This window comes from Ctenocephalides felis, unplaced genomic scaffold (assembly GCF_003426905.1).
Source record: "Ctenocephalides felis isolate EL2017-DRISC unplaced genomic scaffold, ASM342690v1 CF-g0.4_SCAFFOLD_03571, whole genome shotgun sequence".
NCBI lineage: Eukaryota > Metazoa > Arthropoda > Insecta > Siphonaptera > Pulicidae > Ctenocephalides > Ctenocephalides felis.
Window position 1 is genome coordinate 70081999 of NW_020539725.1, and position 52697 is coordinate 70134695.

Consider the following 52697-nt stretch of genomic DNA (forward strand, 5'->3'; position numbering starts at 1 on the left):
AATTCCAACGAATACAATGGATTTTATAATAGATACAACAATTATAATGGATACAACAATGGATACAACAATGGATACAATCCTTTTAACTACCAATTAGGAACTGCATATTGAATGATTCATAGATGACTTTATAACAATGATTTTTTTATTAAAGAATCAACAGCCAAATAACCTAAAACAAAATTATATGCATTTTATAATTGTGCTTTTTATTGTAATATATTATAATATATGTAATAATTTTATTATTTGTTTGTATGATTGATTTAAATAAAACTGCTTTCCTTGATTATGATTTAGCATTTGAAATCTTTGTGTTTAATACTCAATTTCTTGTAGAATTTGAATCAAAATTACCATAATTATAAATTATTTAATATTGAAATTAAAATTTTAATAAAATTACTATACCCCATAGTATAGTGATATACTATACCTTATACTGTAAGAATTTGCACTGAAGATGAGACATACCTTAGCCTCGAAATGTTTCTAACCAAAAATTGCAGAAATATGTTGAATTTCTACTAAATAATAAATAAGAATAAAAAATGTATTATTTTCATTACTAAAATTTTGGGTTTTATACAAGTAAATAATTTCTGTACCTTCATCGCCTTCAAATGTAAGATCTGTATTTGGTATATAAAGTATCAGAGCCATTTACTGTATACATTTTTATATAATTTATTTATTTTGAAGGCAATCTTTGAATAAAGGTTTATTGTTAGCGTCATTAGAAAATTGTTGATTTGGAATTGTGGATTGTTGATTTAAAAACTATTAATTTCATCAATTAATTTAATCTCAAATCTTATTGATTAAGTAGATTATTTACACTTGTCTTAAGGTAAAATGCCACGAACAACAACTCATTTTATACACTCATAGCCTCAAAATATTTCAAACATCATGAATTTTGAGAATTTATTTGTATTTTTTCAAAATTAGGAATCAAATAGACTGGTTGAAAATTAATTATATTTGAAAAAATTAATGTGATACTAAGTTGTTGAGTCTAAAACTGATAAATAAATGAATGCATTATATAATGAAAAAAACATAAATTGTATTTGAATTTATTTTTATTCCAAAATTTACAACCAAGTGTAAATATTTACAAATTGATTATTTCTTATAGAAGTCCTCCTAAGAGACCACTTCCTACGGTGTCTCCCAAACCACCCAGGACACCACCTAATACTACATTGCCCACATGATCAGTCAAACCATGTCCATTAACAGTGCTGGATGAACTTCCAGACGAAGAATCCATTTTGTTTATCCTTTTATTAATGAACATAAAAATTAATAATAAAATAGATCAAACTATCAAAATTTTCACCAATTAACTTGAAAGTACTTACATTTTTGAAATAACTTTCTTTTGGTCTTTAAGTTGGTCTGGAAAAAATGAAATTGATATTAAGAACTTACTAAATAATTCAACTTTGTAGCTAAAAGGTAAAGAACTTGTATGAGTTATCTACTACTATTAGCATACTGAAATATTGCAGAAATACCTTGCATGATCTCTTGTTGTTCTTCTGGATCCAATAAGTAGGCATATCCATTCATCGGAATGCCCATACCCATCATACCATTAGCTAACATAGCATTGCTCAACATAGGGTTCATCATCATATTATTTCCCATCATGTTACTATTGGAATATTCCATTTGCATGTTTCCAAATCCATCAGAATAGTATTGGTTAAATTCGGTTCCAGTAAGTCCAGTTTGGTAATTTACTTCACTTTCTATAGGATTTCCGAACATGTCATATTGAGTACTTTGCACAGACGTTTGCACATTTCCATATAAATCGGTTGTTGAAACTTGGGTTTGGCTATTTCCGAACATATCCATTACCGATTGAATGTTACTTGCGCCACCGTCAGTTAATTGGGTAGATTGGATAACACTGTTCCCGAATTGATCAGTTGAGATAGATGTTGAATCTGAAATAATTTGTGATTTTTTCCGTTAAAACAATACCTGCATTTATCTTTGATTGATGTTAAATTTTGCTATTTTACTTTAGTAGTATTCATATACCTCCATCATATAATAGTCCATTCATTAGTGCACTATTGACCATTCCATTTGCTAGTGCTCCATTTTAAACTCCATTTGTTAACGCACCATTGACAATTCCATTAGTCAGTGCGCCAGTGGTAAGTCCGTTAAGTGCACCATTTGTAACTCCATTAAGGGCACCATTTGTAACTCCATTAAGTGCTCCATTGGTAACTCTAGTTAGTGCACCAGTGGTAAGTCCGTTGAGTGCACCATTTGTAACTCCATTAAGAGCTCCGTTAGTAATTCCATTTAGTGCTCCATTGGTAACTCCGTTCAGTGCTCCATTGGTAAGTCCGTTTGAGAGTCCATTCGTTAAACCACCAAAACCCATGCCACCATTCAATAATCTAAACATATGTATAAATATGTTCGCACATAACACATTATTACAATAGCCATTATTTAAGTTTAAAGGGCTATTTTTTCAATTGTTTTGTATTTTTGCAACTTACCACATACTAAAGTAATTTTACAAATTTTACTTACCCGCCAACCTGTGGTTTAGGCAATCCTAAAAGCAACACAATAATTTGAAAAACGACAAACGTTTAATATAAAATATTTTTTAGCACAATCATTATTATTACTTACCATGGTTTTGCTTGATTGACAGAACAAAAATCAAAAAAATACCCAAAGATCTCATTTCGCTGATTGCTATGTCAAAAGCCAACGAAAATAAATACACAAAAAACTTTGGCTTCAGATTTTATATTTACCACTGTTATCAAATATTTATAAGACCTAATAAAAATCGTGAGAGAATTTCTCGTGTTTTAGAATAAGAATCACGTAATTCACATAATCTCACAATTTGGTAACTGTTCAAAAATTTAGTGATAAAGCATAGTTATGAACAGGTAATCATAAACGAAATAGTTTCTATTTTCAATATTGGTTAAATAACACGAATATTATACAATTCCACGTTTTTGTAAAACATAATTATATTTTTAAATAGATAATGATAATGTTTTTTGTTCAAACAGCAAGCAAAACTTTGCGCGTTCACAAGTACATGCATTGGATGTTAAGTTTGATTTGTCCGAAACAAAAATTAAGAAAAAAACAGTTCTCGAAATGAGTGCAGTTTATTTAGAATAAGTGGTACTATAAACAATTTTTTTAGATATATAAATACCCTAAATCATTTTAGTTATTATTATAATTCAGTTGAATCATGTTTTCTTTATGTTGTTACATGATAAATACTTATGGATATTTGCTTAAATAATTCCTAAGTCTGAAATTCCTAAGTTGTCTCCAACATCACCAAGAACATCTTTAAAAAGTAAAATGCCAACATGTCGGCCCAAAGAAATCTTATTATCCTTCGATGAACTTCCTGAAGTATCCATTTTGTTTATCCTTTAAAAAAATAAAAAAACGATTCAATCAATAGGAATCACATAAGAAATAAATAATAATAAATTTTTGAAATAAATTTTTATGTATTTTTAAAGCAATTTTTATATTTTTATAATTTTATGAGTATTCTAATTCAATTAAATTCACAACTTTTCTATGACAAATGGACAGCAATCTGTTGTAACACATCTGTTGTAATATAACACTTCTATATGGAAACAAACGAAACATTACTTACATTTTTGAAATAACTTTTTTTGGTCTTTCAGTTGGTGTGAAAAAAAAAGATGAAATTGATAATGAAAAAGTTTTTAGCTTAATAATAAGGAATTTGATTGATTTATTTATAATCATCAGTACAGTCAAATATTACAGAATTACCTTGCATGATCTCTTGTTGTTCCTCTGGATCCATTAAGTAGGCATATCCATTCATCGGAATTCCCATACCCATCATACCATTGCCTAACATAGCATTTGCTAACATAGGATTTATCATCATATTATTTCCCATCATGTTACTATTGGAATATTCCATTTGCATGTTTCCAAATCCATCAGAATAGTATTGGTTAAATTCGGTTCCAGTAAGTCCAGTTTGGTAATTCACTTCACTTTCTATAGGATTTCCGAACATGTCATATTGAGTACTTTGCATAGACGTTTGTACATTTCCATATAAATCAGTTGTTGAAAATTGGGTTTGGGTATTGCCAAACATATCCATTACCGATTGAATGTTAGATGCTCCAGTGCCATCATATTGGGTAGATTGGATTGCACTATTGCCGAATTGATCAGTGGAGATAGATGCTGAGTCTGAAACAGTTCATGATTACTTATGTTTATTTGCAGTTGATATAAAATTTGCGTATTGCACTTTACTAGCATTCATATACCTCCATTATATAATAGTTGATTCATTAGTGCACCATTAACCATTCCATTTGTTAGTGCACCATTTACAACACCATTTGCTAATGCACCATTTGCCAGTCCATTTACTAATACACCATCGGAAATTCCATTAAATGCTCCATTGGTAACCCCATTGAGTGCACCATTGGTAAATCCATTTAGCCCACCATTTGTAACTCCATTTGTTAAACCACCAACACCCAGTCCACTATTTAATACTCTAAACATTTGTATAAATGAGTACATTTTTTACTACAAAAATTATTACAATACAGAACCATTAAAGAAATAAAATAGATTTTACAAGTTTTACTCACCCGCCGAGTTGTGGTTTAGGCAATCCTATAATCAACATAATTGATCAGAAAAATCATAATTCAAAATATCAGTTTATATAATAAAATCAAATGTCAAAAGAAATCCAATTTAAAATTATTATTATTACTTACCATGGTTTTGCTTGATTAACAAAACAAAGGCCAAAAAATGTCCAAAGATCTCATATTGTTGATTACTTTGGAAACAATCAATAAAAATAAATGCACATAATATTGGCTGCAGATTTTATATTCACCACTGTCAACTAATTATTTATAAAATTTAATAAAAATCGTGAAAGAATTTCTCGTGTTTAAGATTTGTAAGCACATAATTTCACGTAATTTACATGCTCTCACATTTTGAAAAATTTTATGGTTATTTAGGATGATCATAAAAAACAGATGAGTCATATACTAAATATTTTTAACATAACAAATTTTATACAACACCATCAATATTATTATTATTAGGTACGATACCATATTATATTTTAAATTTTTGCGAATAGTGTTTTTTGTTATAATAACACACACACACAAATATATATATATATATATATATATATATATATATATATATATACAGGGTGGCTGATATGTATTGCAACCAATTTCAGACCGCTATCATTTCTAAACCGCTCATCAGACAGATGACAGATTTATTCCAGTGATTGTTTATTTAATTGTTTACAAGCGTACAAAAGCATTTTGATCTATTGCATTCAGAAAAAAAGTTATTCGTGATGGAAGTCAAGCGTGATAGTGCGATTGCTTCATACTTGGCTGAAAAACCTTAGGTGGCTATATTTCGAGCCCTCCAGTATTTAAATGCGAACAAATATTTTGTTTCTCGTACCATATCTCGTAACGGTGATACACTCAGTGTTGCACCGCGTCCAAAAAGTGGACGCAAAAAAACACTAACAACCCCAGAAATGATCCAAAAAGTATAGGCAAAAATCAATCGAAATTCGTGTCGCAGTGGTAAAAAAATGGCCCGTGAGCTGAACATATCGCTAAAACGGATGCAACACATATTGAAAAATGAGCTTGAACTAAAACCATTGAAGATCCAAAACGTGCAAGAGCTCATTGATGCACAAAAAAAAAGTTAGACAGAAAGAAGCTAAGGGGTTGCTTCGCTTGCACGAAAGTGGCTAGTTACCGAATTTGGTTTTCTCAGATGGGAAGTCCTTCCAAATCGAGCAGTTTGTGAACAAACAAAATGATAGGGTTTACTTGCCAAAAAGGTCAGCTAAAAATTTACACCTTCGATTGACCACCAGAACTCGAGCGCCGCCGACGGTAATGGTGTGAACCACCGTAACGGCCGATGGTGACATTCCACTCTTATTCATCGACCGTGGGATCAAAATAATTGCCGAAATTATCGGGAAAATGTCTTAAAGGCAGTATTGAAGTCCTGGGTAGACAAAAATTTTGATCGCAGACCATGGTCATTCCAACAGAACTCAGCACCATCAAACTCAGCACGCGCCTACCAAAAATGGCTTATAAAAGAGGTTTTTCGCTTCATTTCCATCGCACAATAGCCACCAAGATCTCTGGATATAAATTTGCTGGACTTTTGTGTCTTGGACATTTTGAAGAGTAAGGTTCGCACTAAAAAATACCAAAGTGTCGATCATCCCAAGAAGGCGCCTCGCCGGGAATGGGCCAAAATACCCCAGAGCCACTTTCGTGCAGCGTGTTATGGTTTTTCTGCCGTTTGAAGGCCATAATTTGTGCCAAAAGTGGCCAATTGGAACAAATATGAACAAATTCTGAAATTTGATGTTATTTCTGATATTTTTGCTTTTGAACAATGAAATTTAAAATGAAAATGACAAAGTTATAGCGCTTTACTTTGTTGCAATACATATCAGCCACCCTGTATATATATATATAAATATATATATATATATATATATATATATATATATATATATATATATATATATTGAAGCAATGTCCCGAAATTATATTTTCACTTGTAATCATTTATGATGTATAATCCCAAATGAATTTATGATATCACCACTACTCGATATCATGCTGTCTTAGATACGTGAAGTGGTTATAATTAATAATTAATATGCTGTACATAATAATTATTGTTGTTCATGTAGTTACACATTATAAATATTCTTTTCTTAGGAATTTGAAAATAAACTTATGTTTATTGCAAGTAATTAATGAATATAATTATCTTTGGGTAAGGTTGAAATTATAATGTAATAAACATATAAAATTCATAAGAAAATTAATAAATCTTAATGCCTATACATAAATATGATAACTTTAAATAATTGCCATTAGTCTAATCAAACTAATAGTTCTACTCAACGTCGCTGTTTCGCATTCAACCCAACAATTGGCCTATATGATTTACATATTTTTATGAAAAGATAACCTCTAGTTTCTTTTTGTAATGATTTTGATAGAAGAATTTAGAAGAATTGATAGCAGATCGAGAAAAGGCTGTTTTTGCTTCGCGCGAAGAACTTGAAAAGTATCGACACTGGGCTGCAGATTTGGATGACGGAAAAGTGCAGAGTTTATAATAATTAATAATTAAGTGAAGAGTTTATAATAATTAAGTACATTAATATAATATTTATATATATATATATATATATATATAATATAATATAATATTAATTAATAAAATTTAATCACATTTTATTGAACTATTTATAAATTTATAAAATGAAATTAATAAAAATAAATGATATATTTTACCTTGCAGCAATTCGAAAAAAGATTGTAATCACTAGGAAACTTCTTGAACTATATTTTCAGGTACAAATTAAGATAAGTAATAATGTTATCAGTGATGAGTAGTTTATATATATATATATATATATATATATATATATATTTATAATTCACAAATTAATGAATTAAAAACTATATTATTGAAATCGTTCAAATTTGAAATTTATTTTTTCAAATCATACATTAACAGAGATTCTATTAAAATTTCCTGAAATCAGCCCAAAAATCCCAATAAGCCATTACTATTGGTTAAACCTAAACTGCCTAAAAGGCCTCCGTTGTTGGAATTATATTCGTAATTACCATTACCATAAAAATATGGGTAGAAATTATTGCCATAATATCCATTGTAAAATGGATTATACCCATTGTAGAATGGATTATATCCATTATAGTTGTATCCATAGCCGTACCAATAATTTTGAGGCCAGTTGTAGTTGAATCCATTATAGTATGAATTAAATGGATTGTAATATGGAGCGCTATTGACTGAAAATTATTATAATAAAGAAAACTTGTTAGAATTATAATACCGATCGTGAAGTTTATGCAACTTTTTTTAAGGCAGATTGCACTTGTTTACATTTTATATTACCACTTACCAGAAGATACTGCCAAAACTGCGCAGAGCAAAGAGAACAACACAAAAGTCTTCATATTTTCAAGCTTCTTGGGAAAGTTGAGAACTCAATTGACGAAATCACACATTTTTGTTGCATTTATATAGGCAAATCTTCTTAAAATATTGAAACGAAATAATATCACAAATAAAAATATGAACATATGAAGAGCTCCAGAAATCTAAATTTTATCATGAACTCAGTTCTACAGAAAGTTCCAAAAACTTTCCATAAATTATCTAAACAAAATAATACAAAACGTGATAGTTATATTTCTTTTAAAAAAGATCAAAGACGAAGTTTGAGTATACGATTGTTTTGAAATAATTACATAATTTGAAAATATGTTTGTAAGGCAATTCATTTTTTTTTTCAGCAAATATTTTTTGCTTTAAAAAATGGATTGGTACAATAACTTTAGTAGTCGCTTTATATAAAGCAGGTATAATCGAGGTTTGAACATATTTCAGTTGATAATAAACATAATTTTAAAATAATCTACAATCATTTGTACAAGTTAATATATTTATAACAGTAAATGTTCATTAATAGATTTTAATACACGTTTTTATTACTTGACTTTGAAAGGACTTGTTTTTTTTAAAAAATCGCAACAAATATAAATGAACTTTCTGATACTAGGTAAAAAAATTAACTCTTATTATTAATTTGCCTTATAATTAACTCCCCATAGGGTAAATTATAGTAATAGCAAAAAAATCTAAAAAAAATTTCATCTTTACTTTTCAGAACCTTCTGGCCATACCTTAGAAAAAAATATGGTATATGCCATACTATATGGTATGCCATACTATATGGTAGTATGTGACCATTGTCGACAAGATAAAGATACTTCCCTAGTTATGTAAAATCTAAAACTCAGCTGTTATCCGTTTCACATAAAATAATGTTTCCTAAAATATAACAATAAGTTATGTTCGTTCTTAATGAGATGGTGATGGGAAGCAGAATGCGAATACGTGAGAATGTCATTTTTTGTTATTTACGTAAATATTTTAAGTATTGCAAAAATAGTTTTAAATCGTGATTGCACAAGTATATATAACACTAGACATTCTTTGTGTAAGACACTTTGTCTCTCAAATGGTGTTTGTGTTTGAGCAGTGCTTCAGGAAAATGAAATTTGCAGTTAATTTTATTTGGCTTTGCTCGATACTTTGCATCGCAAACGGTGAGTATTTATACATTTTGTTATTGATTTTTGGTTTTACTCTTTATCAATTATTTATCAAAAATGCTTCGTTCAAAATACACATGCTTCAGAAAAAAAACCATTAAATTTTAGGTTCTTTACTATTTTTGTATTATAATCTGCTAATTTATTTTATTAATATATATCGAATGGTTGTGATTCATTAATTTGTAATCCACTGTTGCAATCTGCCAAATAATATAATTTCTTCTATTTTTTTTTTAAATTATGTTTAATTTTTATCGTGATGCTTTCGAATTAACTTTGATATTTTTTGTTTTAGGTGTACCATTGGGATTAGGGTATGTATTCAAAAAAGCAGATGCAGTATATTCCAATATATTTATTAATGTTAATTTTTTTAACTGAAATTAACTATAAGAATATTTTTATTGATTATAAGAATATTTTGCTTCAAACTTTAGCGCTGCCGATGGATTGACTGGAGGACTTACTGGACTATTAGGAGGTGGAGGTGGTTTAGGAGATGTCGCTGATACTCTTAGCGATGCCACAGATAGCCTTGGAGGAACTGGGGGACTTTCTAATATCGTGGATACATTAGGTGGTGCTACCGGTGGTTTAGGAGGCTTAAAGGGTACTTTAGGAGGTATCACAAATGGCTTAGGTGGTGCTTCCGGGGGCATAGGCGGCTTAACCGGTGCCTTGGGCGGCATCACAGATGGCCTTGGATCCGGCGGTCTTACTAATGCCTTGGGCGGATTAGGTGGTGGATCCGGTGGTTTGGGTGGACTACTAGGAGGCTTATCTGGTTCCTCAAGCAGTAGCAAAAATGGCAATAACGGTAACAAAATGGCTATGCTTGGCAACGCCTTGAGAGGAGTAGCACCTGGCGGATTAGGTGGTTTAGCAGGAGGTTTAACAAATGGTTTAGGAGGTCTTCCTAATTCCTTGGGTGGGCTCACAAATGGTCTTGGAGGAGTTGGCGGAATTACAAACGGCTTGGGCGGATTAGCAAATGGAGCCAGTGGTTTAACTAATGGCTTAGGAGGTCTTCCTAATTCTTTGGGTGGGCTCACGAATGGTCTTGGAGGAGTTGGCGGACTAACTAACTCCTTGAGCGGATTAGCAGGTGGAGCCGGTGGATTAGGTGGACTAGCTGGTGGTGTAACGAAGGGTTTGGGTGGAATTCCTGGTTCTTTAGGAGGTCTTACAAACGGCCTTGGAGGTGTTGGTGGACTTACTAACTCCTTGAGCGGATTAGCAGGTGGTGCTGGTGGACTAGGTGGACTAGCTGGAGGTGTAACAAATGGTCTGGGTGGAATTCCTGGTTCTTTAGGCGGTCTTACAAATGGCCTTGGAGGTGTTGGCGGAATCACAAACTCCTTGGGCGGATTAACAAATGGAGCAAGTGGACTAGCTGGAGGTGTAACGAATGGTTTAAGTGGACTTCCTGGTTCCTTAGGCGGTCTTACAAATGGCCTTGGTGCTGGTGGACTCACTAACTCCTTGGGCGGATTAACAAATGGAGCCGGTGGATTAGGCGGACTAGCTGGAGGTGTAACAAATGGTTTAAGTGGACTTCCTAATTCATTAGGCGGTCTTACAAATGGTTTTGGAGGTGCTGGCGGAATCACAAATCCTTTGGGTAATCTACCAGGAGTAAGTGAACTCACTGACCAGCTAGGAAATTTTGGTGACCTAACCAATGGTTTAACAGGACTCACTGGCAATCTACCAGGATTCAATGATCTTAGCAGTACATTTGGTAACATACCTGGATTAAGCGGGCTCACCGGCATGATGAATTCACCATTTGGTGGTGCTCAAACTGAACAATCAGCACAAAGTGTTAGTTATGATGCCTTTGGAAATCCCGTTGTTAATAGCGTTGACGTATCAAGTGGACCATATGGAGCATCTACAACTCAAACTTCGACAGATTCTTATGGAAACACACAAGTTCAAACAAGCCAAAGTACACCTTCCAATTATGGAATGGGCGTCAATAATGCACAATCATCGACAACGGTGACTACTGATGCACTCGGAAATCCAACGGTCATGGAAACTGAAGTTACCAGTGGACCCCTTGGCAATTCAGTGACCCAAACGACTGCAGATTCATATGGAAATGTGGAAGTTCAAACAAGCCAAAATACAGGCCTAACCAATGAGCAATCTTCTACTACTATAACCAATGATGCTTTGGGAAATTCGGTAGTTACGGAAACTGATGTTACTAGTGGACCATATGGTTCTTCAGCAACTCAGGTCGTTGCAGATTCATATGGAAATACAGAGGTTGAAAGCGTACAAAGTAACATACCACCTGTTTTATAAGCATGATCATTTGAACATGATAATTTTTGTTTATAAATATTTCCATATTATAAAATTTATTTAAATAAAATTTATTGATGTACTTGAAGTTGAGATTTTTTTATCTCACCCTAGGGTGAGTTATAGTACTAGCAAAATTTGAAAATAAAATTTTTTATTCATCTTTACGTTTCAAAGGTTTCTGAACATTTTGGCATACCTTAGAAAAAATGGATGCATGTAGGCGTGTGTGTATGTGTGTGTGCGTGTGTGTGTGCGGATAGAAATTTTCGTCGACGATTTTGAAAACACAGATCAACCGATGTGAATAATTCTAAAAACATTCGATTCGTATTGATGGGGAGACGTGGGTGATTTAGTTGTAGATTGAAGATTTTAAAAATCTCAAAAAAAAATTCTCTGAGTTTTCAAAAAAATATAAGCCCATTTAAAAACATTCTGTTTTTGGTATGAGAATTTCCAGCAATTTTGCTCAAGACACGATGCCATGCACAACTAGTTACAATTTGTTAAAAAATTATGAACATGTAAAATGTTAAACAATAATTATAATATAATAACTAAGCATTATTACTGTTAATTAATATCTATATCTTGCTTTTTAAAAGTAAAATAATAAATTTTGTACCTTTTTATGTTATTTATTTTTATGAAGAAGAGTCCAATTAGGAGTCAAAAAGTACAAAGTAAAAAAATGTAATCATAATTTAGTTTTATTCAAAATAATGAAATAGATTCCTGTTAAAAAATAGTTTCAGTCATTAAATTCGATGTAAGACACAAATTAATTCAATGAATTTCGGTTCCTGTTATTTTGTCTGTATTATTAATGACATAGCATAGCATGTTTACAAAATGTTTTTAAATGACTATTTATAAACAAATTAATTGTATTGCAAAATGTAAAAGATTCTCAAACTTTGCAAACACATTTTAAGAATCATATATCTACTAATCATATATATATATATATATATATATATATATATATATATATATATATATTCAGAATATAAATAAGTAAAATTATTAATATAAGTATTAGTATCACAATAATCGAAAAATAATTTAATAAAATTCTTAATCATATCTCAATTTATATGTTGATGGATATATTATTTAACTACAGTTCGATTTGTGGCAAAATATATAGAAAAGTGACCACAGTTTAATATGCACATATAAATATTTTTACTTTGTTCATACGCTCCAAGAAAAATTTGTTTATTTAAAAACTTTGTTGTAATTTATATTTTATTTTTCGGAAATGACCTTCTGCACTTTTTATATATTTATATAAACATTTAAATAAACATTGGATTATGACATTATTGACAATGTTTTCAAATTAGTCAACAATTGAGTATGTAGAAAGCAGTTCTTTGTTACTAATAAAATTTTACTAAATGCAAAATGAAAAGCTTTTATGTGGGTGTTTGTATTTCAATTTTGGGCATTGTATTGGTTTATGGTATGTATGATATAAAGTTATTAATTTATCAAAAAATTAGTAATAAGCAATCGTCAAATTATTTTTTGTGTGAATTAGTGATATATTCATAATTATTTTATTTTTTTATCCTCTTATAAATTTGGTAACATATTGCTTATTAAAAATCAGATTTTCAGAATCTGTCTTTCAAAAAATAAAGATCATAGATAAAAGCGACTTATATAATTTTAGGGCACAATATTATATTTTACTACTGTTATTTATAATATTTGTCATGTTTTTGTTAATGTTTTTTGTTATTTATTTAAGGTTTGCCGAAGAAAAATATTCAAAAACCTTTCGACTGGTTTGAGTACGACATTTGTTATGCCGATGATTTGCCTCATGAATACAGCAAAGAATTTGGAGATTATTACACAGATAGTAATGAAGGTATTATTTATGGACTTTATTATATCCTAAATTAAAATAAAAACTAAAAATATTTATATTTCTGACCAATTTTGTATTGCATTTTGGAGTTTACTGAAGTGCATGTTCCTATGAAAAGATACGAAACGTACAAAAAATATATAATGTAGCTTTTTTCTATTTCTGTATTTAAATTCTATTAACATTGATGAATTATATGTATGAAAATCATTGGTACCGATTCATATTTAATACACAAAAAATTTCTTGAAATTTATTTCCATATATCACATATGGCATATCTTTCTTCATAAGCAAGTCTTTTTTCAGATTCCATTGGAACGATTGAATCGATTCCAGAACCTGATATTATAAAAGGTAATATTGTATTAATATTGTTCACAAATGAATTTCTATTTATTTAATTTCTTCATTTTTCAGAAAAATATCCTTGTGAATCAGATGAAGCTGTTCCTCCTCCAAAGGATAATGGTAAGTTGAAAAACTTTCTAGGAAGAACTAACTTTAAAGATTCCAAGTTTATTCACAACAATACTCATGCTATTATTTCTTAATTAATTCTTTGACCACAACTGATTTAGTATAAAAATATATCCAAATCACTCTTATACAAAAATTCTCATCATTTAATTATCTATTACTAACAACATTTAATGATAAATTTAAGTTATCAGAATAATGAAAAATACCATAATAATAAAATCTATTATCAATATTTAAATATTTGCTTTTTATTTTAGATGTGAAGAGAAAACCTAAGAAAACCCCTAAAAAAGGAAAAAAATCAAAGAAAAATAAGAAAACTGAAGAAGAATCTGCTTCATTCGAGTACATGTACAAAGATAGACCTTATTACCCTGAAGAAGGTCTGGATTTATTTCAAATACCTAAATTAGTGAAATTGTTATTCTCACCATTGAAATTATTAGAAGTGGCTAAGATAATTTAACGAGGGTATGATAATATTATTTTTTATATTTACTTGAGAGAATGGTCCGAGAAATTGGTTCTGAGTAATTGTTGATATGGATCTATGGGTTATGGTGAGATTGAAAAATATATTTACTACAATTTTATTGTTTAATCTTATTTTATTGCATGTGCTATAATAGAATATTTTTAAAAGTCTATTATAGTCTATTAAAAAAGAGTGAACAAACAAATCTAATATCAGCTATTTATCGATTTTAATAAGGTGCCAGAAGGATATATTTTTAAACTAGTGGGGCGCATGGCATCGTGCTTTAAGGCAAATTACTGGAACTTCCCGTACCAAAAATTATTTTTTTTTTAAAAAGATTAACATTGTTGAAAAAAATTTACTTCGAAAAAATTAGATTTTTGAGAAACTATAAATTTGACAAAAAATTCCTTTTTTTGAAAAAAAAATTTTTTGGCATATTTTGGAAAATCTGAACTTTTTTTCAAAGCAATCGTACTACTTTAACTGCATAGAGACGAAATATCGAAGCGCCGCGTCGCCGTCTAACGGATAAACATTGGTACGGAACCCATAGAAATGTAAACAAAATTTATACTTATCATTAAAATCTCTGTAAAATATCTTATAATTTGATGTGAATATGTCTAATGATCATTTTTGACCGCCAAATGGCATCATTTTTTTTTTACTTTTTTCACTAGATCTACGAAACCGCTAATTTGATCAATTCTTCATCTTCTTAATACAAGTAAAATGTTTTTTGAATTATTAAAATTGGACGCTCCGTTCTCTTAAAAACCGAGTTACCATTTGTGACACTTTTTGCCCCGTATCTTTGAAATGGCTAGACCTGCCTTCGGCAAAAACTAATTAGAACGTTTCTTTATCAATACGAATCGAATGTTTTTTGAATTAATAAAAACGCTTCATCCGTGTTCCCGAAATCGTCGATGAAAATTTGTATCCGCACACACATACATACACTCACACACACAAATACAATTATAAATTCATACATTTTTAAAATACGATTAAGATTGTGGTCTCAAACGTGTATAATATTTTTTACCATTTTTTGCTAATTACAAAGAAACGGTTTGGCCGATGGTTGCATAAAACTGATAAACGATGCAAATGTTCATCAACGATTTTGTGAACACCGATCAACTGATTTGAATAATTCAAAAAACATTCAATTCGTATTGATAGGGAAACGTGCTTGGAAAAGGCAGGTCTAAAAGTTTCAAAAATACGGAGCAAAAATGTAAAAAATGGCAGTTTCTTAGAGAACGAAACGGACGATTTGAATGATTCAAAAAACATTCGAATCGAATTGATGTGGAGACGTACTGATAAGTTTTTGCTAAAGGCAGGTTCATCTATTTCGAAGATACAGAGCAAAAAGTGCAGAAATTCCGATTAGAATCTAGACATCCGCTCATAGCGTTGTGCGTGAGAATGTCGTTATAGCTGAGTTGGTTGGCGCGTCACTGCAATTTTCGTTTGCGTTAGTAAATAAGAAAGGCAAAACTGATTGGATTCGAATATCACGTTCGTAATATTCCTTTTAATACTTTTTATGTTTGTATAGTTGATATCACATAAACTATTTAAAATTGTTAACTCAGGGCATATATTTCGCAAACAAAAAACTGATGCATTTGAAATAAAATATGTTCATTCTAACAACAAGATTTTGTTTATATATATTTCATTCAAACATATATAAACCACGTCGTCTAATCTAATAAGTTTTAACATTTTGTCCACAAGGAACAAATAATAAAAATTCTAGTTTTTATTCACATTTTTATTGTCTGATTATTTTTATTCTTCGAATGTTTAATTACGGTACGGAAAGTTTCACTAATTTGCCTTAGGGCACGATGCCATGCGCTCCACTAGTTTCAATTTCAAATAACTTTCTTCGTGAAATGTTAATATTTTTATTTAATTCACAGAACAGGGTATATGCAGACCGAACCAAACGTACGTCTTGTACTACGCCGACTGCTTCAACAACGCCTGCTGCGACAACGGAGGTTTCGTCGACAGGACGCGCTGCTTCGTCAAAGAAGGACCGGCCTGCGTCTGCAAAAGAGGTTACGTTTGGAACCGAAAAGGAGAGTGCGTTAAACTGGAGGATTGTCCTAAGGATAGAAGGATATAGTATGATAGTAAAGATATTTTGGTGATGGGCTTATAAAAAATAGCAAATAAAAATTACTTGTGTTTTTATTTGCTATTTTTGGCTTCTGACCTTGCTATTATTTATTGCTTTCATGGGTTATTATTAATTTTGTTTGTATATTTAATTTCAATTTATTTATTAAAAATTTTGCTCTTGACTTATTAAAGTGTGAGTTATTTCCCTTATTAATTATTAAATATTATTATTATACATATATTATAATATTATATATATATATATATATATATATAACAAATGTATTCTGAGTGTATAATAGATATTAATTTGGAAATTTGAACAAACAACACTCTTTTCTGCACTATTTTATTAAATAATAATTTTCACAAACGTTTCGAGACTAGGTTTGTTTATCATCAGTGTGTTATAATTCAAAATTTAAAATATGGAAACCTAAATTAGCATTATGTGTTATCCATTACACGTTGTTCGAAATACTGTCTTCTGCCCCACCAACGATCGTCGGTGTCCGAGTTCTCTATTCGATCTCAATTGGTTTTTCAAGTGGCTAGTCACGCGATATCAGATATGAAAGGAAGGATTCGGATCCAGTTGAAAAATAGATATCGTTAGGAGAAAAAATGTTCTATGAAATCAGACCGTTTGATTTGTTTTAAATTATTAAAAAATATATGTACATATATATGTACCTATATATACAAATGCATACCCATAGTGCAAAACATCACATATACAAATACCTATGATATACAAATACTTCCAGCAGCGTAAAGAAATGTTCGAGGAGTATTAAAAGTTTTAAAATAGATTATTATACATACTCTTACATTGTAGAATTATATGACCTGAATTACAAAGTTAAAATTATTTATTTAAAGTATATAAGTGAGGTTAAGAACTTTAGCCAAAATTAAAATTAAAATTTGAATTAATTTCGTTATACAAAAAAAAATTGAAACAATTTTTTTTCAAAGGTAATTATTTTGTCAAAACGACCAAAAGTTTTTTTCAATCATTCAAATCGGATGCTCATTTCTCTCACAATTTCCTTTTTTTGTACATTTAGCTCTGTTTTTTGGACAATGGACCTGCCTTTGCCATCAACAAATCATTTCCTCTCCAAATCCTTTTAAATTAAATGTTTTTTTTTTGATCATTCAAATAGATTACTCCGTTGTCTCAAAAACACGATTTCTATTTTCTGCACTCTTTGCTCCGTATCTCCGTAACGACTGGGTCTGCTTTTGATACTAATCAGCACATCTCTGCAATAATGGTCAGGCAGTTTTTGAGAGATCGGATCATCCGATTAGAATGATTCGAAAAACATTTTGCTTATATTGACGGTATGAAAAAAATAGTTTTCAAATAATTTCTAAATTTAATTATTATTAAGTTCAAAATGCAAAAAAATCATATTTTTGAAATTTTCAGAATTTAAAAAAAAAACTAAATTTCAAAGAACATAAGAATTATCAAAATTTAAAAAAAAACTTTAAAAAATTCATTACTCACGGGAAGGGAATTTCACGGGTTTAGAAGTTTCAGCAATTTGCTTAAAGGCACAATGATATGCATCACTAGTTTGATTTTAAAATATTAGAACTACAAGGTACACTTCTTGAGTATTGTAAACAATTAGTAAAGTATAAATTAAATATAAATATTTTCTAAATATCTGGTCTTAGGTACGTCAAGAAAACAGGAGATTTAATCAACAATTTTTTTTTATTGTTACTAAGGATGAATAAAAATATATACCAATAAATTATACATAAGGTAAAATATAATTCATTTTTTATGAATTCTGAACAATTTGATTAATGTAAAACAAGTATGCAAAAATATTTATTAAATGGTATATATATATATATATATATATATATATATATATATATATATATATATATATATATATATATAGTATAAAATTTTCACTACATCTTCGATGTAAGTAGAACAAATAGTATTTTAATGTGTGGATCAATTTCGAAGTCTTTCATATTTTTTATTTTTTTGTGGTGTGAATCAATTTTTTGGTCTCACATATTTGTCGCATATGCAAGTTTCGTAATTCATTATGAATCCAGATTTACAAACACAACATTTTTCTGCACAATCAGCAATTATCCCTAATTATTTATTATTAGGTTTTTGCGTCGGACAAGCAGTCTTACACCAACCTTCTTCCATGTGAGGATGGTTGCAAGAACCGCCTTGTACTGATATTTTTTGACAATCTCTATATTGGGCTAATAAAAAATAAAACAGTGTTATTTTAGTAAGAAAATTAAAAAATTATATCAAAATTCAAAAGATTTTTTTTAATGTTATTTTATTTCATTTGATATAGTTCATGCATACTGTATCTCAGCCAGACAATTTCAAAAAATTAATTCTTTATAGACATTCTCAACATTAATGTAATGTAACATCTTAAATTTCTAAGGAATAACTTTTCTCATTGCTATTTAAAACAAAAAAAAACGAAATAATTAGCTAATTACATATCCAATATCTAAATTAAACTACCATTTGGAATAAAGTTTGATATTGATTACAATCACAATTTCACTTGTACAAATATTTAAAATGAAAAAAAAAAATATTCCACTTACCATTTACATAGGAATTGACCACTATGCACAATACGATAAAAGACAAAATACTCTTCATTTTTCTAAAAACTAAATTTTATTAATATTTATGTGTGATCCATATGTAGTCAATCATTTACTGAAGTTGTAATAAAATCTGTGTATTCTTATATACAAATGCGAGTGAAAAAATCAGATAAAAATTACGTATGAATTCTTGCTATGTTTGATCTCTTTTTAAACAAATGGTAATTTTAATATATTTGTTTATGAACAATTTTTGTAACTGAAAATTATCAGCAGTGAATTAAAAAGTAAATAAATGCAATAATTTTTGCGGGTAAATTTTTGGACGAATTAGATATAGCTGAGACTTTAACTGAACATAGTCAGATATTTGTTTGTTTGATATGTCGTGTTTTTTGTGATGAAGTTGGTTTGGTCTTTACAATGTAATTGCTCAAAGTCAAAGTGGAGTTTTCAGACAATGGTCAGAAGATTTTGTATTTCGAAGTCATTTTTTTTAATTTTTCAGTATTACTTGTTATATATTTCAGGATAAGTGTAAATACTACTAAATAATAATAAAAACAGATTTTATTGTTTTTAATAACCACTTGTTTATTACAATTTACTTTTCATAGAAGTGCTCATGAGAAACATATCAATCAATAATAATTTTTATACTCAATTTTAATTTTTTTGGGTATGTTTAAGCTTTTTCACATTTGCAAGTATCTTTATTCATTGTATAGTCAAGTTCACAAACACAACATTCTTCCCCACAATAACTTAGAGGGATGAGTAAATCTTTTCCGAAACAATGGGTTGAGCACCAGTATTTGTCCATGTGAGGATGGTTGCAATGGCCGCCTTGTTCTGACAATTTTTGGCAATCTTTTGCTAATAACAAAATAAAACAATAATGTTATTTTGCAAATAAACTAAGTAAAAGATAAATTATATTTAATTTTCTAAAGTGAAAAACTGTAATTGCTACACATATTTATTTATTTATTTAAATATATAGCCCACAGATTTCTCCAAGAGGACTCAAAAATACAATTATTTGACATATGAATAACAATTAAAATATATACAAAATTACAATATATAGTTAGTAACATAAAATGCTAAGATAAAATTTCATATAATGCAGAATGTAACAATAATATTTATAAACAGAAAATAAAGAGATATTTGAAAGAAAATAAAAAGATTAACTTGTGCAGATTGAGATTATTTGATTAGGTGAAGTGTTGTGAATGTTTATTTCATTATTAATTAAGTTAAAGTTAGAGGACATTAGTAAAATTGGCGAATTTAAGAGAGAATTAGATTTAGGGGTAGGATAATTGAAAAATAATTGTGAACGCGAAGATAGCCTTGGAACATCAAAGGATAGTTGATTGAGAATAAGAGGACAGTCAATAGAATTATTGCTAAGCTTAAATAAGAACATAATTGTACAGATAAATCGACGTGAGGCAAGGGAAGGAATACCAAATTCTTTTAGTGAAGTGTTGTGGTCAAAGCCACGTTCAGGGTAAATTTTATATGTTTATAATAAAGGTATTTCAGAAATTTTCGCTGAACCTTCTCTATCGCATCAGAGTTGTTGATATGATGAGGATACCAAATAATCGAACCGTATCTAATTTTGAACGTACAATAGAATAGTACATGCAAAGAAGTGCGTTGGTAGACTTAAATTGTTTACAATTTCTTAGTATCAAACCTAAAGATTGATGTGCTCTATTACAAATATCAGTAACATGATCTGTGAAAAACAAACCAGAATCAAATAGAACACCTAAATCGGAAATTTTATTACATCTATCAATGCTGGTGTTAGAAATTATATAATCAAAAAGTATTGGAACGCGCTTATGTGTAAAACTAAGAATCTTGCACTTTGATATATTTAGATGTAATTTGTTATAGATACACTAAGATTGGAAAAGGTCAAGTTGAGACTGTAATAATAAGCAGTCATCAATAGAATTTATTTTGAGATATAGTTTCAGATCATCTGCAAATAATAAATGTGGACAGTTAATAGTATCAGAAATGTCATTAATAAAAATAATAAATAATAGTGGACCAAGAATGGATCCCTAAGAAACTCCTGAACTAATATTTTCAATGTTGCTCAAAAATCCATTAAGAAAGACAAACTGCTTGCGATTATGAAGATAACTCTTGAAAAAGTGAATAAGTGAAGAATTAAGACCAATCTTAGATAATTTAGTAAGAAGAATGCTATGATCAATTTTGTCAAAAGCTTTACTGAAATCAGTGTAAATAACGTCAACTTGTCCATTGATGTCAAGATTCTCAGCTATATATTGTTTAATACAAATTAAATTTGTTATCGTAGAACGGGCAGGCATGAAACCATGTTGATTAATAGAAATTAAAGTTCTAACAGTAGGAATTAGTTCTCTATAAATAATTTTTTCAAATACCTTAGCAAAGTTTGATAATAATGATATCGGCCTGTAATTAGTAATGTTTGATGTAACACCTTGTTTAAAAGTTGGAATTAATCGTGCAATTTTCCAACAATTTGGAAAAGTGTTTGTACGCAAAGATAGATTAAATAAAAATGCAAGTGGATCAGATAGAGTAGATGAGCAATCACGTATAAAAAAGATGGAATACCATCGAAACCAAATATTTTGGAGTTCTTAAAACTTGCTATTGCAAGTTGCCATTCATTTCAAATGAGTTGATGTGATTGGTCAATATCAACTGTCAACTAAACAAACATAAGACCATATGACCATATGTGGTCATTTGTAAATCTTATATATAAAAATGAATCGCAAAATGTGTTGATGAGCGCGTAATTCAACGTCTGGACCAATTTGGCCAATTCTTTTTTAAAATGTTCGTTGAAGTCCAAGGATGTTTCTTACGGCTTAAAAAATCGAATAATTGCCGGCAAAACCCTAAAAACAGCACTTTTTTTCCACATATAAACGTTTTCTAAATTTTTCTAAATAAACTTATGAACCTAGACAATATTAGAATATGTATGATAAATTTATGATTATGAATAAGAAAAATTAAATGTCTACATTATTATTGCCAAAAAGCAGCTGAGATGTGCCAGAAATTAAAATAATACAAAATACAGTATATGTATGGCATATTGAATGATATACATATGAACAGGATATGACAAATTAATTTACTTAAAATATGAAATTAAGTATTAAATAGCCGGTCCTACCTTTAATGCTTGCGAAAAATACGAGCGCATGACTTAGGGGGCGCCAACACAAGATTCGGAAATTAAATTTTCAATATAGTTTTTTTTTTCAATATAGAATTTCTTTGCATCTTTTACTAATCCTTCCACAATATTTTTAAAATTCGTAAAAATTTCACTTTATTACAACAAATGGAAAAGTGAAGATGAATACATACAATTCGGCCCTCGCGATGTCGATTAGGAGAAGTTTAAGATGCAATTTTGGATATCTTAAATAATAAAAAATTAAATTAATTTAATCCAACATGAAGTACCAGTGTTATGTTATGGTTATGGTTATATTTTAAAGACTTCAATTTTCAATATAGTGTGGGAATTGAGACTCATCATTTTATTTAAAGCAGTTTTGCATTTAACATAACTCTTATTATAAATGAATATGCATTTTGGCGTGAAGAGTAATTAAAAAACAATAATTATTATTTTTAGGTAAACAATAAATGTTAGTATATAATATTAAAAAATTGTAGACATGGGTACAGGACAACGTCTGTCGGGTCATCTAGTAATTAAAATAAAAAATTAAACCAACCATTTAAAAATGTCGCGCGGTTTAAGAAATGTTTATATTGAGTAGAAACAATATTTTATATAACAAAAAACTGAAAAAATCTCGAATAATTCATCTTTTCAATCAACTATGATATAAGGCACCTTTAAAAATGCAGATTTCACAAGAAATTTAGACAAATCTCTTGCTCAAATTAATCATATATGTATATTTGAAGTATGAAGTATAGTTTAAATATATTTTATACAGATAAATATTTTTAGTATAATACCTACAATTTTATTTGATTCCACTTACCATTTGCCCAACTATTCGCCACTATGCACAATACGACTAAAGCCAAAATAATCTTCATTTTTCCACAATTAGGCCAAATTTTCTTTCCGATTAATATTTTTGTATGATCTGTATGCAGTCTGCAGATTACTGAATGTGCAAATTGCAATATTTTTTCGTGCTTTAATATACCTATCTGAGTGCAAGAAATCAGATAAAAATTTACGTAAGAAGTCTTAATAACCAAATTCCTGATATGTTTTAAACAAATGAGAAATTTTAACTAATTTGTTTATGAAGTATTTATGTAACTTGTAATAGAAAAGCGTACATTTACACTATGCACTAGGTTTTTAATAGGTTTGTTTTATTTTTTTAAACAAATGAAAAATGTTATACATATTGGTTTATGAAATATTTTAGTATAAAAAGTGATTTTGAATTAATAACTTAACGATTCAGATATTCAAAAGTTGGGATATAAATTACAAAAATGCGATTATCAATTATTTTCTTTTTTTCTAAGTGATTTTAATACAGATTTTAATTTCATGTTGAGGTGATTATATTACACATTATTAGACCTTGATTATTGATCCCAGTTACGTTTTCGGGCCTCATATTATATTTATATTTGTACTTATTTTTATATTTATATTTATATTACGGATACAATATTAAATTCAGTAATTACAAAAAATAATTTATCTTAATTGGATTTAGATAATTACAGTAAAATATAACTCTGAAACAATATTAAGCCTAAAATTAGTATTATCTAATACAATAACTTGATTTCATCAATTACTAGTTAGGACCTGACAAATTGTGACGTAATTCGAATTTTAGTATAAAAATGATTTCTTTCATATTACATTTGTCATTTGGACTCTGTACCTTGAGGAATACATACCTTTCTAGAAAGTGGTAAATATTTATTACATAATATGATAACATACTTTCATATAAATGAATATTATAGCAAATACAAGACATTGAGGAATCATATAAAAAATGATTATACTCAGATAAACCTCTAAAGTTCATATTCAAATTTCTGCAATAATTAATTTAAGTAATTTAAGTAATACTTTTTTTTCTTTTTGTATCATATACATTTGCACCTTTTACATAATAAAAAATCAGCAAATTTTTTGACAGTCCTTTGTAGAATGTCTAAATCGGATGCCAAAACAATAATTGGGTATGATGAATAAAAATACATTAATTCATAAAATGTTACAACCATGCTTCTTCAAATAATTTGTTTTATAAACTGTTCTTAGGTAATACTAAATTTACATAATTTTTGTATAAATTGTTTTTAGGTAAGGCCAATTCTTCGAAAAATGCAAATGTTACGGTGCTATCTTCATATAAATTGGTAGTAATAACTGTCAAAATGTATTTGTTGTGTGATTTACACATAATACCCAACCTACAAAACGCAAAAACGTCAAAATAACAATTTTATCATGAGTTTTCTTGGATTCTCATTTATCGAAGAATTTGCCTCTAACTGATGTTCTTCTACTGTTCAATTTTCATATATATTTTTCATTCATTATTTTCAGGATTGCATTGGCAAGTAGCATAATCCATTTTGAATCCTGTTTTGCACCTGCAACAATCTCCTATGCAATCGGAAAAAGGTGCATGAGGCCCTTTGCAAGGTTGAAGGCAAATTCCTAACATCATGTTTGGGTGATTGCAGTGTCGGCATTTTCTTCCAATTTGTGGCATTCTCTTACTAATGTACCATAACCTGGGTAAAGATCAAAATAAATTATTATATAATTGTATTTCAAAACTGAACACAAATTCTTATGAAAAAATAATTTTTGTGTGCAAATAATATGCTTGGGGGGCAGACCTTAATCACGTGATCAATTTTTAAGGATTTTTAGACCCTCATTTGGACTCATATATTTGAGTGAAATGTTCACAAATAACACTACGATCTGATAACCTCATATAAATACCAATTCCGTTTCATTCATATATATAATATTTAAGAATTTGATTTTTTTTCTATGTATTAATAAATTTATTTTGTAATAGAGATTGAAAATACAGCAAAAAAATATATGTTGTGATTTGATATAAGTTAATATCAGAAATATTAAAGAACGAGAATGAACTAAAATTGCTTAATATAAAATGGCTATAATATATATAAACTAGAATGGTCTTTAATATGGACATTTTCCAATTTTTTTGCTCCCAAGGGCTCAAATGGTTCCAATTTTATAAAAAACAATTCTTTGAAAGTTTTAGCTCTTGATATTAACTTTTAGATAGTGCGCAATTCATTCAAACTTCGTATGGAAATGGCATGGAAAAAATTTTGAAAATTAAAAAAAAAATTTTTTTAGGTATAACTTAGCGACCAATGAATTAAAAGTAACAATTTGTGTCATTTTTTATTGAAAATTCGATGCTCTGCAAAATTTTTTCACATTTTTTCATGCAATTTCCATACAAAACTTTGATTGAATTTGAATTTGAATTGAAAGACAATATTAAGAGCTAAAACTTTCATAGAATTGTTTCTTATCAATTTGGAACCAGTTGAGCCCTTGGGAGCAAGGAAATTCGAAAATGTTTATATTAAGGACCACCCTAATATATACATTTGTACTTACAATTAATAAAGATGCCAATCAGAATGCACAAAGCTAAATAGTAGCTTCCACTTTTCATTTTAACTTATAAATTCAATAACGTTTGATTCAATTTTATTTCTACACTTATAATTAGTTATAATTTATGAAACTGATGTTATATATTTGAAATCTGTAGCTAAACTAAACTTGAGTTGCGTTTAAGTTAATATAAACGTAAAACAGATGGAAGAATTTGCATCTACGTAGGAAATTAGAAATCTAAACAACTAGATCACGTTTTGTTTATATAAAGCTAAAATAATCAGTAACTTATTTATAATTAGCATTAAAAATATTCGAGTTGGTAAATTATTATCAACTTGGTGTCCTGGAAATTGCAGTAATAAGAAATTAGGTACCAAGTTGCATTGCTATTATTTAATTTATATATTTGAAGTTACAACTTTTAAAAATATTATGAATAGTGACCTAAAAAGAATAGATTTATAATATTCTTCGATCTTATTAACTTCCCGTAGGGTAAGTTATAGTAATCGCAAAAAAATCGAAAATGAAAATTTTTATATATCTTTACGTTTCAGAGGTTTCTGAACATTTTGGCATACCTTAGAAAAAATGGATGTATGTGTGTGTGTGTGTGTATGTATGTATGTGTGTGTATGTATGTGCGGATACAAATTTTCGTCGACGATTTCGGGAACACGGGTCAACCGATTTGAATAATTCAAAAAACATTCGATTCGTATTGATAAGGAGACGTGCTGATTAGTTTTTGGCGGAGGCAGGTCTAGCCGTTCCGAAGATACGGGGCAAAAAGTGCCGAAAACGGTAACTCAGTTTTTGAGAGAACGGAGCGTCCGATTTGAATAATTCAAAAAACATTTTACTTGTATTGACAAGATGAAGAATCGATAAAATTTTCATGAAGGTAGGTCTAGCGGTTTCGGAGATATGGAGGAAAAAGTAAAAAAATGAGCCATTTGGCGGTCAAAAATGATCATTAGACATATGCTCATCAAATTATCAGATATTTTATAGAGATTTTAACAATAAGTATACAATTTGTTAACATTCCTATGGGTTCCGTACCAATGCTTATGCGTTAGACAGCGACGCGGCGCTTACGCGCTTTATATTTTGTCCCTATGCAGTTACAGCAGTACGATTGCTTTGAAAAGAAAGTTTAGATCTTCCACAATATGTCAAAATAAAAAAAAAAAATTAAAAAAAAATTTTTTTTTTAAAAAAAATTTTTTTTCAAAAAAAAGTAATTTTTTGTCCAATTTATAGTTTCTCAAAAATCTTATTTTTTCAAAGTAATTTTTTTTTTTCAAAAATGTTAATTGTTTTGAAAAAAAAAATTTTTGGTACGGGAAGTTCCAGCAATTTGCCTTAAGGCACGATGCCTTAATTGCCTTAAGACAGAATTCCACTTACAGCTAGTTATTTTATTTTATTGTCCTACAGGGTCAGTATAAGGATTGCATTGGCAAGTAGCATAATCCATAGTAAATCCTTGTTGGCATCTGCAACAATCTCCAAGACAATCTGAGGAAGCTGAATGTGGTCCAGGACAAACTTTGAGACATTTTCCAAGAACCATATTAGGATGGTTGCAATGACCACCGTTTTCTTCTAAGTCGTGACATTCTCTGACCACCAAACCATCGCCTAAGAAGGTAATAAATAATTTATTATTTATGCACGAATATGCAAATACTATATTCCACATCAAAACGAAGTAAAAATTAATTTAGTTTCCGTTTTATTGATTTCAATAATTGTTTTAAGCGGATTGTCTTAATTTTTTCACATTGCCTATATCAATTGTAACCTTAAAATAATAGAACTCATGCAAATATTAGGTAAATCTAATGAAATATTGTATACGATTTTTTTAAATTTTGTTAACCGCATTATTTATAAAGTTAATTTAAATCAGTGTTCTCTATGGTAGGGCTCACCATAAAAAGCTAGTTGATTAGTGGACTTGAAATTACTTTAACCCTATTTCTGATATACAATATCGATGACAAAGAGGCAAACTATTTTGAACCAGATTGTTTTGTTTAGTATTTACATTTAGGAAATGTACTTAGGATGTATTTATAATAATTTCGTTGTTATATTGATAAAACTTATCATATTTACAATATTTCTTTAAAAAAAATATTGAATGAGTGACGTGTTCCTATAAAAAACTTATCATAAATTTTATAGTTTAAAATTGACCACAAAATACTGATCTAAATTTATTATGTTTTTAGCATTATTTTGTTCATTAGTCTTTACTCTGGCTTTTGACAATTCCTTATTTTTTTTCAATTTTAAACGATTTTTTTTTATTCATTAAAACTTTATTTGACATTAATTTCAAATGAATGCTTTTTCATATAAATTTTATTTTGGAAGTATATAAAAACGTTTGTCAATTTAACTGATTTTTGTATTTACACAAAAAACGAGCATTTTTGAAGATAAAACATTTTTAAATTATAGTTACTCACAATGTGTAAAAGCACTAATTACCAAGCACAATGCAATAATAAAAGTAGTAGTTTCATGTTGATTATTATAGCCAAATATTTTTAAATTTATAATTGTCTATGTGTAATTTATCAATAGATGTGGTTGGCAAGCCAATACAGACGAAACTAAAATCAAATCATTATAACATCTCATATAATAAATAAATATTATATAATGACGAGGTCATTTTGCATACTTAAGGATAATTCTTGGAAGTGTTAAGAAATATTACGTATTATATTTGATTAATTGATACTAGATTTTTATCAATTCATGATTATGTTTTGCAAAAAAAAATCTGTATAACAACAAAGTCAATGTGCAACCAATTTTGACCTGTAATAAGCTTAATATTTAAATTAATATATGTAAATAGTCTTTGATTAAAAATTGTTAAAAAGGCTCACTAATGAATATCCTTTTAGAATAGATGGTAAATATTCATATATCTTCAGAATTATTGAATGTCTTTTTTTATTGTGTAAAGTCAGATTGTTATTATTAAAGAAAGAAACAAAAAAAATGGTAACAAAATTTATAAAACGTTTAGCTTTTTGAGTCTTTTAAAAAACATCCAACTTATGATTATGACCCAATTTTTGACCCAATGTTATGACGGTTTAATCGAGCGCATAAAATTATTGTTCAACCAATATACATGCAAAACAAATTGCGTTATTTTTTATATATTTATAATTATTATTACAAAATGAAAGTTTCATTTATATCTATTGTTCTATGGCGTCTGTATATGGTTTGCATTCACAAGTAGAAAAATCCATATTAAATCCATCCTTGCACTGGCAGCAATCTCCCATACAATGGGCAAATGAAGAGTAAACAAAGGGCTCAGGGCACACCTGAGGGCAAGTTTTTAGCTCCATATTGGGATGGTTACAATGTCCCCCGTGCTCCTCTAATTTGTCGCATTCTCTTTCAACCAAACCGTAAGCTAAAAGAGAAATGATATATTAATCGATTGTAGAACTATTTGTGCATGACATTGTGCCTTAAGGCAAATTGGTGAAACTTATTTTTTTTTAAAAGCTTCAATTTTTTTTAAGAAGTTTGAAAAAAAATACATTTTTGAGAATTATGAAATTATGCCTTAAGGACAATTCGAAAACTTCCTGTACCACAAATTATAAGTTCTTAAGAAAGCTTTAACATATTTCAAAAAATTTGAAGAAATTAAATTTTTGAGACTTTTATGATCTTTGAAAAAAAAATTGACTATTTTGAAAAAAATTAATTTTTTTATATATTAAAATTTTTTGAAAGTTTCGAACTTTTGAACTTCCTATGGGTAATGTTATAGAAATTGCAAAAAATGGAAAATGTAAATATTTATATACTCTTACGTTTCGAAGGTTTCTGAACACTTTGAGATATCTTAGTAAAATAAATGTATGTGTGTGTGTTTGTATGTGTGTATGTGTTTGTATGCATGTATGTATGTGTGTGTGCGGATACAAATTTTACATCGACGATTTTGAGAGCACAGATCAATCAATTTGAATATTTTAAAAAAGCATTCGATTCCTATTAATGAGGATTAGTTTTTGGCAAAGGCAGGTTTAGCCGTTCCGAAGATTCGGGCAAAAAGTGCGACTTTAATAATACAAAACACATTTTACTTGTATTGACAAGATGAAGAGCTGTATAAATTTTGGGAAGGCAGGTCTATCGACTTTGGAGATCCAGTAAAAGTAGTAAAAAAATAATGCCAGTTGGCGGTCAAAAATTACCATTGGATGTACGCTCATCCAATTAATAAATATTTTATAATTAATTATTAAAATCTAAATTTGATAGGAATTATCAAAATGTAATTTTTTTCAAAAACTTTAAAATTATCAAAAATCAAAAGTTTTTCAAATTCACAAAAATTTTAACTGTCTAGTTTAGGACATTTGGCAAAAATTTGGGAATTTCTCAATATGACATGTTGGTAAAATAAATTTGTAGTTTATTTTCTATGAATTTAAAAATTAAAACAATAATCTATTGATTGTAATACAAAACTAAAATATTTTGTATTTATTAATAAAATTAAAATTTAAAATTAAACCTCATCATAAATCAATAATGGACATAGATCAAGTATCGATTTTATTTTGAACCTTTTATAGTTACAAGATTGCTGGTAGAAGACAATTATTCACTATTCTGTACTTTTTAATACATTAATTACAATTTTTGTATATATTTTATAAATATTTTAATATTAAAAAAATCATAAAGCAAAATCATTATCGCATTTGTCATAAGTCAAGACGATAATAACTATCATATCTACTTACATGCTTCAAAAACACAAAACAGCACACTCAAAATAAACACACAAGTTGCACCTTTCATATTGATAATATATCTGTTAATTAAACAAATTACTTGTTAATAATTAATTTGATAAAGATTCGTCTTGCCTTGGAGTTCTCTGAATACTGAAGTCACTTCAAATTAGCATCTTATATAACAAAACAAACAGTAAACATCATGACTGAGCTATGGATATCTGTGTTTGTTTGCATTTTATATTAATAAATTATCTCAAACGAGAATGCCATGATTGTATTCATCAGCAATTTATCGAGTGATGCATATGCTTATGTATTTTGAAATATTAAAACAAATTCCAAAGAAATATTTGCCAAAGAAAATTCTTTTGCACTAATCAATTGTAGTTGAGGTTGGTTATTTATACTGTAAAATCAGATGTGATGATTTTATTAATTTTAACACTTACGGGACGGCACCGATTTCAAAACAATCAACTGTATCGGCTGCAAACTTGATTTCATTGTGTATGTTATGCAATTTGTTTGATAAAAATTTGTGGTCATTGAAGGACATACATTTATAATATTAATTTATTTTTGATCATTTTACAAAGAATGGTGACGTTCAAAACAATTTCCAAAGTGCATGGCTAGTTGATTTTGACATGTTTTACAATAAAGTGTTGTTTGCTGCCTTAAAGTAAAATAATCTATTGGATGTTTTATATTGCTTGGTATTTGTATTCTGGGTGTTTGTTGATGTATGTCAAACTCGATTATTGAAGGAGAATCGGCACATTTGCTAATATCTTTCCGCTCTTCATTTAATTTGTCAAACTTCTTCTTTTTGTTGGTTGGATAATATCATCATCACATTCATCACTATCATCGGTGCAAATAATAATTTCGTAAAATTTGTCTGTATGAATGTCTGTTTGAAACTCATCTCCACTAATGCTTAATTAACAAAATTTACCAGTTGTTTTGCCATATTTAAAAGCACTCGGTCGTTTTAAATTCTAAAAAAAAAGACTGTATAGCAAAGAAAAGCGCTAAAAATACTACTAAAATACCTTAAAATTATTTTCAAAATACAACACTGTTTATCACTGGTATATGAAGTTTATTCAACTTTTCTGAACAAACTGAGTCATTGTTTATAAAATAGCCTGTGCCTCACAGAGTATGTTTGTCCACTCAGGTGGACAGCCGTCCCCAAAGAGTTAATTTTAAATATCAGGTTATCTTTATTATATATATTTTTTATTTACAGATACGTTTGCATTGACATGTATAATAATCCATTTCATATCCTTCTTTGCACCTGCAGCAGTCACCAAGGCAAGTCGATGATGCAGAATTTGGTCCTGGACAGACTGCTCTGCATTTTCCTAATTCCATACCAGGATGGTCACAGGTACCTCCGTTTTCTTTTAAATCGTGACATTCTCGAACAAGTTGAGCTAAAATAATGAAAATTTATTTATGTTTTGTGCCATAACGTCTACTAATTTGGTTCTAGTAGTTCTAACTTCCAAAAGGAGCAGTTTGTTTTCGGAACAAAATCTGCTTTGTTAACTTCCCATCGGATAAGTTATAGTAATCGCAAAAAAATCGAAAATGAAATTTTTTATATATCTTTACGTTTCAAAGATTTTTGAACATTTTGGCATACGTTAGAAAAAATGGATGTATGTGTGTGTATGTGTGTGTGTGTGTGTGTTCGGATACAAATTTTCGTCGACGATTTCGGGAACACCGATCAACCGATTTGAATAATTGAAACAGCATTCGATTCGCATTGATAAGGAGACGTGCTGATTAGTTTTTGGCGAAGGCAGGTCTAGCCGTTCCGTAGATACGGGGCAAAAAGTGCCAAAAACGGTAAGAGAACGGAGCGTTCGATTCTAATAATTCAAAAAACATTTTACTTGCATTGACAAGATGAAGAACTGATTAAATTTGATGTACCATTAATGTGAAAAAACTATTTGATGTACAATATATATTCTAAAACATCAATTTCTCTGTCATTTTCACAATGTTAATATTACAAAAAAAAATAGCATCATGTAGCATTTTATATACACATACATATGATTTCTCACTTTACGATTATTGATTGTTTACTTCTTAGAACTAATAATAGTTTTATTTAATTTTTAGATATAATAATAATTTTAATTACATGTATAATTGTTGATACAATCGCCATTTATCATTTTAAATAATTTAACAAATTAACAGTTGCAAAATATTTCTTAGAAATTTGTTACTGAACAAAATATATAAATAAACATAATTAATAATGTTTAGATCAAATCATGTCTTGGTAAAAAATTATTTAGTTTACGGTGATTTTTTTTGGAACTAAATAAAAAACTGCAAGAATTTTAAGAACAATTTTTTAATATATCATGCTGTCTATATTCAGAAAAAAACTGGAATTTATAAAAAATTTCAGTCCTTGAATTAAAATAAATTTATTTTTATTATATGATATGAAATTTTAGGTGTTGTTGTCGTATCATTTTTCAAGTGATTTTCTAACTGATTTTATGAACTACAAAAATGTACTAACTTTCTCATTAAAATCTAGGTATATTTCTGTATGTCGTATTTATGATTTTGTTTTTTTCAGAATAAAATACATTAGTATTATATAATATATAATAGTATTTTATTAAAATAGCGTATATTCTTTACTTACCATTTGCAAAATAGCATCCTATTATAAAAACGAAAACCACTTTAATAAACATATTCATTTCAATACTGTTTATAATAAATTTCATCAAGTTTATGGATTTTATGTTTATTACTATTTACTCTGGTGGTCATACAAATATTATTTGGAGCTATGAAACCTATTATAACAATTTTTTATGATTTATTTATTGAATTGCTCTGTCGTGATAATGTGGACAGCATCCGACGATTTGTCATACCTTATATTGATATTTTTTTCAAGGCCGACATATGGAATTTGTTTATATTTGAAATCTGGAAACGACATCATCATCAAACCTGTCAATATTTAGTTAAGAGTTTTAACAGAATTTTACATAAATACTTTTGATTTAAATGGCTTTTGGATAGATATTTTGAGATTATTGACTTTCCGGAATATTTGATAAACACTAAGAATTTTTTAGTTTAATAAAAGAGTTGCTGGTACATTCTGATGAAGTTAAAAATCACAGTTTGTTCAAATGATCGAAATTTTCAAAATATCAGTCTTTGAGTATTTATTTAAAATGAAATATATTCATAAGTAAAATAATTGTACGTCTAAAATCCATATAAGCAGAATATTTTTTCATAAATAACATGGAGAGAAAATCAGTTTACTTACAAATTTGATTTTCCTAAAATAGATTAATTGCAAATTTATATTTTTCAAATTTTCTTGGTTGAAGACCATTAATAGTTTTTAAGGACCAAATAGTTTTTAAAAATTCTAACAATTATTTTTTAAATTTTCTTATACTTAATAGTTTAAGTAAAAAAATTGATAAATAGACATTATGAAGAAAATCCAAAATGTATTATTTATTTGATTTTTTTAATGTTTATTCTGTGTTCTAAATTATTTTAAGACATTTTTTTTCATGACGTCTAAAAAAATTTTAGAAATAATTTTATTATTTTTTTCCCATATTTTGTCTCCAAATTATCAAACAAATTCATCTGCATTACAACATGCACAAATTGGAGATGCATGGTTTAACAATTATTCCATTACATAATAATTTATATTTTTAACATAATTTTGGCTTAAAACACACGTTCTGGAATTTTTGCATCTATTTTGTGAAATGGTGAGAAATGTGGTGCATGAAAAATGAATTTTAATATTGCAATTTTTTGTTCGTTGATTGTTTTGTGTACTGGTATGTGAAATAATAAAAATTAGGTGATAAAATAAATAAAATTGAAATTATAATATATTAATAATATCATCAAATATGTCGAATTTTGGACAAATAAATGCCCATAATGGAAGATGCCTATAAAATTGTTAACACAGATTTTCGCTGGTTCGAGCTCCAATTAGAAGTATTAATAAATTAGTACTTTTAATAAAATGTATAACAATTAATTTCAAATACTAGAATTTATACTATTCAAACTTTGTAATCTAATTTACTAGGAACAAATAATTTTTAGCAAAAGTTTTTTGAAATTGCACTTCGAAATTTGTATAGTGAACCTGTTAGTAGTAGTATTAGTAGTATAGATCACCATTAAATGTTTTTTCTTTAAAAAAAAATATGTTAATCATTTTTTGTAAATTTTTAGCTGACACTCGTTCAGATGTCCACAATGGAGAAATAATATGTGGTTTAAACGAAAAGCCTGGTTGTGGGTCCTGTGACGAAACTTGTTCCGGCTTTAAAGTGTTTTCTAACTGCTCCAACTATTGCTCCGATCACATATGTTCTTGCCAAGATGGATTTGTTCGAGATAATAACTTTAATTGTGTTCTTAGAGAAAATTGTCCTGCAAATAGTACTAGAATAGATATTGCTTCAAAAGGTAAATAAAACTAAGAAAAAAAAATTGTTCAAAAAATATATTTCAGAATATTATTAATATTGCATAAAATTTAATTTTTTCTAGAATGTGGTAAAAACCAACACATGGGCTGTTTGGCCTGTAATCCTACATGTGATAATCCAAATCATTCCCATAAAGAGTATGGATCCATGGATTGTCTTCTGGAAGGATGTGTCTGCGACGAAGGATTTGTTTGGAATCCAACAACAAAATCCTGTATTCCACAATATCAATGTCCAGGTAGTTTATTCAAAATATATTGCCTTGAATTAGTATCGCAAAAAAGTTGAAAATGAAAATTTTTATATATCCTTACGTTTCAAAGGATTCTGAATATTTTGGCATACCTTAGAGAAAATGGATGTATGTGTGTATGTGTGAGGTTTTGAAGATACGGAGCAAAAAGTGTAAAAAATGGCAGGTTCTGAGAGAACAAATCGGCCGATTTGAATGATTCAAAAAATATTCGATTCGTATTGATGTGGAGACGTACTGATTAGTTTTGCGTATAGGCAAGTCTAGCCGTTTAGAAGATACAGAGCAAAAAGTGCAGAATTTCCGATTAGATCCTAGACATCCGCTCATAGTGTTGTGCCTGAGCATGTCGTTATAGCTGAGTTGGTTGGCGCGTCATGCAATTTTTTTAAATTCTTTTTTATGTTTGTATAGTTGATCTAAACATGAACTATTTAAAATTGTTAACTCAGTGCATTTATTTCGCGAGCGAAAAATTGATGCATTTGAAATAAAATATGTTCATTCTAACAATAAGTCCGTTTAATTAGATTTTGTTTATATATATTTCATTCAAACATATATAAACAACGTCGTCTAATTTAATAAGTTTTCACATTTTGTCTACCAGGTACAAATAATGAAAATTCTAGTTTTTATAATATTTATCCATAGACATAGACGTATTTTTCGAACTTTTAATTACGGTACGGGAAGTTCCAGCAATTTGCCTTAAGGCACGATGCCATGCGCCCCAATAGTTTCTTTTTACAAAATAGATAAATGAAACATATGAGAATAATATTTCTCAGATGCAAAAGTGTTAGCTCGAATTCAGGCGTATCTCAGCATTCTGAAATTGTTTATTGCTAAGCTGGTTATCTTGATAATAATTTGAAAAATTATTTTTTGATTTTATCTGTATTTTTTTTAAATGTCTACTTATTTTGGTAATACTATATAAGCAACATTAATTATTTTCGAGCTGCAAACAATTTTTACTCCAGAATTTGAACTATTTTAAAGATTTTTCTGAAAAATACAACTTACGACTAAATTGCATCGTTATTAAGCCATGTAATTTATTTTCAAATTAATAATATGTTTTTTTTATTTTTATAAATATTATTTTTTCTAATCTAGGTTACTGTGGTCCAAATGCAACATATGCCCCTTGCAGCCCTCTATTGCCTGAAAGATGCCCTTGGCCTCAGGTAGAAGTAAATAATTTGAAAAGTCGTATGTTCAATATTGCACTTTTAATGTGTGGTAAAGAAAGATGTGTGTGCAATGAAGGATTTTTGTTAACACTTGATGGACAATGTGTCAAATCTGAGGATTGTCCACAACCTGTTGAATGTCCAGAACATCAAATGGTAGGTAAAGGAATCTAGAGAAAACGGTAAAAAATTGATAACAACAGTAATATTCTGACTCCTTTATCACTTACATCAACCATTTTGAATAACTTATGAAAAATTTATATAAAGATATGTGTCCATTACCTTAGGCTGCAGCAGCTACAAATTGCCCAAGAACTTGCTCAAACTACATGGACAGAAATTTCACCTGCGACGATTCCACAACAAGTATAAAATGTGTTTGTGAAAAAGGACGAGTTTATGATGACAATGGCAATTGTGTTTTTATAGAAGATTGTCCTGCAAATAACACAAGTACAATAGTCCATGACTTCAGTACACCTACAGATGGTGATACAGAAAATACTACAGTAAGTGTAGGAGATTTAGGCAACAGTACCAAAAATTACAATGAAAGTTATGTTATGGATAATCAAGAAAATCCTGAAGATCAAGTTTTTGGTCAAGCAACACCTGATGTTAGAAGCCAGATTAATTTGGGAGGTGCAAACCAGGCAGAAAATTCTACATATGATGATCCAATTCTTATTGATGAAGTAACATTATACAATGATAGTTTGACTGACTTACCAGAAGCTGACGAAATTGAAAGTGTTCCTATTAATGACTCTTTCCTGTCACAAATTGAAAATAATTTGTTCAATCAAGCAGAAGTACTCTCAATGGATGATGCAGTTGCATCAGAATTACAAGATCCACAAAATTCACCCATTGTTCAACAGATTTTATCTACTGATAATAATAATTTGAACTTGCTGCTGATGCAAATGATGTTAGACAGTTTGAGTAATAATTCTAGCAACTCTCCACATAATAATGATCCAATTATACCAACTGTAAATTCCATTCCCAATATCAATAATACCATTAATATTGATGCATCCAATCAAACTAAGAATTTTGATGTCAACACGTCACAAACTTCTGTGACGTTACATCCAGTCCAAAATTCTACTCAGAATCAAAACAAAGGTTCAAGTGGTAGTTACAATTTGCCTCCTGGTTCAAACCAAGACAAAAACTTGAATTTTGCACTTTACAATGCATACAGTGAGAAAACTACTGAAACAAATAACGCCTCAAAAGTTCTAGAAACTTCAAGACGTTATGAAACACTTTTGCAGTTTTATCCAAGTTTGGTACAAAATTCAGAACATGGTTTTAATTTGCATCCAAATACAAATTCTTATCCAAGTTTAATGCCTAATACAAATGTTAACTACAATTCTGGTAAACCATCCAATCCCAATTATAATAATCATGATGTTTTGAACAACCCTTATTCTGATTTCAATACTGGCTTTTTTACAAATCCATACATGTCTTCAAACATTAATCCAATATCCAATTTTCAACCTGCTCCTGATCGCAATTTGAATACACCAAATGTTGATCCCACTTGGAACCAAGGACTACCCTTGGGCAAAAACACCCTACCAGGTTTTTCACCAAGAATGGATAATAGGCCAAATTATTACAATCCTAACCAAAATGCAAATACGCCACCAAACATGTTACCTTCTATTGGATTTAGTCAAGACATTTCTCCGATTTTACCAAGTATTCCAAGTTGGAATATTGCACCTTATACAAGCAATGAAAAATATTTTGCAGAACCTCCTCAATATGGATATAAAAATAAGAATGGTAATTCTAATAGTTTTTCGTATCCTGTGCCAAGTCAAATTATACCTCCAATTCCAAGAAATCAATTTTATCTACAAAACTCACCTTTCTATAGAACTTTTTATCCTGAAGATAGCAATAATAATTTCATGCCGTTTTCTAGAAATACTTTTCCCAGTCCTTGGGATCAACCTGTCCAAAATCCTTATCAACAATCATATGGAACAATTCGTCCAAATTTTGGAGTACCCTTTGCCCATAGTTATTTTCCACATATTGATTCCGCTGAGTTTTGGAATTTTATGGCAAATGTAGATGCATACAAGAATCATCAAAATTGTTTTAGTCAATACTTTTCTTGGGAACCAATAGTTCCTTGTTTTCTAAATTCTCCTCCAGTACCAGCTCAATGGAGATGTGGTTAATAGCATGTTGGATGAATTGTGCCGAGATTTGATTTTTGCTGATTATTATTGAATATTATGATTTATAGGTAAATTCTCAGAAAATTTATTGTACACAGTAGTTTTTATTTTCAAAACTAAAAATAAAGGTTTGGCTTAAAAATTGTAATTTATTATATTTTCTTTTTGAACAATATTTGAATTACTAGTCAATAGTTTTAATTGTTAAACAGAGATTCAAAAATGTTGTGTTATTTGCAAAAATAACATTTTTAATGTACAATCAATTCTTGAAGACGTTGTAGTTTCTGTAGATTTTATTGTGATAATGAGAAACTACTACAGATTATGACAAAGAAAATATGGTAAGTATGGTAAGAAGATTTTATTGTGACTTAATTTTGATTATTTCTTTTGCATTATTTTATTTTTTACTGTATTTTATAAGGTATGTAACAGATACAAAAAAGGAATATATTCTAATATTTCTTACACAATACGATGACTCAATTGATTTTTTATGTAGTTAATGTTTAAAAGGACAACGTCAATGGTCAACAAAAATAACTGAAAATTAAAATTAAAACAACTACTATAATTAATTTCCCGTAGGGCAAGTTATAGTAATCGCAAAAACATCGAAAATGAAATTTTTTGTATATCTTTACGTTTCAAAACTTCCTGAACATTTTGAAGTAGAAATTTTGTTTACATTCCTATGGGTCTCGTAACAATGTTTATCCATTAGTCAGCGACGCGGCGCTTACGCGCTTTATATTTTGTCTCTATGCGGTTAAAGCAGTACGATTGCTTTAAAAAAAGTTCAGATCTACCAAAATATGTTAAAATAAAGAAAACATTTTATTTCAAAAAAAAAAATCAAAAAAATTTAATTTTTTGTCCAATTTATAGTTTCTCAAAAATCTATTTTTTTCGAATTATTTTTTTTCAAAAATGTTATTCGTTTTAAAAAAAATGATAAATATTGATACGGAAAGTTCCAGCAATTTGCCTTAAGGCACGATGCCATGCGCCCCACTAGTTTATATTTCTCTAACAATTTCTTATATAATACGATGACTAACATACATGAAGAATTTTATAGGTGGTTAATATCAAAAAGCATGGTCACCAAAAATAACTAAAAACTAAAATAAAATCAAATAATATAATTTTTTGTCAGTATAACCCTGACCATAGACAATATTAGAATTCGATGTATTCATAACCCTGACCCTTACATTTTGTTTTCCTTTGTTGTCAACCTGACTTTTGCTGATGGAACAATCCCTAAAATACCTCTTGGTGATTGGTAAGTCCTCTGTCGGTTCTTCGGTGCAGTCGTAAGCCTAGAAATCACATAATGGCGGATGTGAAGTATCGAAAAAATGATTTTGCAAAATATGTTTGTACGAAAATGGACTTACGGGTTGTTTTATATTGTGTGTGTAAGTGTGTAACTTTAGTAAGTGTGTTTGTTATTAATTGAGTATAAAATATTGTTTAAAGTGGTATGCGGATTCTTGTGCAATCGACGAAATTGTGTGGAATGTTGAATTCCGGCTGTGGGGCTAAGGTAAGTGCAAAAATGGCTTCTTCATCTGTGCATGGATATATATATATATATATATATATATATATATATATATATATATATATATATATATATCATCTCATGTAGTTACAACTGTAATGACATTAAGTAAATCCGTTGGCTATTACTACAAAAATAAAAAATCGACTACAACTGAATTATTGTTTGTTAGTATGAATGCACAGATGTAAAGTTTAGCATTAGCTAAAAAACAAAAAAACTCAAATTTAAATTTAAATTTTGAAAGGGCTGCTCGAGGGTAAGTGCCTAGTGTGGCTGGACCTGAATCAAAGGTCCCATGCTTGATCCCTTTTTGTGAAGCCGGATGTCAAGCAGTAGCGACATCCGTTTTTACTATGAAATATAGATGGCGACGTATTTTTAAATGTCAATAGTGTAATAATATTTTTTATAGTGTAATAATATTTTAGTAATATTGTAATAGTAAGTGACCTTATCTGACATTGCTGCGTCAATATAATATCTACCTTATTACAGAAATTGTAATAATAAAATTTATTAGAGATTGGACGAAGTGAAGTCAAATTAACCCAACAGCTTATAGAACTCTTAAGTTCTGATTGCTGTTTAAAAAAAAAATCGATGATACAAATATTTTTCGATGCGTGTCTTGATTGACGTTTGACGATTAACGATTGACGAAAATAGAATCTTGAATTAAAAGATTATTGTTGATGGATTTAGCTTTCTTGATAGATATCACAACTAAATTAATTGAACTAAATCAGGAATATCAGGTAGAAAATAAATCAATTACGGTTAGCTTTCAAAACTATATATTTTCAAAATCAACTTCAATAGAATAATGCCATCTTTTGGCCTCATTTCCTAATATTAAAAATAGCTGCAGGAGTTTATCTAGTAATTATATGAGTTTACTGACGTTTATTTTAAAATTTTAGGATGGGTCTCAAGTCAGTATAATTGTTATTAACACTTTGGGGACGGCTGTCCACCTCAGTGGACAAACATACTCTGTGAGGCACAGGCTATTTTATAAATAATGACTCTGTTTGCATCGAAAAGTTGGATAAATTACGTATAGCAGTGATAAACAATATTGTATTTTGAAAATAATTTTAAGTTATTTTAGTAGTATTTTTAGCATTTTTCTTTGCTATATGTTTTTTTTTAATATTTAAAACGACCGAACGCTTTTAAATATGGCAAAACGACTGATAAATTTTGTGAATTAAGCAATAGTGAAGGTGGGTTTCAAATAGACATTCATACAGACAAATTTTTCGAAATTACCATTTGCACCGATGATAGTGATTAATGTGATGATGATATTATCGAACCAACAAAAAGAAGAAAAAGTTGGATAAAATAAATGAAGAGCGGGAAGACATTAGCAAATGTGCCGATTCTCCTTTAATAATCGAGTTTGACATACATCAACAAACACCCCGAATACAAATACCAAGCAATATAAGACATCCAATATATTATTTTACTTTATATTTTACGAATGAATTATTAGACAATATAATAGAAAAAATAAACCATTATGGCAGCAAAAAAATGACCAAATATACTGATTAATCAGTGGCATATTCTAAATGCGAGTGAAAGAAAAAGGGATTGTATTGTCTGTTTTGACAGAAAAGCACCAGGAGGAAGGCGGCGAACAACATTTTATTGTAAAACATGTCAAAATCAACCAGCTATGCATTTTGGAAATTGTTTTGAACGTCACCATTCTTTATAAAATGATCAAAAACAAATTAATATTATAAATGTATGTCCTTCAATGACCACAAATTTTTATCAAACAAATTGCATAACATACACAATGAAATCAAGTTTACAGCCGGTAAAGTAGATTGTTTTGAAATCGGTGCCGTCCCGAAAGTGTTAAATGCCACATTTTGTGATCTTCTGAATGTACTAAATGTTTTGTCTTAGGTTTCAAATATAGAACTTTCTTGTTTGGCATACTTCTAAATGGGTTTAGTCTTTAGAAAATAATAGAAAGAATAAAATCAATGATTTACTCTCCAAGAAAATAAATAAAACATGGGAATAAGGTATTATATACAATTATTGTCCTTTACTAAATAAAGAAAAAATCATACATATAATTTAGTCTATTTCTCAACAATATTCTGGAGAAACACATTGGCCACTACTATGCAAAAGCAATCCTGGTTTACATTGGCAACCGACCACGCACTGCAGGGTGCACTGGATTAAGGGTGAACTATTGCAACTCGGAGGGCATGCAGACCCACAAGTTGTAAATTCTTGATTTGGCGGGCATCTTTCTAGAAAATATGAATAAAAAAATCATAAACCAGTAATGAACTGCATTGTGCATTAGGAGGGTATACTAGTTTAAAAGTATTAGGAAATTCATTTAAGTCTATATTTTTCAAAATTCAAATTGTTTTCGGAGATACTGCAGTTTGATGACGATATTAATCTTTCTCTATGTTTCCTTCCCTCGTAAAACTATAAACGCAATTTTTCTCGAAACTGTCTATTTCGATATGATACCCACGATTTCTCAACTTCTACAGGACCGATTATCTTGAAATATTTGCAGAGTTTTTTTTATAGACTTATCATCAGTATAAACTACGCTCATCCCCGAATTACGATTTTTGCTATTTTTAAAAAAATCGAGAATATCAACAATATGGATGAAAAATTTTTGTTTGCCTTTGATAATGGCCTGGAGTGGAAAATCACGCCTTTAATATTTGACCCTTAGGCCCTATAAAGTTTTGGGCAACATTATCAGAATATTATGATACTCTGTTCATTTAGAAGTTTATTAAGATTTTCAACGTTCTTAACGTTTTTTTGCTCAATTCTGTTAACAAAGTTAAAAAGGTTTAAATATATTTATATTTTTTATTCAATATAAACTACAATCTGACTATATGGACATTGAGGAATTGTGTTGATGAAGTAAAATAGTTTTGTTTAAAAACTACTCACTAGTAGACCTTATACATATTAAAAAGGTATATGAATTATATAACTTGAAACTATTTTTAGAACTTAATTTTTATTTTTTTGTTATTCTTATGATATGTTGGTATTGCACGAATACATTTAATTTTATTCTGGTAATTTCAATGTGCACAAAATTATTGAAGCAAATTATTTATATGGACATTGAGGAATTGTGTTGATGAAATAAAATAGTTTTGTTTAAAAACTACTCACTAGTAGACCTAATACATATTAAAAAGGTATATAAATTATATAACTTGAAACTATTTTTAGAACTTAATTTTTATTTTTTTGTTATTCTTATGATATGTTGGTATTGCACGAATAATTTAATTTTATTCTGGTAATTTCAATGTGCACAAAATTATTGAAGCAAATTATTTATTTTATTATATTTTACTTATTATACTTACGAGAAAAGCTTCCAATAAATAAAACACATAAAATCAAAATAACAGCAACACTTTTCATTTTGTAGAATATTGTAATATTTATCAAGTATTCACTTTGTTTTAAAAATATTTAGTCCATTGTAATTTTAATACAAAATCATATCTATGGTAATTTATAAAGCGACTGCTTTACAATAATGAGAAATGCAATATTTTAAAATTGATAAAGATGCAAATTTTAATATAATAAATAGGTAACATAATAATAAATTATTTTTCTATCATTTAAAGAAATGTTACAAATAATTACATGGTAATGTAATGTAACATTTGAAAATTTCATGGAAAATACTGTATATTCACCAAAAAAAAACTCAACAAACTTCCTTCAAGAAATGTAGGTCGACGGTTATATAACTTAACAAATTATATTAAGTCAATTATTTTGAATTTAATTTTATAGAACTTTACGTTTTTGTAATTATTATATCTGCCAAGATATTATAAATTATTTTGAGTAAGCACATTGCGTAAAATAGAAGTACAAAACTTGACGTGGATGCTATAGCATTCATTTCGTATAACACGACTAATCTGACTGACTACACTTATAATCAAATTTAGATGATAACAACCAATTTAAAATTATAATGACTCATTTTTTTTAATATTGCTGAAACGTTTTCTTTGAAAATTTTATATAGAAATTTTGATTAAAATACCTATTAACACAACTATTTATTTATATCTGATGAACTATAAGCTAGTTTTTCATCATATAATTTGATTCTATGTTTTTTGCCAAATATTTTATTACCGAAAAGATATTCCAATCTAGGAAAATTACAATGTTATAGAATTATCGTAATTTAGTGTGTTATCTAAAGCTGTCTGGTCTCAAAGATGTCTGGCTATAATATAAATATAAAATTATGATTTTAATTGCATCCAAAATATGATTTCCAGATAACCTTTCGAAAAAGTGCATATAAAACGTCTGACAATTTTTATGAAAATCATTAGTGTTTTAAATTTGAATCAGGTTGAGTGATTTTATATAAAAGAATAAAAATGAAAGTGGTAGCAGGTTTTTTGTTGCTTTGTTTGGTGGCTGCAGTTTCTTCTGGTAAATAAAATAATTCAATAACAATATACGTGGTCTGTTCAAAAAGTACCCGGAATTACTAATAATTAAATTTCGCGGGTCTGGAGTGTCTGATTGTCAAAATTTTTTTTTTATTGTGTTGGTATACATGCCCCTAAAGTATGATGAAATTTTCAGCTATATTCACTGTTTACTTTGTCTGTGGTAGTCGCTAAGGTTCGACGTGTTTTTCTGAGCTCGGCGATTTTTACAATGGAAGAATGAAAAGTCAAAGAATTTGTATTAAATTTTGCGTAAAAAATGAAATAAAGTGTTGCAAAGTGCAAAAATTCACCAGATATGGCTCCGTGTGACTTTTTCCTATTCCCAAAGTTGAAGAGACCCATGAAAGGACGGCGGTTTTCCTCGATTGAAGAAAATCGCTGAGAGTGCTCAAGGACATATCAAAAAGTGAATATCAAGGGTGCTTCGGAAATTGGAAAAAATGCTGGCATAAGTGTATTATATCTGGGGGGGACTACTTTGAAGGGGACCACATTAATGTAGACGAATAAATAAATATTTTTTTGAAAAAACGAAAATTCCGGGTACTTTTTGAACAGACCACGTACATATGTGCAAAAGTATCTCAAGCTATTTTTGAGTATAGATATTCTATTTTCTGTCATTGACCACAATTGAACTCACAACTAGTAATGATATATTACGGGTCTATATTCGTATGAGTTGGTATTAACAAACTGTTCAAAAACTGTATATTTGCTGAGCCTCCAGGCACATCAAACATTGTGTTATCAAGGTGACATCACAAAGTTTTATGTGTAAAACGCCTGATAGCACATCAAATACATGACCTTTTGACAGTGCGTTACTACCAACTTATACGAAAACAAACCCTTACCTTAGCTTTGGTCTAAAATTTCTATTTCATCTAATTATTGGCCCATAAATTTATTATTATTATTATATCGTCTATAGTTTCCATTAGTCATGATCACGTTCATGATCATGCCAATTTACACGGACATGAAACCGGACATGACCACTTAGTGCACCACACTCATGGCGAACCCATTGATCACGATCACAGCCTGCACCACACTAAACACCACACTGATCGCAGTCACCACGATGCTGATCACGATCACGTGCACCATCATCATGAAGACCATGATACTCACCACGACCACCATGATGCCTGAAATCTGTCACCACATATGGTGCACCAGTTGATTAATTTACGGCCGGAAATATGTGTATAATGATTAACGACTGTTTGTTGTATTTACAATTGCGACGATAATGATATGATAATAAAATTGTAGGAAAAGTATCAAATGCTTTTATTAAACTTTGAAATAATTTTCGCTTCGTGCAACCTGTTATATTGCAGTATTTATTTGAAAATACAGATCTAATTGTGATTTCTGCATTATATATATAATCTAATAATAATCTGGTGTTTTAATGTTTGTTTTTTATTTTGTTCTCGCACCGAAAGAGAAATGAAGAAAAATCCGATTTACGCGTTTTATTTATCCTCGAAATTTGTTGTTTTTGAAATAATATAGCAAAATATTATAGGCTTACGATATGGGGTTGATTTACAAAAAGTTTATCAATGTAAGAATTTCGCCGCACGCATTCAAGTTCAAGAAAACTAATATTTTGATTTTTTGTTAAAATATGACATCATAAATTATGTAATTTTTATGCGTTGTTTTTTTTATAATCTAACGGTTAATGTTTTCGGTCAAATCAGTTCATTGTCACTTTTTGTCAGTTTTATTACATTTTTATCGCCTAATAAACATATTTTGTAAATAATAGTCGACTAGCTTCTTTCCCTGTCAATTAATGATATCTCGTATATTTTTACTTCGTTAAAAGATAAAATAAGTTGGTCAAAAAAATCAATAACAGTTAATTAAATTTTCAGATATATTTATTTCATAAGTTCATTCATTTTTAGGTATTAGTAACACAAAGAAAAAAAAAGATATTAAACTTATTAGATTGAAATTGCATTTTTTGGTTTGCTAACGTAGTCCAAATGTAAAATCACTTCTTTAGTGAATAATAAGCAGTTTTGATGTTTATCAACAAAAAATATTTTTTGATCCATTGCGTAGTTTTTGTTCGGATTTTCCTTTGAAAGATGGAAAATCAAACCAAAAATTTAGTCAAAGTTTGCTTTTTTTATTTTTGCAGAGTTTAAAAGGTATCTTAAGCTCGCAAAATGTTAGCATGAGCTGTTTAGGCAAAGAAGCCTTAAAAAACGAAAATGTTTGTTTAAGCAAATTGTGTTCTGGTATTTTTTCACTCAAAACTGAAAAACGTTCTGGTATTCCTGTTGAAGTTGACTAAAAAGGAATTGTTTACTTTGAACTGTTATCCCCAACCAAATAATCGATTCTGATGTCTATAATAAACAACTAACAAAACTAAACAAAAGCAGTTTAAAGAAAAAGTAAGAGATCTGAATTGGCAAATCCTAAAGCTTACTGATTCCATTATTAACATCACATATTTTAGGCCACTTGGCAAAAATTATTGGAGCCTGGTTGGGATGTTTTGCTAAATCCACCGTATAGTGCTGACCTTTCACAATCTGATTGTTTTTTCTTCCAATCTTTAGAAGACACTTTTAATAGGATATAACTCAGTAATTATGATGGTGTCAAATTGTACCTAATTCAGTTTCATGCTAATAAAACACAGAAGTGGGATAATGATGTTGCTTGACACATAACAAAAAGTCATTGATCAAATAACAAACAATATTAACAAAATGAAGTGTAATTTCATGATTTCTTTTTCTTTTTTGTCAATCAAGACTCAAAACAAGAGTTTTATAATACAAAACTGTTGACATAGATATAATAATAAAAAAACAATCAATTAAAGTGTACAATATATATGATAAGTAACAAAAACTAATAAGCTAAAGGCAAATAATAAAATGTAGTAAAAAATGAAGAATATAAATAAAAAAAATTGGCTTGGTAAGAGTTGTAGTCGACTAAGAATCCATGAAAATGTGTTTGATTTTCTAACAGAAATCCGCACTTACCGAGTTATAAAAATAAGATCATTTACCTGCGACACTTACAACCACCAAATATATTACTACCAATTTATGAAATGACATAATTTTTTTACTTACTATTAAAACACGCCAGTCAATTAAGCAAAACTATTAATCTGCCATGAATGAACGTCGATAACCTTGATGTCAAACTTGGACAAAAACTTGTATATAAATACTCGTCTGTTTTATGGTGTTTTATAAGTGATTAGATTTTCATACTATCTCTTTCAAAGACATTTTTCTCTACAAATCAAAAATGAAGGTTTTGGCAGTTTTATTGTTGACTTGCTTGGCAGCAGCTGTTGTATCAGGTGAATAGAACTTTCAAATAAAAAAATTAGAAAATTTATTGCAAATCTTAAGTGTTGATGAAATTACTTAGATACCTGTCACATGTCATCATAATAAAAATTTAGTTTGATTTGATATTATTTTCAATGAAATTCATACTTAACCCAGCAAAAACTTTTATAAGCAAATTCATTCACTTGTTTCTGGTACTAGTAAGATAGACTTTGAAGTCTATCTCACTGAAAGATTTGTTATTGGCATGAGCTTTAACTTGTGAATTGTTTCTACCCTGACAAGTCAAATTGTTTGTTCATTAGCAACAATTATTCGACCAACAGTTCAAGAGAAAACATATTCAAATAAATATTATTATTATATTTAGCCGATGAACCAGCAACCCTCGAACACCATGCCGAAGGCGATCACCATGAAGTAACTTGTGGAGAAAACGAAAAACTCAGTGATTGTGCGACACCATGTGTCACCACTTGCGAAAACTATGGATCTTACCATTTCTGTGCTCCTGTTTGTGATGGCCCTAAGAAATGTGTCTGCGAATCTGGATACATCAGAAATGTTGAAGGAGGAAAGTGCATTTTGCCAACCGAGTGTCCCAAATCCGAATAATTTCTCAAAATTTTAAATAATGCTTCAATTTTTTCAAAATTATTTTAATATGCAAAATTTAATTATATTATATTCGTCAAACTCAAACAATATGATTACAATAACTACCATTTGCAAATATTCAGCTGTTTGAAGTAATAAAATAATTTTAATTCAATACAAAATAGTTGTTTTAGTTTACTATGAATACCAGGTAGTCTTGCAAATGTATAACCATAAAAAAATCTTGAAAATTTTAGCATACAAAATAGCTGATTAATTGCTAATATATACGAGTGTAGTATATAAGTAAAAGACGCAGCTTACACAATTTAATTTGATATTTACCCACTGCAATGCATGCCACATTTGAACATTCTTAGGTCATATTAATCAATATCATATTAATAGTCATTCCAAGTGCTAGCCTAACCTGAAACTGATCTCATATAAATTGAATTGGCTCATTTGATATTGAATTAGGAATCAAAATACAAACTCTCAATTTTTAATTCTATTGTGGCATACAACGAATTTTTAGAAAAAATTTACAATTTTGCATAGTTTGCTCTCAATAAGTATTTTAGATTTTAATTAGTATTAGTATTAGTATCTTCAAATTTTAATATTTTTGTGAAAAAATCCTGCAAATCATCATCTGCACTCATCTAGTTTTATCGATGGTAACCTTTCCTTTTCAATAAGCTCAGAAAAATCTTTATCAAAATTGAAAGTTCATAAAAAAGACGATAATAGATATATAATCGAGCTATATAAAAATTATTAGGCTGCTAAAATGACTATATTGTAAAATAGATATTTGTGGTAGAAAATTTAGAGTCGTATGTATTTTTCAATTCTGCTTCAAAAATTGAAATGAAAAAAATTTATCCAAAAATTAAAAAAAAAATGTAAGCGCTGGCCAACCCTTGATAAAACTAAACTGTTTTCAAAGTAAAATTTATGGTATATCATAAATAGTAAAAAATCAGGACTAAAATTAGGTCTAAAACATTACGAATTTGAAGATTTGTGGTTGAAGGGTATAAATTTTGGGTAGTATCCGTTTTTATAACTGGTCCAAAAACTCAATGTTTTGTTACCACTTAGAGGTCTAAAAAATAGGCGTCAGTTCTGAGTCATACTAAACGTGTTTATAAAATTTTATCAAAATCGGTCAAACCGTTTCGGAGGAGTATTGCGACGAATATCAAAAAAATATTATTGGCAGTTAAGCGGAACTTTTAATCTGCAAAATGATAACCTTTGCAAATATGGTCGAAAACTTATATATAAATATCCGGCTGTTTTCTGTGTTTTATAAGTGATTAGATTTCGAGCAATCTTATACTTCTGCTGTTTTGACCAAAAATGATAAAGTATTGGCGATTTTGATGTTGGTTTGCTTAGCTTCAGCTGTAGTATTTGGTGAATGTAGTTGATACCTATCATAGTAATATTTTTTTATAACAATTGATGAAGAATTTCACTATATTATCCAGCTGAAGAAGAAGAAGAAACTGAAAATGATTCCCAGCAAGAAGAAAGCAAGGAAGAAGATGAATCAAATTGTGGCGAATTCGAATACCTAAGTGAATGCTGGTCAACTCGAACTCCAACTTGTGCAACTCACAAATCTCCTCATTTCTATGTCGATAAATGCGGTGCAAAGAAATGCATTTGCATACCTGGTTACATAAGAGAAACTGAAGGAGGAAAATGCATTATGCGCATCCGATGCCCCGTCAAATATGTATAGTAGATATAGTATTTATAGTATTCTGTTCTGGTATCACAGTTATATTTATGGTTTAGCTCATATCTAATTGATATTAATAAAATAGCTATATTTTTCTTACTTATTTGTTTTATTTAAAGTAATAACTAGTTAGTATTGATATTTTGCCTTGGGGCAAGTTACATGAACTTCCCGATAAGTGTAAATGAACGAGTTAATCAATAAAGAATCGCTAAAAAAAGTTCCATAAAAATCGGCTTAAATTTTTTCAACAGTTAATTACAAAAAACCGCTCGGTAGATTTCTACCTAAAACTAATCAGTATCATTTCCAACTAATATCTTTTGAATAGTTTTTGATTTTTTAAAATCGAATCGATAGTAAGAGCTAAAATGTGGACGAAAAGTTTAACACTTTTTCGAAATTACAAAGAAACGGTTTGGCAGATCATCGCACAAAACTGACAAACGATAGTCCTCATCGGGATACATCAAATGGCTTTAAATTTTCTGAAATCGGTTCAGGCGTTTTTGAGAAAACGTCGATTTACAGCAAGAAATCTGTTCACATACACGCACACACACACACATACTTTTTCCAAATTTTGTCTCATTCGATTCAGAATGGCTTGAAACGTCAAGAAAACATAAAATTAGCGAATCGGATTTTTTTATGAAAACATAAACTTCTCCTTGGGGAAGTTAAAAATTATCAACTTGTTATAGTCAAAAATCCGGTTTCAAGCCATTTTGAATCAACTGAGCCAAATTTGAATATTTGAAAACAAATTCAATTTTGCAAAAAAAAAATTAGTATATCCAAAACCGCAGGACCTGCCTTCCCAAAAATGAAATAAATCTTTATTCCGTCAAAATAAATGAAATTCAATTTGAATCATTCAAATCTTATCACAGACTAAATTGCCATTTTTTTAACCTTTTGCTCTGAATTTTCGAAACGGCTGAACCTGCTTTTGCCAAATATTAATCGACACGTCTTGTTAATGGAAATCGAATGTTTGTTGAATCATTCTAATCGGTTGATCCGTGCTCTCACAATTGTCGACGAAACATTCTATCCGCGCACACACATGCACATATTTGTTTAAGGCATGCCAAAATGTTTAGAAGGTTTTGAAACGTAAAATTTGCAAAAAATTTCCATTTTAGATTTTTTGCGATTACTAAAACTTACCCCACGGGAAGTGAATAATAATAATATATTATTAACTACAAATGCATGTACATATATTTTCTTAATGTAAAATCTATCTACTCAAAATAAATATTTATTCCAAAGATGGCATCTTAATTTATGTTATTTTTATACAACATCTTTTATAATCTGACCATTCCGGTTAATGTTTGGAGATAATTTTTGCGGTCAAAGCGTCAGTTCGTTGTCAGTTTTATTACATTTTTTATCGGCAAAAAAATTTATGTTGTAAATATTATATAACTAGTTTTAATACTCACTTATGCTATCTTAAATTGTCCAATTTCTTCCGACTAATAAGTGTAATAAAAATAATTATTTAGATCAAGGGCGTAGAGATAAATAATTATTAGAAATATATATATATATATATATATATATATATAATGGATATAATTACTGAATAATATAATTTAATATAATTACATGAAGAGAACTCAAGAACTACTCTAACATATAACTTTCTTTTAATGAAAAAGTTTATAATTTTATAAGTTAAGTGGCGAATTTGGGGAATGATATTACTTTAAATTATTATAAATTTTGATCGATATTTTTTTGGCATAGTATTCTAAGAACAATGATAGTTTACTATTATCAAAATCAAGTTTAGCATAACTAGATAAGATACTTTTTTCAGTCAGGAAGTTATTTTCATTGATTATATTTAGTAGTAAATTTCGGTATTGATACTATGTATTGATACTAGTTTTTAAATATTTCAAATTTACATAAGAATCTAGTGATCGAAATATAGTATCAATAAAA

General features: G+C 28.9%; 3 protein-coding genes across 3 annotated transcripts; all 3 read right to left on the minus strand.

The window, feature by feature from the left end:
* Window positions 1–1138: 1138 nt before the first annotated feature.
* Window positions 1139–1875, minus strand: LOC113386667. The gene is made up of 3 exons (XM_026624432.1): window positions 1527–1875; window positions 1371–1407; window positions 1139–1289 (listed from the first exon to the last, which is right to left on the minus strand). Exons 1-3 carry the CDS (start codon window positions 1870–1872, stop codon window positions 1139–1141), a joined length of 534 nt encoding a protein of 177 aa, XP_026480217.1. The 5' UTR covers window positions 1873–1875.
* A 250-nt stretch (window positions 1876–2125) lies between these two features.
* LOC113386668 (merozoite surface antigen 2-like) lies at window positions 2126–2743 on the minus strand. Its single transcript, XM_026624433.1, has 3 exons — window positions 2677–2743; window positions 2572–2596; window positions 2126–2432 (listed from the first exon to the last, which is right to left on the minus strand). Exons 1-3 carry the CDS (start codon window positions 2729–2731, stop codon window positions 2126–2128), a joined length of 387 nt encoding a protein of 128 aa, XP_026480218.1. The 5' UTR covers window positions 2732–2743.
* Window positions 2744–24809: 22066 nt separating this feature from the next.
* Window positions 24810–30868, minus strand: LOC113385450. Its single transcript, XM_026623302.1, has 4 exons — window positions 30728–30868; window positions 29191–29376; window positions 27333–27566; window positions 24810–25033 (listed from the first exon to the last, which is right to left on the minus strand). The coding sequence occupies exons 1-3, from the start codon at window positions 30783–30785 to the stop codon at window positions 27349–27351; spliced, it is 462 nt and encodes a 153-aa protein (XP_026479087.1). The 5' UTR covers window positions 30786–30868; the 3' UTR covers window positions 24810–25033; window positions 27333–27348.
* Between the last annotated feature and the right edge of the window lie 21829 nt (window positions 30869–52697).

Coding starts and splice junctions, on each gene's coding strand:
- LOC113386667 (XM_026624432.1), bottom strand. CDS start 1,872: ATGGATATGTTCGGAAATAGCCAAACCCAAGTTTCAACAACCGATTTA. Junction 1,408..1,526: donor ACAACAAGAGATCATGCAAG/GTATTTCTGCAA, acceptor CATTTTTTCCAG/ACCAACTTAAAGACCAAAAG. Junction 1,290..1,370: donor AAGAAAGTTATTTCAAAAAT/GTAAGTACTTTC, acceptor CATTAATAAAAG/GATAAACAAAATGGATTCTT.
- LOC113386668 (XM_026624433.1), bottom strand. CDS start 2,731: ATGAGATCTTTGGGTATTTTTTTGATTTTTGTTCTGTCAATCAAGCAA. Junction 2,597..2,676: donor GTCAATCAAGCAAAACCATG/GTAAGTAATAAT, acceptor TGTTGCTTTTAG/GATTGCCTAAACCACAGGTT. Junction 2,433..2,571: donor CCTAAACCACAGGTTGGCGG/GTAAGTAAAATT, acceptor ACATATGTTTAG/ATTATTGAATGGTGGCATGG.
- LOC113385450 (XM_026623302.1), bottom strand. CDS start 30,785: ATGAAAGGTGCAACTTGTGTGTTTATTTTGAGTGTGCTGTTTTGTGTT. Junction 29,377..30,727: donor GTTTTGTGTTTTTGAAGCAT/GTAAGTAGATAT, acceptor TTTCTCTTTTAG/CTTACGGTTTGGTTGAAAGA. Junction 27,567..29,190: donor TAATATGGATTTTTCTACTT/GTGAATGCAAAC, acceptor TTACCTTCTTAG/GCGATGGTTTGGTGGTCAGA.